The 71,647-nt window shown below is 44.6% G+C and overlaps 1 protein-coding gene, 1 long non-coding RNA gene and 1 pseudogene across 4 annotated transcripts; 2 read left to right on the forward strand and 1 right to left on the reverse strand.

Moving 5' to 3' along the window:
* Positions 1–5,562: 5,562 nt before the first annotated feature.
* Positions 5,563–5,882, forward strand: LOC117076513 (annotated as a pseudogene).
* A 14,880-nt stretch (positions 5,883–20,762) lies between these two features.
* On the reverse strand, positions 20,763–37,987 carry SDE2 (SDE2 telomere maintenance homolog). Of its 3 annotated transcripts, XM_033196203.1 has the most exons (8): positions 37,778–37,934; positions 33,677–33,794; positions 32,696–32,807; positions 31,579–31,690; positions 30,749–30,918; positions 29,562–29,682; positions 25,893–26,385; positions 22,742–23,519 (listed from the first exon to the last, which is right to left on the reverse strand). In XM_033196203.1, exons 2-8 carry the CDS (start codon positions 33,758–33,760, stop codon positions 23,298–23,300), a joined length of 1,314 nt encoding a protein of 437 aa, XP_033052094.1. In that variant the 5' UTR covers positions 33,761–33,794; positions 37,778–37,934; the 3' UTR covers positions 22,742–23,297. The 3 variants fall into 3 exon arrangements, with proteins under 3 accessions (XP_033052095.1, XP_033052094.1, XP_033052093.1); XM_033196204.1 differs by lacking the exons at positions 22,742–23,519; positions 32,696–32,807 and adding an exon at positions 20,763–21,505 and having other exon boundaries at positions 37,778–37,987; XM_033196202.1 differs by lacking the exon at positions 32,696–32,807 and having other exon boundaries at positions 22,746–23,519; positions 37,778–37,981.
* On the forward strand, positions 37,933–51,206 carry LOC117074586. The gene is made up of 3 exons (XR_004433628.1): positions 37,933–38,038; positions 48,017–48,056; positions 50,328–51,206. It is a non-coding gene; the product is annotated as an uncharacterized LOC117074586 (long non-coding RNA).
* Positions 51,207–71,647: the final 20,441 nt, after the last annotated feature.

Here is a 71,647-nt window from a genome sequence, read left to right on the forward strand (position 1 = left end):
TACTCTATTATTAACATTTACATTAGTATGGTACCTTTGTTATAATCATTGAAGCAATATTGACGCAAAATCCACACTTTACCCGATTGTCTTAGTTTTTACCTAATGTCCACTTTTTGTTCCAGGATCCCACTCATCACACTACATTACATGTAGTTGTCTTGTCTCCTCTTGGCTGTGACATTTGGGTTTTTACTTTCACAAATAATATTAAAACGTCCAAAGCTTCTTTCTTATTATGGAATCATTCTGGGAATATGAATTATAATTTTAAAGTATTTTATGTTCCCCCCAAATATTTGTTTGCTCTACAGTCAGTTCTTCAAAGGGGACCAACCTAAGCCATCATCTATTACTGTAGAGAAAGTAGAGCTGGGAGCCGTCATGATGAATACTTGTTCTTGGACAGACTCCCATTGGGCAGCTCTCCCATTGTGAATTTCAGTCACGTGCTGACTGCAATGGACAGGAGCATATGCATTGAGGCCTTATCCACTGGGAGGTCCATGGGGGCTGTGAGCAGAAGAGGCCACCTTGGACATCACCCAAATCCCTTCTCAATCCTGGGGGTAGTGACCTCAGGGCTAGGTGGCCCCTTCCCTCTGTCTTGAGGAAGGCTCCCCTAAACAAAGGAGCGCCCACCTGTACCCAGAGCCTGGAGAACCCTCTGAGGGATGCAGATTGGGAGACTGTATGCAGAAGCCCAAACTTTACCAAAACACCAGTAGAGTCCGTGAAAAAGGAAGGCTCCAGCTAGGTGGATGGGATGACCTCTGTAAGGCAGTCTGGGGACCTTCTGGAGGCCGTAGGGATGTCAGCTCTCACTGGAGTGAACCAAGTCACCTTTTCTTTTTTCTTTTTTTTTTTTTTTTGAGATGGAGTCCCGCTCTGTCGCCCAGGCTGGAGTGTAGTGACCGGATCTCAGCTCACTGCAAGCTCCGCCTCCCGGGTTTACGCCATTCTCCTGCCTCAGCCTCCCGAGCAGCTGGGACCACAGGCGCCCACCACCTCGCCCGGCTAGTTTTTTGTATTTTTTAGTAGAGACGGGGTTTCACCGTGTTAGCCAGGATGGTCTCGATCTCCTGACCTCGTGATCCGCCCGTCTCGGCCTCCCAAAGTGCTGGGATTACAGGCTTGAGCCACCGCGCCCGGCCTCTTTTTTCTTTTCTTTTTTTTTTTTTTTGAGATGGAATCTCACTCTGTTGCCAGGCTAGAGTGCAGTGGCCCAATCTCGGCTCACTGCAGCCTCTGCCTCCCAGGTTCAAGTGATTCTCCAGCCTCAGCCTCCTGAGTAGCTGCGATTACAGGCGCCTGCCACTGCGTCCAGCTAATTTTTGTATTTTTAGTGATCAGGCTGGTCTCAAACTCCTGACCTCGTGATCCATCCGCCTCAGCCTCCCGAAGTGCTGGGATTACAGGCGTGAGCCACTGCACCTGGCTACTGAGCCACCTTTTCTAAAAATTGGCATGAAATAGATAACATATATATGGTCACCTTAAACAGGTTGCTCACATTCTCTCCTCAGTTGAGGACCATGGAGCAAAGGCCGGAGGCTGGTCTGACACTCGTGGAGAGGGTAGCAGGGGTCCAATTGTTTGCGTTATCCCAGCACGAGGAGCCTCCAGTCTGGTTGAGCCCAGTCCCACAGACCCACCATGGCTTGGTTTATATGTATCTGTGTAGCAAGCCAAGGAGGTCTTGGTTGAACCTAGTGGTCATTAGAGGTACGGGGGTGGGGGACCATATCAGCAGTTTCCACTTTATTCTGAAGACAGTGGGATTTCTGGGACAGTCATGGTTTGAAAAGCTCACTCAGCAGCCTTGTGGAGAATGGAGGAAAGGAGGCCAGGAGGTGTGGCCTCTGTGGTCACACAGAAGAAAAATTGTGGGACCTGAATCATGGCAGTAGCAAATGAGATAAAGCCACTAGCAATCCAGGAGGTGAGTCTATGGTGACCAAGGACCGAGTAGATGTGGCAGAGGAGACTCCCAACCTGTAACAGGAGGGGGTCCAGATTTCAAGGGAGAAGACATCAGGTTCTGTCTGAGTGATGGGGTGCCTGTGGGAAATCTGGGAGAGGTTATGGCTGGAAACTCTGGGAAGATGTTTGGGTTGGAGGAACCATGGCCCTGGGTAACATCAGCACAGCATATAGGTGGTACCTGTAGCTATCGGGGGAAGAGGCCATCATCAGATGATGTAAGAGAAAGACACTTGTGAAGCCCTTTGGAGACGTCCGCCAGAACCTCTCCAGAGATTATTGTGTAAAAAATTCTCTTGACTTGGTGATTTAAACACCAAGCATTTATTGTCTCACCATTCCTATAGATGAAGAATCCAGAAACAGTTTAGCTGCGTGGTTCTGGCTGGGGGTTTCCCATGAGGTTGCCATGAAGATGTCGGCCAGGGCTGCAGTCAGCTGAAGGCTTACCTGGGGCCTGAGGATCCACCTGCAGGATTCACTCACATGGCTGTTGGCTGAAGGCTTCAGCTCCTTTGGCTCTTGGCAGAAGGCATGAGATCCTCCCTGAGTGGACCTCTCCATGGGTCTTCAGAAGGCAGCTGCAGACCCACAACTTTTACTCAAGAGAGGAAGTCAGGGCTTAAAAGAGAAATCTGTGAATTGTCCAAATAGAAGTAACACTTGACGTCACAAAAACAAATGTTACAGAAAGAGAGAGACTGATTCTGACTTTATTTAAAAGTCTGGGGCCAGGTGCGGTGGCTCACACCTGTATTTCCAGCACTTTGGGAGGCCAAGGCAGATGGATCACCTGAGGTCAGGAGTTCGAGACCAGCCTGGCCAACATGGCAAAACCCCGTCTCTACTAAAAATATAAAAATTAGCCTGGCATGGTGGTGTGTACCTGTAATCCTATCTACTAGGGGGCTGAGGCAGGAGGATCGCTTGAAGCTGAGAGGTGGAGGTTGCAGTGAGCCGAGATTGCGCCACTGCACTCCAGCCTGGGAGACAAAGCGAGACTCTGTCTCAAAAAAAAAAAAAAAAAAGTTTGGGCCCGCCACAGTGGCTCACACCTGTAATCTCAGCACATTGGGAGGCTGAGGTAGGGATTGCTTGAGCCCAGGAGTTCAAGACCAGCCTTGGCAACATGGTGAAACCCCACCTCTACAAAAAATACAAAAACAATTATCCAGACATGGTGGCGCACGCCTATAGTCCCAGCTACTCGGGAGGCTGAGGTGGGAGGATCACCTGAGCCTGGGGAGGTCAAAGTTGCACTGAACCGTGATTGTGCCAGTGTACTCCAGCCTGGGCAACAGAGTGAGACCCTGTCTCAAAAAATACATATATTTTTTGATATTTTGCTCATTGTGATTTTTTGGTGCTAATTTTCACTTAAAAATGTTAAATTAAAATATTGTTTATCTTGATTACTGAATTCTTTGATGCCCTCTTAGATTTTGCATCCAAGGTGAGTACACCACTGACCCCACCTGGGCCCAGTCCTAGGGAGAGCAGAGGGCCCCAGCTGGGGCCTGGGAGAATAGCAGGAAAGTGAGAAAATAAAGTTGAGAGAGAAAAGGGTTTCAGAAAGAAGGCATGGTCAATGAAGACACTGCAGCAGAGATGGAACCGTTCCTTCCTCTACCTTTGCCACGTCACTCTGATTTCTTCTTAATTGATCAAAGGTGGGAGGAGAATTTAGAACTTCCTAGAGTGTGGCCTCAGGCAGTGAGAGATATTTCCAGGCAGATCCCCAGAGGGCTTTGTGGCTTCGATTCCTGCCTCCCAGAGGTTGCAGCACTATCTAAAGAGCAGAGCGCCCTGTAAGAAAATCATTTTTGAGGAGGGGGAAAAAGTCAACCCTGAAGTTTCAAATGGTGTCACCTCTCTTCAGAAGGACCAAGAATGCGAGTGAACTGGGCACAGTGGCTTACATCTGTAATCCCAGCACTTTTGGAGGCCATGGCGGGAGAATCCCTTGAGCCCAGGAGTTCAAGATCAGCCTAGCCAACACAGTGAGACCTTGTCTCTAAAACCAAAATAAGATAAAATAAAAAATAAAAGAATAAGAGTGAATGAGGAACCCTGTGGCTCCCTGATCCCCGTTTAAGGCTCAGCGTGCAGCGTTTGCATCTACCCGGGCTAGATTTCCTTGTTGTCACACATGTTCTATTTCTACCCTCAAAACAATGGAGGACTTTGGAAGGGAAACTGAGGCCAAAACGCACAAACTAATTCATCCAAGGCCTTGCAGTGTGACTGCCGTGTCAACAGGGTCAGGGTGTCCCGCTGGGATTTGAACCCACGCCCCCTGACCAGTCTAGGCTGCACCTTCAGCCCCTTAATCTCATGGATAAACAATCTCCTAATCCTAGTAGATGGGCTACTTCTGGGCAGCAGGCTAATCCCATCCACAGTTCATTCATGCAATCCACATCTACTGAGCACCTATCCATCATCAGCCACCTTAGAGCTGGGGATACAAAGCCCGGATGTTTAGTTAACAGGATGATAGTGGACAGGATACGAAGTGTGGCTGGGCCCGGGCCATGCTAATGTGGATTTCCATTAGCTTCCCACTGAGCAGTTGATTTCAGATTTTCCTTCTTTTGGGGTTGGAGGCCCTTCCACGTTGACTGAACAGATGCAGCCCTGCCACTGGCTGAGCAGTGGGCCTGGAGAAGGCCCTGGCACAGGGATGCACAGGTATAATCCTGGGTATAATCCCTTTAGACCTGCCTCTACTCTTGCCTCATTGCAGGAGGGCTGAGTCACAGCCTTGCTTGCAAAGCAAGTGGCATTCTTGCCGCCCTAAAGGACACTGGCCCCAGTTAACGTGACCTGGCTTTGAAAGACCATTGATGAACCAGTGCGCAGGACACCTAAAGAAATAAGACTGGGATGGCCAGACGCAGTGGCTCACACCTATAATCCCAGCACTTTGGGAGGCCAAGGTGGGCGGATCACCTGAGGTCAGGAGTCCGAGACCAGCCTGACCAATATGGTGAAACCCTGTCTGTACTAAAAATAAAAAAAAAATAGGCAGGCATGGTGGGGGGGCCCTATAATCCCAGCTACTCAGGAGTCTGAGGTAGGAGAATCTCTGGAACCCAGGAGGCAGAGGTTGCAGTGAGCTGAGATCACACCACTGCACTTCAGCGTGGGCAACAGAGCAAGACTCCATCTCAAAAACAAACAAACAAACAAAAAACTCAATAAGAAAAGGACAAACAGACAATTCAATGAAAAAAAAAGGCAAAAAAAAAACCTCACAAAATGGGCAAAAGACTAGAATTGGCACATGGTAGAAGAGGATATCCACATGGCCAATCAACAGGAAAAAATGCTTGGCTCCATTAGTCATCAGGGAAATGCAAGTTAATACAGGATGTGGCCGGGCAGGGTGGCTTATGCCTCTATTCCCAGTGCTTTGGGAGGATGAGGTAGGAGGATTGCTTGAGCCCTTCAAGATCAGCTTGGGCAACAACATAGTGAGATGAAATCTCTAATCACACACAAACACACACACTCCCACTGTAATATGTATGTGTGTGTGTATATATATATATATATATATATATATATATGGCTGAGATCAAGATGGTTGTGAGACTCGGCACCTTCCTCAAGAATGCCTGGGCCAAGGAGCCAGTGCGGGTGGTCTCCTTCTTCATTGGGAGCCTCGCTGTAATTCTGCCCCCACTCAGCCCCTACACCAAGTACTCCATCATGATCAATGAGGCCACACCCTACAACTATCCAGTGCCCATCTGCGATGATGGGAACATGCGGACATGCGCAGCCACCTCCAGGGCCCCCAGGGCCCCAGCTTGGAGTGGCTGAAGAAAATGTGAGCACCTCCACTGACAGAAGAGGCCCCTCCCATGGCTCCCAATAAAAATGTGAAAACCAACAACAACAACAAAAGAACAACAAAAATATATGTATATATGTCTATCAAGTGTTGCTCTTTCTCCCAATATCTCCTGAAGCTGAATATTTACATATCCTGTGGCCAGCATAGGTATATACTCAACAGAAATATGTTCGTGTGTGGTAGTTAATATTAAGTGTCAACTTGATTGTGGCCGGGTGCGGTGGCTCACACCTGTAATCCCAGCACTTTGGGAGAAGGCCAAGGCAGGCAGATCACTTGAGGCCAGGAGTTTAAGAGCAGATTGGTCAACATGGCAAACCCCATCTCTACTAAAAATACAAAAATTAGCCAGGTGTGGTGGTGCGCACCTGTAGTCCCAGCTACTCAGGAGACTGAGGCAGGAGAATTGCTTGAACCAGGGAGGTGAAGGTTACAGTGAGCCAAGATCACACCACTGCACCCCAGCCTCTTAGACTCTGTCTAAAAAAAAAAGTGTCAACCTGATTGGATTGAAGGATGCAAAGTATTGTTTCTGGGCGTTTTTTTTTTTGTTGTCGTTGTTACAGTGGTACCAGAGATTAACATTTGAGGCAGTGGACTGGGAGAGGCAGATCCACCCCCAATCTGGGAGGGCACCATCCAATTGGCTGCCAGTGCAGCTAGAAATAGCAGGCAGAAGAAGATGGAAGGGCAGACTTGCTGAGTCTTCAGGCCTTCATCTTTCTCCTGTGCTCGATGCTTCCTGCCTGGAACATCAGACTCCAAGTTCTTTGGTTTTTGGACTCTTGGACTTACACTGGTGGTTTGCCAGGGCCTCTCGGGCCTTTGGCCACAGACTGAAGGCTGCACTGTCAGCTTCCCAACTTTTGAGGTTTTGAGACTCAGACTGCGCCACTACTGGCTTCCTTGCTCCTGAGCTTGCAGAGAGCCTATCATAGGACTTTACCTTGTGATGTTGTGAGTCAGTTCTCCTTAATAAACTTCCTTTCATATATACATACATCCTATTAGCTCTGTCCCTCTAGTTCTGTCCCTGACTAATACAAGGTGTTAATCAAAAGCAAGTTCTAGAATGTTCAGGCTGACTCTGGGCACAGTGCCTATGGGTCAGTCCTCCTCCACAAGGAGCAGCACCAGTTCAGTAAAATTGCTAGAGAGAGAGAGAGAGAGAGAGAGAATGTTCCATAGCAGCACCATTAATAATACCCCCAAACTGGGAATTATCCAAATGTCCATCAACAGTAGAGTGGATGAATTGGGGCACACTAGAATACTATAAAGCAACGAACATGAACGAATGACCACTGCTCATGAATGAATGAAACAGTATGCAGAATCCCACATACATCATATATGCAAAAGAAAACTTGCATTCTCTCAGATTCCATTTATACAAGTCAGGATAATGGTACCCTTGGAAGGTGGTGACCAGAAGGGGTCTCCAGGGCTTTAGAGTTCTTATAATGTTCCGTTTCTTGATCTGGATGCTGGTTACACCGTTCATTTGTAAAAAAAAAAAAAAAAAAAAAAAATTCACATTGTACATTATGATTTATTCATTTTCATACTGTATGTATCTTATATTCAATAATACAATTTTTAAGACACCATTAAGGAAATGGAAAGCTGAGAGTAGGAGGAGATATTTGCAACACATAAAAAATATCACTTAGGTCCTTGCCTTTACTCTAAATTAAGGGGCCAGGCGCCGTGGCTCATGTCTATAATTCCAGCACTTTGAGAGGCCAAGATAGGCAGATTACCTGAGGCCAGGAGTTCAAGACCAGCCTGGCCAACAGAGTGAAACCCTGTCTCTACTAAAAACACAAAAAAAATTAGCCAGGAGTGGTGGGGCGTGCCTGTAGTCGCAGTTTCTTGGGAGGCTGAGGCATGAGAATCACTTGAACCCTGGAGGCAGAGGTTGCAGTGATCCAAAATCACGCCACTGCACTCCAGCCTCGGCAACAAAGAGAAACTCCGTCTCAAAAAAAAAAAAAAAAGAAAAAGAAATTAAGGGCTTTTTTTTTTCTTATGATCTCTTCATCTTTCTCTATAAATTTTATGTGTTTCTACAGACATATGTAATTTGAAAATAAATTACTCTTTGATTTATGGAATACGTTTCTCCCCATTACAAACTTCTAAATGGAGATAAGTGGAACTTTTGCTATTTCTCTGGAGAAAAATCTCAAATTATTTATGTTGCCCTTGCTTTTTTTCCCCGTGGCTAAAAGATTTTGTAGTTATATTTTTTAAGCTCTTCATTTCCCCCCGATATTCTTCATTTCTCTCTCCCCTACATCTCTCTCTTTCTTTCTTTTTCTTTTTCTTTTTTGAGACAGAGAGTCTTGCTTTGTCGCCCAGGCTGGAGTGCAATGGTGTGATCTCAGCTCACTGCAACCTCCGCCTCCTGGGTTCAGTGATTCTCCTGTCTGTCTCCCGGTAGCTGGAGTTACAGGCACTTGCCACCACGCCCAGCTAATTTTTGTATTTCTGGTAGAGATGGGGTTTCACCATGTTGGCCAGGATGGTCTTGAACTCCTGACCTCAGGTGATCCGCCCACCTCGGTCTCCCAAAGTGCTGGGATTACAGGTGTGAGTCACCGTGCCTGGCCTCTCCCCCACATCTTCACAAAACTGCTGGGAGTCAGGAGAGGATGCCCTGCTGTCAGCATCACCCTCCTTGATGGGACATAAGGAGAAACTGAGACCTTCAGTCCAGCCCCATGATCTGGAAGGTATGAATGCGAGGAAGAGGAAGAGAGGGGAAAACTAGGCTTCCTAGCCGTTGAACTCAGCCTTTTCCAAGGCCATACACCACCTTCTACTATTAGTTTATTATTTATTTATTTATTTATTTTTGAGACAGGGTCTCACTCTGTTACCCAGGCTGGAGCGCAGTGACACGATTATAGCTCACTGCGGCCTCAACTTCCCCAGGCTCAGGTGATCCTCCCACTCAACCTCCTAAGTAGCTGGGACTATATGCGCACCACCATGCCTGGCTAATTTTGTTTTTTGTTTTTTTTTAGTAGAGACAGGGTTTTGCCCTGTTGCCCAAGCTGGTTTCAAACACCTGGGCTCAAGGAATTTGCCTGCCTCGGGCTTCCAAAATGCTAGGATTTCAGGCATAAGCCACCGTGCCTGGTTCTGTTAGTATTTTTATAAACAGCATCTAGGACAAGTGAGCAAGTGACAACAAATCTCGCCAGGTGGCACCCTCAGCCAGCCAGCCCGTTCCGCAGTCAGGCGCACCGAGGCATCCTTACTGAGCCCTGAACGCAGCTGTGACCCTGATAGGCCTTTGCCATGAAGCCCACATTCCAAAAGCCTCCAGGGAAACCAGATAATGGGAAGGAAGAAAACAGGGTGATAAAAGGGAGCAACTAGGGAGGGCTCACTGAGGAGGTGACTTGAGAATGAACAGCACAAAAAGGACTGGGAAGGTAGTTCCAGACAGAAGGAGCAAGAGGTGGGGTTGAGAAAGGGCTTGGCGTGGTTCACAATAAGGATAGAGCAGGAGGCGAGGGCCAGGGACCACAGGAGGAAACCCAGGCCGTGGTGAGGCTCTGACCTTGACAGCCATAGGCAACCACTGAGGAGCTTCAAGCAAAAGAGTGACAAGGTCTGATTTGCATTTAAAAAACAATCAAACCAGGCGCGGTGGCTCACGCCTGTAATCTCAACATTTTGTGAGGCCGAGGCGGGTGGATCACTTGAGGTAAGGAGTTCGAGACCAGCCTGGCCAACATGGTGAAATCCCACCTCTACTAAAAATACAAAAATTAGCCAGGCATAGTTGTGTGCACCTGTAATCTCAGCTACTTGGGAGTCTGAGGCAGGAAAATCGCTTGAACCTTGGAGACGGAGGTTGCAGTGAGCTAGGATCAGGCCACTGCACTCCAGCCTGGGTAACAGTGAGAATCCATCTCAAAACAAACAAATCAAATGGATAAACAAAATGTAGTCTATTCATACAATGGAATATTATTCAGCCTTGAAAAGAAATGAAATCCTGGCCAGGTGCGGTGGCTCACGCCTGTAATCCCAGCACTTTGGGAGGCCAAGGCAGGCGGATCACAAGATCGGGAGTTCGAGACCAGCCTGGCCAACATAGTGAAACCCTGTCTCTATTAAAAATACAGAAATTAGGCCAGGCGCAGTGGCTCACGCCTGTAATACCAGCACTTTGGGAGGTCCAGGTGGGTGGATCATGAGGTCAGGAGTTCAAGACCAGCCCGGCCAAGATGGTGAAACCCCATCTCTACTAAAAATACAAAAATTAGCTGGGCGTGGTAGTAGTGCTCCTGTAGTACCAGCTACTCGGGAGGCTGAGGCAGGAGAATCACTTGAACCTGGGAGGCAGAGGTTGCAGTGAGCTGAGATCCTGCCACTGCGCTCCAGCCTGGGCAACAGAGTGAGACCTGTCTCAAAGAAAACAAAAGATACATCATTTTTTTCAACAACAAGATTTTAAAACGCACAGGACAACAAGGCAGGGTGCAGTGGCTCATGCCTATAATCCCAGCGCTTTGGGAGGCCAAGGTGGGTGGAGCACTTGTGGCCAGGAGTTCAAGACCATCCTAGGAAATATATCAAGACTCCGTCTCTACAAAAAGTAAATAGCTAAATAAATATTAGCCAGGTATGGTGGTGCACATCTGTAGTCCTAGCTACTCAGGAGGCTGAGGCGGGAGGATCACTTGAGTCTAGGAGTTTGAGGTTGCAGGGAACTATGACGGCACCTCTGCATTCCAGCCTGGATGACAGAGCAAGACTCTGTCTCAAAAAAAATAAAAACTGACAGGCAAGGCCACTGCAAGTCCCCAAGTCCAGCATGCGTCAGGGTGCGGGGTGCCTGGCCTCAGACCCCATGACCCTGCAGCTCTCTTTCCAGTGGAGCCTGGCTCAGTGAGCTGCATTCCCTCCTGACTCCTGGGGGGGTTGTCTAATGGTAGAGGGCGATATTCCAGTCCCTGAGCACAGGAAGGCCCCAGGCACCGTGATGGGTGCTTTAGGGAAATCATCTGCAGAGTTCCAGAAACCATCATATGAGGCAGGACCTGTGTCCTATAAATTGCAAATAAGGGAGCTGAGGCTTGGAGAGGCTGAATGGGCTGTGAGCCTCTGCTCTCTGTAGCTAGGTCCCAGTGGTCAGCCCATGCTGCTGTGCCCTGGGCTGGGCACAAGGTGGACTCTGATTGCAGGTGGGCTGAACACAAAGCCACCAGTCCACAGTAGGGAGACGCTCTCGGTTCCCAAGGGGTGGGAGGAAGCTCAGGAAAGGGGTCCCATCCAGAACCCCCCTGGGGCCAACAGAGGAAGAGGGGGAAACAGAGGTCCTGTGGGCAGGGCTCTTTCTGGTTCCTTCTCTGGAGCAGGGCTGGGCCTGACCGGCTGAGAGCATGGGGTGCCACAGGCGTTGTCTGGAGAAGGGACTCTAGGACCACCCTTCAGAGGGGGAGCCCCACTGACACCAGCTTGGACCAGAGCAGGGTCGGCGGCGAGGAGGCCGCAGGCGGAACGGAAGCTCGTGGACTCAGAGTTGGAAGGCCTCGGCCTCGCCCCGGCTCTGCCCTCTCTGAGCTGCGTGCCCTTGGGCTGCTTACTTAATATTTGTCAGCCTCGGTTTCCTCACTTGTAAAATGGGGATAACAGTATCTACGTTGAAGGGTTGCAGTGTGAAGCAAATGAGATAAGGCATTTGAGCAGTGTTTTATTCAGACCGTGTGTTGGAGGAGGCTTGGGAGAGTCCGAGGGAGATTATGGGGGGAACCTGGCAGCGAAACTTCCCCACCTCAGCCAGCCCTGGACACTGGCTCTAAGTAGGAGAGGATTTATTTATACATTGCTGTGTGGCATGGAAATGCTATTTCTTCTTAAGAACCTTGTCATTTGGCCTCCATGTTTTGCCTGGGTTGGGAGATAGCTTTTAAAACCCAGGGCTCAATTCACCTCCCCAGTGACCTCGCTTCACTCCACCAGATGGAATGCCACACCTCCATCCACTCCCCTGATGACTGCACTTCATTACTGCACGCTGTGTGTATACAACAACTGCAGTCACATCATAGCCACCTGCTCTTGCTAGGAGATTCTCTCGGTGAGGGAGCCATCCCGGGCTGGTATAGAGCAGAGCACAGAGCAGGTGCTCCGCAGGCACTTGTTGAATAAAATTGAACTAAATCATCATGATATACATATTCCAACAAAAAAGCCCTAACTTTTTTTTACTATTCAAAAAGTGTATCCGGGCCAGGTGTGGTGGCTCACACCTGTAATCCCAGCACTTTGTGAGGCCGAGGCAGGTGGATCACCTGAGGTCAGGAGTTCAGCCTGGCCAACATGGTGAAACCCCATTTCTACTAAAAATACAAAAATTAGCTGGGCGTGGTGGTGCATGCTTGTAATTCCTGCTACTTGGGAGGCTGAGGCAGGAGAATTGCTTGAACCTAGGAAGCAGAGGTTGCAGTGAGCTGAGACTGAGATCACACCACTGCACTCCAGCCTGGGTGACAGAGCGAGACTCCGTCTCAAAAAAAAAAAAAACAACTGTGATCATAGAAAGCTTAGAATAACATAGAAGATTGGAAAGAGGGGAAAACAATCCACTTTCATACCGCCAAGGAAAATTTTGGGAAACATTAACCTGTATTTTCCTTCTTGTCATTTTTTCCTAGGCATAATCTTTGTTTTTGCATTAATGATTTTACAATCTCTACAAAAATTGTATGTCCTTCCTCTTCTGACAACAGGTACAATATTTCATTCTTATATCTCAGAATCATTTTTCATCTTTTTTCCCACTTGACTCAGTTAAGAGCTATCCATTTTTCCAAAATTACTATTTCTATATAGTGATATAAAAATTAATGCCTGCAAACTTTCATCAGTGAATGCTTTTGTCAATACAATCTTACACAGAACTCCAATATAGAAAAATATAACAGTGATTATCTATTTATCTATCCATATTTTTAATAGAGATGAGGTCTCACTATGTTGCCCAGACTGGTCTCGAACTTTCAGACTCAAAAGATCCTCCTGCCTCAGCCTCCCAAAGTGCCTAACAGTTATAATTTATTCAAATAAATATACTTTGGGAGTCTAAGGTTTGATGCTCACTTTGGTCATGTCAGTCAGTATGTACCCTGAGTCTCTTCGCACGAAGACAAAACAGGAGCCTGGAGCCGCGGAGGCCCACCTTACAGCCTCATCCGCCTGCGCAACCACAGAAACACAGTCCCCGAAATCGTGCTGCCATAGCACAGGGGCTGGCCTGAAGGATCTGTCAACTCCTCGGAAGCTGGGTGGACGAGTCTCCTCCCCATACCTTGCTGTGCCCACTCAGGACTTCCAGGCAGTTCTAGGAGCCCCGCTAACTACACCTATGTGAATGGAGCTGGGGAGGAAGGATGCCTCCTGGACCCCATCTGCCTGAACACTAAGGATGATCTGGGGAGATGAACCTAGAATAAAAGCAGCCACTTTTTCTCTGAATTTCCAGGGTGAGGGCTGGGATTTTGTCCTCCTCTTCCCCTAGCCTTGTGTTTCTGTGTTTTCTAGATGCAGACTCTGGGCAGAGGTCTCTTTTGCCTGCCTGGTCTAACAGCAGCTCAGGTCGGGCGTAATAACCGAGTTGAATCCTAATGTCAACACGTACATTTCCCACCAAGGAGAAATGCAGGAGCCAGTCGCAAATAAATATGTCAGAGCTACACACAGCACAGCTATATATGCCCTCAGATTTATTTATTTTTATTTTTATTTTTGAGGTGGAGTCTGGCCCTGTTACCCAGGCTGGAGTGCAGTGGTGCGATCTTGGTTCACTGCAACCTCTGCCTCCTGGGTTCAAGCAATTCTCATGCCTCAGCCTCCCAAGTAGCTGGGATTACAGGCACCCACCAGCATGCCTGGCTAATTTTTGTATTTTTAGTAGAGACGGAATTTCACCGTGTTGGCCAGGCTGGTCTCGAACTCCTGACCTCAGGTGATCCACCCACCCTGGCCTCCCAAAGTGCTGGGATTACAGGTGTGAGCCACTGCACCCGGCCCCAGATTTATTTTTGATAACACAAAAATAAAGACATGGTTGCATACACAGATACTCAAATTCCTCTAGTGGAAAACAACAAATGATTAAGATAACGTTGTTTAAGGACATAAGTAATAACGTTATGGGATATTCAGCAAGACAGTAAATGATTTATTCACCACCTGTACAGTGAAAACTGAAGCTAAATCTGAGAATTCAAGAATCAGAAAGAACAGGGCCTAGTCCAACCCAGGCCAGCTGCACCTAATCATCAGTCTGCCACTTATGGTGTGTGGGGGAGTATAGGGATGGGGAAAGGTGGGTCTCACAAGATTTGGCCATTCAGCTACCCGCTACCCCACTGCCAGGCAACACTGCCACGCCACCACCTCCCCATCTTCCCCAGCAGTCGCTCCCTGACGGCTTTGGCTGGCATTTGCTAGTGCATAGCGCCCTCTAGTGGTTGCAGGGAGAGTCTTCCTCAGAAACAGGTAACCTTTTCAATGGTTGGCTGGTGGTGAGTGACTCAATAGAACCCCTTTCTATAGAATTGCCAAACATGTGCTCACTTCAGTTGCTCTCAGATTTTGGTAAAATAGACCCACTCATTTTCCTCAACCACCTTCAAAGACACCCGTTTCTACAAGCAAATGTTTTAAAGCAGGTACATACACCCTGGCGAACATGTCACGTGGTCTGTTGAGAGACGGTGAATTTATTTGGAATTCCATTTGTTGTTTTATAAATACCATATTAGTACAGTGGATTCATTCAACAGATATTCATGGAGCACATTTTAGGTATCCGGCGCTAATAAAACAGGTCAACTCTCTGCCCTGGCAGAGCTTATTTTCTGAGGGGAGAGGGACATTTAATTTAAAAAAAAAAATGTGATAAGGGGTAATATTTAAAAAAAAAAAAACTGTCAGGACCCGGCGCGGTGGCTCACGCTTGTAATCCCAGCACTTTAGGAGGCCACGGCGGGTGGTTCACGAGGTCAGGAGTTCAAGACCAACCTGACCAAAATGGTGAAACCCTGTCTCTGCCAAAAATACAAAAATTAGCCAGGAGTGGTGGCACGCACCTGTAATCCCAGCTACTCAGGAGGCTGAGGCAGGAGAATTGCTTGAAGCCAGGAGGCGGAGCTTGCAGTGAGCCAAGATCGCACCACTGCACTCCAGCCTGGGCGACAGAGCAAGACTCCGTCTCAAAAAAAATAAAAAAACTGTCAGCCAGGCGTGGTGGGAGGCCAAGATGGGTGGATCACTGAGGTCAGGAGTTTGAGACCAGCCTGCCCAACACAGCAAAACCCCGTCTCTACTAAAAATACAATGAATGAATGAATGAATGAATGAATGAATAGCTGGGCGTGATAGTGGAAGCCTGTAGTCTGAGTTACTTGGGAGGCTGAGGCAGGAGAATTGCTTGAACTCGGGAGGCGGAAATTGCAGGAAGCTGAGACTGCACCGCTGCACTCCAGCCTGGGCGACAGAGCGAGACTCCGTCTCAAAAGAACCAACCAACCAACCAACCAACCAACCGACCAGTGAGGAAAGAAAGTGATGGGGCTCGCGGGTTGCCATTTTAAATGGAGTGAGAGGTGAGAGAGTCTTCCCTGGGGACGTCTGGGAAAGACTGTTCCTGGAGGAGGGACAGTCAGTGCCACGCCGGGGAGCATAGTGTGTTTGGTTGGTTCCGGAAACAGCAAGGACTGCGGTGGAGTGAGGAGGAGTAGATGAGGTCAGAGAGGGGAGAGGTGTGCAGCCTAAGAGGGGATGGCCAGTCACTGTAAGTGTGTGGGCTTGTACTCCGAGGCCGATGGAGGGCTCTGACAGATGAGTGATATCATGTGGGATGCACCCCCAAATGTTTTACTGATCAGACATGCACAATTAATGTTTGGAGGCTGGAGGGCTGCAGAATAAACTCCACAAGCCCACTGTTTCCTCACTGAGGCTCACAGTTGGAAGAGGAAGCCTGTGAGCTGTCTTGAAAGATTAAGTACCAGCCTGGCAACACAGTGAGACCTTGTCTCTGCAAATAATTTTTAAAAGATTAGCTGGGCAGGGTGGCACATGCCTGTGGTCCCAGCCCGAGCAGTGGGGGCTGCAGTGAGCCGTGATTGTGCCACTGCACTCTAGCATGAGCTACATAGCAAAACCTCATCTCAAAACAAAGGAAAAAAAAAACAAAACAGAACTTCAACAAGGAGAGATGGGACATGCCAGGGTAATCGCCATTCCTATGCTACTCTGTAATTGGACCAAATGATCTACTCGGTAAACTGAGGGATCCAGCACTAGGGTGTGGTGCAATACCCAACATCACACTCTGTTTTCATTGAGCATTTGTCTACAACTCCTAATTCCTTACTTTTTCGCAAGATGCTTTAAAGTCTGTTTGTCACCCCCATGCAAATTTCAGCTATGCCTCACAGCTCAATTCACAAAAGTAAACAGATACCGCAGTTTGCCAGATGAGGTCACCCAGCCCCGCACCAGCAAGGCCAAGGTTAGGACTCACAGACCACAGCTTTTGCACTTGTTTCTGCACCTCTGCAAGCCGGCATGTAAGGAATCCCTACAGGAAAGACAACCGACTGCTCATAAAGCTTTTATTTTACATATGTTCCACTTGATCACAAGGGTGGCTCTGGGAAGGGCAGAGCATGCTAAAAGCCCCAGGTCTTCCCAGCCTGATTTGGTTTTGATTCAGCTCTGTACACATGTGTTTGGATTAAGGTGGACAGTTCTGCTGTGCTCACTGCCTTGCCTTAGATGTGTTCTAGAGGGGCACTGCCTAATACAGGAGCTGAAAGTCACATGGGGCTATTAAGCACCTGGAACGTAGCCACTGTGAATTGACAAGTGCTGTTAAGTGTAAAATACACACCAGATTTCAGACTTAGCACAAAAATGTAAACTATCTCATTAATAATTTTCTATTACTTTGAAATATTTTGAATATTTTGGGGTTAAATAAAATATATTGCTAAAATTAATTTCACCTGCTTCTTTGTAATTTTTTTTTTTTTTTTTTTTGAGATGAGGTCTCACTCTGTCGCCCAGGCTAGAGTTGCAGTGATGCCTTCCAAGTTCACTGCATCATTGGCCGGGCATGGTGGCTCATGCCTATAATCCCAGCACTTTGGGAGGCTGAGGCGTGCAGATCACTTGAGGTCAGGAGTTCAATATCAGCCTGGCCAACATGGTGAAACTCCATCTCTACAAAAAATACAAAAATTAGCTGGGCTTTGTGGCGCATGCCTGTAATCCCAGTTACTCGGGAGGCTGAGGCAGGAGAATCACTTGAACTCAAGAGGCGGAGGTTGCAATGAGCCAAGATCATGCCACTGCATTCCAGCCTGGGCAGCAGAGTGAGACTTCATCTCAAAAAAAAAAAAAAAAAAAAAAGAAAAAATTCACTGCAGCCTTCAACTCCTGGGCTCAAGCAATCCTCCCACCTCAGCCTCCCATGTAGCTAGAACTGCAGGCATGCACCACCACACCTGGCTAATTCTTTGTACTTTTTAATGACTGAAAAAAAAAAATGTAAAATTACATTATCTGGCTCATATTACATTTCTATTGGACAATGGTGCTGTAGAGTATTCCAACAGCTTCCATTTACTGAGCAACTACAAATTTGCTAAGCACTGTGCTAGGAACCTTACATACTACTTTATTTAATCCTAACATCCCTAAAAGTAGCTATGACCCCATTTAATAGCAGGAGTAGGGGACTGATGCTCAGAAAGGCTATGGAGCTTGTCTGATGAAACACTATTAGAAAGCAAGAAAATCAGGATTTAGACCCAGATCAGTAACTCTAAAACCCTTGCCCTAAGGCTCACCACACCACATGGCCTGTATTCCAGGGAAAACCAAAGTATGACCATGCACATTCTTTCCTTCAGCTCATCATTATTATGTGGGGGCCACCCTGAATCAGTGACCTGTGAATGGTTTGAGTGTAGGCTTACTTTATAGAGCATCATTAATTTAGTTTTTCTCAAAGGAAATCTCATGACGGTGAATGCAAAGAAAAAGTAATACCAAACACACCAGAAATGAGACTAGCACTGACTGAATCTAGAGATTCCTCCCAGAAACAGGCCAATAGGCAGGTGGCTTGCAGCAACAGTGTGGGTGGCACAGGGCCACCTGGAGTCTATAATCCTTTCCTGTATTCTAGTTCAGGTACACAAATAAGGCCATAAAGTTTAAGGCAATGCTTTTATGATTTTGATGAGAACCAGCCTAGAATTAACACCTGGTGTTCTTAGACTTTCTCAGGGGTGGGGGCACTTTTCACCTTGAAAATCACCAACAGGTGCTGGCTCAAGAAGGTAATCTGAGCATATTTAATTCCCTCTTGCAAAATCCTATTTGAACTCACAAAAGGAATATAATGAGGAAGCTTGCGGTATGAGCACTAGAAGAGGAAGGAGGAAGGTAGTTATCTCCAAATCAAAATGTGTGGGTGAGTGAAATGGACCCACAGCAAAATCCCATTAACATCCCTATGCACAGATCAGTGAGGGCTGGAAGAACTACAGCCACCTATGAGAGTGGCAAGATGGTCAGTTTCTGCTCATCAGCAGCCTCCTTACTTCTAGCCTTTAATGCTACAAGAGAGGGGGCAATTACAAAACTCGTGTTTTCATTTTGCCAGTCAAGGTCCATTTGCCTGCAGGGAGCAGGGCAACAGCTGCTCACACTCCCATGCTAAATAAAGCAGGGCCCAGCTAGAGCTCTGGCAACCTGAAGAGGATAACCAGGCCAATTAGGAAAGGGGCACTGGCCCAGCCAGCTTCATGCTGCCACAAAAGAAAAATTATTTGGGCATGGCTGCCTGAGTCTCCCAAAGACGAACCTCTAATCTTATAAAGTAAACCTTCACTAGGCCGGGCGCAGTGGCTCACATCTGTAATCTCAGCACTTTAGGAGGCCGAGGTGGGTGGATCCCGAGGTCAGGAGATCAACACCATCCTGGCTAACACGGTGAAACCCCATCTCTACTAAAAATACAAAAAAATTAGCGAGGCATGGTGGCACGCGCCTGTAGTCCCAGCTACTTGGGAGGCTAAGGCAGGAGAATGGCATGAACCTGAGACTGTGCTACTGCACTCCAGCCTGGGCAACAGAGACTCCGTCTAAAAAAAAAAAAAAAAAAAGTTAACCTTCACTAAATCTAAATGTTTCCCTTCTCCCTTTGAGTGTGCTTTTTAAGATCTGAACAGGCATCCACATAATTTGAAGAAAACTGTTTCCAACTACCCAGACTGGAAAAATAATCCTCCCTAAGCAACAGAACATACTGTGGTAGCCACAAAAACACGCCTCTCAGATCTCCTGCTGTGGGGGGGCCACTGGGTTCACACTTAGGCCACACTTTCTGGGGACTCTATAGCCAATGAGCACAGTGCAGACACTAAGGCAGGCCCATTCCGGCAAGATGCCAACTCCTCCAAAAGGCAACTTTAGTTTGAAGACTCTCCATCAACTTAGCTGTATTACAGAAATCATCTGAAGAACACAGAAGTGTTTGGTGGGCGGGGCGGGGGAGGAGAGAGACTCAAGATTGAGACTGAGGCTTAGTATAACTGAAGTCCCAGGAGAGAAACAACACGGGTCAGGAAAAAGACCTGAGGAAATAATGGCTGACACTTTCCTATATTTGATTAAACAGCATAAATTTAGAGCCAAGAAGTTCATCAAACTCCAGGATAAATACATAGAACACCACACCTGAAAGCTGCCAAAGAGAAAGACACATTCTATAAAGGGAACAACTATTCGAATATCCACTGACTTGTCATCAGAAACAAAGAAGGCCAGAAGACAGTGGAACAAGATCTGTGAAGAGATTTTTATTTTTTTGAGACAGGGTCTCACTGTCACCCAAGCTGGAGTGCAGTGGCACAATCTTGGCTCATTGCAACCTCCGCCTCCTGGGTTCCAGCAATTCTCATGCCTAAGCCTCTCAAGTAGCTGAGATTACAGGCACGCGCCACCACACCTGGCTACTTTTTTGTATTTTTAGTAGAGATGGGGTTTCATCATGTTGGCCAGGCGGGTCTTGAACTCCTGACCTAACATGATCCACCCACCCAGCCTTCCAAAAGTGCTGGGATTACAGGCCTGAGCCACTGCACTCGGCCAAGGAATTCTTTTTAAAAAAGAGAAAACTGGCCAGGCGCAGTGGCTCAGGCCTGTAATCCCAGCACTTTGGGAGGCCGAGATGGGCGGATCACGAGGTCAGGAGATCGAGACCATCCTGGCTAACACGGTGAAACCCTGTCTCTACTAAAAAAATACAAAAAAACTAGCTGGGCGTGGTGGCAGGCGCCTGTAGTCCCAGCTACTCGGGAGACTGAGGCAGGAGAATGGCGTAAACCCGGGAGGCGGACCTTGCAGTGAGCTGAGATCTGGTCACTGCACTTCAGCCCGGGCGACAGAGTGAGACTCCATCTCAAAAAAAAAAAAAAAAAACAAGAGAAAACTGGCCGGGCGCAGTGGTAATCCCAGCATGTTCGGAAGCTGAGGTGGGTGGATCACAAGGTCAGGAGTTGAGACCAGCCTGACCACATGCTACAAAATTAGCCGGGTGTGGTGGCACATGCCCAATCCCAGTCACTCAGGAGGCTGAGGCAGGAGAATTGCTTGAACCCAGGAGGTGGAGGATGCAGTGAGCTGAGATTGTGCCACTGTACTCCAGCCTGGGCAACAAGAGCAAAACTCCGTCTCAAAAAAAAAAAAAAAGAGAGAGAAAACTAACTTGTTGCCAGGAGACACAAAAAATGCTACAGAAAGTTCTTCAGGCTTAAGGGAAAGGCTATTAGATCTTCAAGAAGAAATGAAGAATATTAGAAATGGTAAATATGTGAATAGAAAAGATTTTATTTTTTCCTCTTAATTTCTTTAAAATACATATCATTATTTAAAGCAGAAATTATAACTTATGACAGGACTTACAATATATGTAGATTTAGTATGCACGACAACTACAGCATAAAAGACAGGTATGATAAATGGATGTACACACTTAAAAGATTTCTACATTTTATGTGACGTGGCACATCAACTCTCGGTAGACTGAAAAATTAAGAATGTATATTGTAATTACTAGAACATCCAACTCAAAAACATTATTAAAACAGTATAGCTAAAGAGTCAATAAATTAAAATACAATTATAAAATAATCTTATCTAAACAGGAAACATGTAAAATATTAGAAACCTATTAATAATTACATTTAATGTTAATAAACACTTATTAAAAGGTACAGATACAATATATAAAAATGCAAGACTCAAGTATATGTTTAAATAAACTACTTTAAATAGGCACAGAAGTACAAAGTAAATTAATAGAAAGAGGTATACTGTACAAACACTAAGCTTAAGAAGGCTGCAGTGGCTATATTCACATAAGATAAAGTAGATTTCTAACCCAAATTACCATAGACAGAGGGAAATTTCATAATGACAAAATAGTCAATACATTAGGAAGACATAACATAACCTAAGCTATTAGAGTTTCAAAATATGAAGACTGGTAGCATTTAAGAAATGGACAATTCCATAATCATAATTGAAGATTTTAACATCCTTTCTCAGCACCTGATAGAAATAAACAAAAAAATCAGTAAAGACATAGAAGATCTGAACAGTATTATCAACCACTTAATCTAATCGGTATTACAGAACATATTAACCCAACAATTCAAATTATATATATATTTTTTTAGAGACATGGTCTCGCTATACGTTGCCCAGGCTGGTCTCGAAATGATCCTCCCACCTCAGCCTCCCAAAGTGCTGGGATTACAGGCATGAGCCACCACACCTGGCCTAAAATATGCATTCTTTTAAACTGTGTGTGGTACATTCACCATGACAGACAACATACTGGGTCATAAAACAAGTCTCAATAAAACTAAGAGGATTGAAATCATAAAGAGGATATTTTCTGACCTCAATGGAATTAAAGTAGAAATTAGCAACAATAAGATATTAAGGGGAAAAAAAACAAATGTTTGCTAATCAGACAACCCACTTTTGATAATCCATGGGTCAAAGAAGAATTCAGGGGGGAAATCAGAAAATAATGAGGCTGGGTGTGGTGGCTCACACCTGTAATCCCAGCACTTTGGGAGGCCGAGGTGGGTGGATCACCTGAGGTCAGGAGTTCAAGACCAGCCTGGCCACTGTGGTGAAACCCCATCTCTACTAAAAATACAAAAATTAGCTAGGCATGGTGGCTGGAACCTGTAATCCCAGCTACTCAGGAGACTTGAGGCAGGAGAATCACTTGAACCTGGGAGGCAGAGGTTACAGTGAGCTGAGATTGCACCATTGCACTCCAGCCTGGGCGACAAAAGTGAAATTCCATCTCAAAAAAAAAAAAAGGAAAATTAGAACTGAATAATAAAAATACAACATAAAAAGGAAAATTAGAACGGAATAATAAAAATACAACATAATAAAATTGTAAAGTCACAAAGTAATGTTTAAAGGAAAATGTATGTATTTTAAATAATGTCTAAGATCAATGACCTAAGGCTTATCTTAAGGAACTAAAAAGATCAAAGGAAACTCAAGCTAAGTAGAAGAAAGAAAATAAAATAAATCAATTATATAAACAATTGAAAAAAATAAAACCAAAGGTTGGTTCTTTAAAAGTTAGGCGGGTATGGATCATGAGGTCAGGAAATTGAGACCATCCTGTCTAACACAGTGAAGCCCGTCTCTACCAAAAATACAAAAAATTAGCTGAGTGTGGTGGTGGGCACCTGTAGACCCAGCTACTTGGGAGGCTGAGGCATCAGAATGGCGTGAACCCAGGAGGCGGAGCTTGCAGTGAGCCGAGATGGCACTCCAGCCTGGATGACAGAGCAAGACTCTGTCTCAAAAAAATAAAAAATAATAAAAAATAAGAAACAAGTCAGATTAATAAAACTGATAAACCCCTACCCAACCTGATTAGGAAAGTGAGAACAGAAATTACCAGTATCATAATGAAAAGGAAATTATCAACACAGCCCCTACAGACATTAAATGGGTAACAAGGGACCATTATAAATAAACTTATATCTACAAATTTGATAACCTGGGTCAAAAGGATAGATTCCTTGGATAGATTCATTACCTAAATGACACAAGATCAAACCAAAAAATGTGAATAGCCCTATATTTATTAAGTACATTACAGAAAACTAGACAAAGAAAATTTAAGGCCCAGATGGTTTCAGACGTTAACTCTACAGATCTAACAAGGAAAAAGGGGATAGTTAGAATTGGGTTACTAAAAAGTTAGCTTTTAATATCAACAGGAATACTGGTCAAGAGTCCACATTATGCAGGTTATAAATGGTAGACACTATAAAGCAATAGGAATCAGCTCTGATGACACTCATTTTTTCTTCCCTTTCAAAGGCTTGGCAAATAAAGCCGGGTCAATTTGCTCCTTTGCTAGTCCTCTGACAGAGAAGAGTCTTGCTGCCCGCTCCTGCAGAGTGCCCCCACATTTCAGTCCAAGGGCTATCAGTTCACATTTGAGCTTCTCCAAACCCAGCAACTCCAGTTCTGCAACAGAGCTGAATGCCAATAAATCTATAGTTTCCTTATCAATAACCTAGGGGAAAAAAATAAGAAAGTATTTAAAACAGGCTTCTTCTTCTGAATAAAGACTCAAAATTTTTTAACTGTAGAGTACCTTTTATTTCTTGAGACTTTTTCATTTAATTTGCCATATCCTGCAACTGAATTTTAATCATCCATCCACGTTATTCCACAAGTATTCTCAATACACATAAAAACTAATTTTTCATCTATACATTTAGAAAAAAGCATTCAGAACAGTAACAGAAGTATAGCATTCCCAAACAGATTTTTAATATTGCTCTTTCTTTTCTGATTTTTCTAGTAAAAATCTAAACAGTAAAATATAGCCAGCCTATCCCCACACTATTCCCACAGAAAAGAGTAGGCACTCCTAAAAGCTTAATGAGAATCCCAAGCTTCTGAATCTACTAATTCCATAATCTTAATGCTTTCTGTTCTAATTGAGTAATTAAGACCAACCGTCAGAGCTCCCCCTTATATAACAAACTCAAATGCTGTTCGATAGACTCACAACTGTTCTACTCACCAAGTGCCTTTATAGACTTTAAGACAAAATTAGCCTGTAATCCCAGCCCTTTGGGAGGCAGGTGGAACACTTGAAGTTAGGAATCCGAAACCAGCTTGGTCAACATGGTAAAACCCCATCTCTACTAAAAATGCAAAAATTAGCCAGGTGTGGTGGCGCGTGCCTGTAGTCTCAGCTACTCTGGAGACTAAGACAGGAGAATCACTTGAACCTGGGAGGTGGAGCAGAAATCACACCACTGCACTCCAGCCTGAGCAACAGAGTAAGACTCTGTCTTAAAAAAAAAAAAAAAGACAAAATTAAATATTGCTAATGATACCTTGAAAAGAATGAAAATGTTCATCTTTGGATGATTTTTAAAAACTACATTCAAAGAGTAACTTTCTCTCACAGTTTTAAAATACTAAAGAGCTCTGGAGACAAACTCTATCTTTCTAGTTGATCTTTGTTTTCTTAAAAAAGCTATTTTGTTAGATTTCTGGGAGTTAACCTTGGCTTACTTGTGACCAAATTCTAAAATACCACTTATGTGTGTTTAAATAATCACACCTGGTTGTTAGGAATACAGCAGCTATTACTACAACATCAAGAACAAAACTCCATGGCTAACATTGAAAAATATCAGGTTTTATCCTATGATTCCGTTTTTATTTTTCTAAGACTTCAGTCTGGATAAAGCTCTTACCTAATGCATACACGTAACATAAATATTACATGCTTACAACTCCAAAGACTGTAAGGCCCTTAGCATAAAAAAATTCCAATATTCTCACCAGAAAGGGCAATTTATGCATTTTTACTTACTGGGGGTAGGGGAAGGTGCTGGCTAAACGAATGGTAGGTTTTGTGTTTATCGAAGGAAATTAAGTAGTTTAGGTTTCACCTATTCTAAAAAGCAAACCATTAGATCAAAGAACATCAGAGATTTTTGCTGGAAGCCAGTCCATTGTAGACAGTGAAAAACCAACTTTTTGAGAGAATGAAATGAAAATGCTTTTTTTATTTTACTATTATTTTTTGAGATGGAGTCTCACTCTGTCGCCCAGGCTGGAGTACAGTGGCACAATCTCATTATCTCACTGCAACCTCTGCCTCCCAGAGCACAAGCGATTCTCGTGCCTCAGCCTCCTGAGTAGCTGGGATTACAGGCATGCACCACCATGCCTGGCTACTTTTTGTTGTTGTTGTATTTTTAATAGAGGCAGGGTTTCACCATGCTGGCCAGGCTGGTCTTGAGCTCCTGACCTCAAGTGATCTGCCTTCCTCAGCCTCCCAAAGTGCTGGGATTACAGGCATGAGCCATCACACCTGGCTGAAGATGCCTTTTTTAAAAGGCTGATTGTGGGTACTTAAGATTTAATGATAAATTTAAAAGGAGAGATTCCTCTTCTATAGAAGAGGTCTTCACATGCAGCTGAAACTATTGATCAAACTATCCTCACATTAGAAAAAGCTGAGTAGCAATTTAGTGACAGGAAAAATGAGCACATTTCATCAAATCTAAAATGCCATCGATCGTAATATACTCTTGTTCATGTATGACTAAGAATAAACAATACCAATTAAGCTATAATATGTTATACACATCTTAGACATGCTAAAATGTGGAAAACATGCATCTTACAATTGATACAATATGGAATCAAGGACACCACCTAGTGGCAACATACTATAAACGCCAGAGCTTAAAAAGAGTCTTTTGGGGAACAAGGCAAGCTTCACCATAATCCGTACTTCTTAAAATCAAACAAGCCTTTCACTAAGCAGCTGAGGAGGAAAAGCATATTTTCATTTTAATGACTTATTGTGGAGATTAAATTGATTTATGTCTAGATATCAACCCCAAAACATACTTACTGTGTCTCCTAGCTGGCTTTCCTGCAGTTTGACAAAGGCAACGTTTTCCCTTTCTTCAGGTGCTACCTCGGCAACTCTTTCCCCATCAGTCCTTTCTTTTGTCTCTTTATCCTTATTCAGACCAGCCCCAGTGGGTTCCTCTTCTATGGGTTCTTTACTCTCTGCCTTCTTCTCCTGGGTCTCTTCTGTTTCTGTAACCATCCCGCTTTCCATATGCTCTTTGGACTCCCCCAGCCCAGCACATAAGTCTTCTGAAATATGCCTCCCAGAGTCAGTCACCGGGATATGCAGTTGTTCCAGTGATCCACGGTCTGTATTCACTACTCTCGCCCTCTGAGAACTACTGGGAAATTTGGCTGCCATCTCGACACCATCGCTGCCAATTTTTGGAGCATGGAAACCCAATCCTGAAGTGCTCGGTGCTTCTTCACTGTCATCATCTGAGCTCTCAGAGCTGGACCCTTCTGCAGTCTCTAGTCCCTCCATGCCCAACCTGTCAGAAGCAACAGAAAGGTTTAACAGCATTTGTAGCTTCTATGTGAAGTAAAGAGTTGGCTGGGCGCAGTGGCTCAGGCCTGTAATCCCAGGACTTTGGGAGACCAAGGCAGGCAGATCACAAGGTCAGGAGTTTGAGACCAGACTAGCCAACATAGTGAAATCCCATCTCTACTAAAAACACAAAAATTTGCCAGGTGTGGTGGCACGCTCCTATAATCCCAGCTATTCAGGAGGCTGAGGTGGGAGAATCACCTGAACCCGGGAAGCAGAGGTTGCAGTGAGCTGAGATCGTGCCATTGTACTCCAGCCTGGGTGACAGAGTGAGACTCCATCTCAAAAATAAATAAATAAAGCAAAGAGTTACAGTTTGTTCAGGAAACAGAATCTGTCTCTGCTAGCTTGAGATGAAGAACAGGTACATTTAGGAAAAAGATAGTCCAGAGCTTATAAACAGAAGGAAAAAACTTCAATGAGACTGGAAACAACTGTCCCAAAGATCCAAGAGAATCTCCTTTCTAAAGTTCTGAATCTCTAAAAGCAAAATTAATGTTGCTTAAAGTTTTTTTTTTGCCGTATTACATTAACTTCGACAGTTGGAAATTAGATAAAATAATAGTTGGCCGGGCATGGTGGCTCACGCCTGTAATCCCAGCACTTTGGGAGGCCAAGGCGGGTGGATCACAAGGTCAGGAGTTCAAGACCAGCCTGGCCAATATGGTGAAATCTCATCTCTACTAAAAATACAAAAATTAGCTGGGCCTGGTGGCGGTGCCTGTAGTCCCAATTACTGGGGAGGCTGAGGCAGGGGAATCACTTAAACCCAGGAGGCAGAGGTTGCAGTGAGCCGTGATCACGCCACTGCACTCCAGCCTGGGCCACACAGTGAGACTCTGTCTCAAAAATAATTAATAATAATAATAATAATAAATCGTTATAAAGAAAATCCAGCCAGGTGTGGTGGCTCATGCCTGTAATCCCAGCACTTTGGGAGGCTGAGGTGGGTGGATCACTTGAGGTTAGGAGTTCAAAGCTAGCCTGGCCAACATGGTGAAACACCGTCTCTACTAAAAATACAAAAATTAGCCAGATGTGATGGTACATGGCTGTAGTCCCAGCTACTCAGGAGACTGAGGCAGGAGAATTGCTTGAACCTGGGAGGCGGAGGTTGCAGTAAGCCGAGATCATGCCATTGCACTCCAGCCTGGGTGACAGAGCAAGATTCTGTCTCAAAAAAAAAAGAAGGAAAAGAAGAAAATTATTCGGTGCTGCTCCTTGACTTGATTGGTGAAAAAAAAATAAAGAAAATCCTAGGAACAATTATTCTATTTTATAGAGGTGTTGTCCAATAATAAATATTAAAATACATACACACACACACACACACACACACACACAATTTATAAATCCTATGCGTGGGCCAGAAGTGTTGGCTCACGCCTATAATCCCAGCACTTTGCGAGGTTGAGGCGGGAGGGTCACCTGAAGTCAGGAGTTTGAGACCAGCCTGGGCAACATGCCAAAACCCTGTCTTCACAAAAAAATACAAAAACATCAGCTGGGCGTGGTGGTATTCGCCCTAGCCCCAGCTACTCAGGAGGCTGAGATGGGAGGACAGCTTAAGTCTGGGAGGTCAAGGCTTCAGTGAGCCGAGATCGTGCCACTGCACTCCAACCTCAGCAACAAGAGTGAGAACCTGTCTCAAAAAAAAAAAAAAAAAAAAAAACCAATGCTTTATTAATAATTACTCAAACCCAGAAATTACCCAAATGTCTACCAAATGGGAGACTGGATAAACAAACTGTGGTACGTTCATACCATGCAATGAAACTGAGTAATAAAAAAGAATGAACTACTGATACATACACTACCATGGATGAATCTCAAAAGCTTTATATTAAGTGAGAGAAGCCAGACACTAAAGGCTATTTGAGGCCGGGTGCAGTGGCTCAAGCCTGTAATCCCAGCACTTTGGGAGGCCGAGACGGGCAGATCACGAGGTCAGGAGATCGAGACCATCCTAACACGGTGAAACCCCGTCTCTACTAAAAAATACAAAAAAAACTAGCCGGGCAAGGTGGCGGGTGCCTGTAGTCCCAGCTACTCCGGAGGCTGAGGCAGGAGAATGGCGTAAACCCGGGAGGCGGAGCTTGCAGTGAGCTGAGATGCGGTCACTGCACTCCAGCCTGGGCGACAGAGCGAGACTCTGTCTCAAAAAAAAAAAAAAAAAAAAAAAGGCTATATGACATCCTAGGAAAGACTAAACCATAGTAACAAATATCACACTGGTGACTAATGGTTGCCAGGGTCCGGAGGTGGGAAAAGGGACTTAACTACAAAAGGGCACGTGGGAACTATTTCAGGTCATTAAAATACTACCTAGATTGTGGTGATGGTTACGTGACTACATAGCATACATTTTTCAAAAGTCATAGAACCAATCAACCAAAAAGGGTGAATTTTGCTATATATAAATTATACCTCCGTAAACCTCATTTAAAAAAATACAAACCACAGGTAGTGTCACCACCCTTTCTCTCAGGAACATTTAATTCCCATTTCAGAAAGAACAAACATTGTATGCTGAACTCACAGTGTTATATGATCTTTGATTAACAATTATCTGTTTATCCCCAAAGGGGATAAACTTATTTTCAAGAACCTGGCCCAAGGGAAGTCACTGGCAACAAAGACGACCAACTAGAGGGACAAGAGAACTATCAGAAGAATGGACAAGAAAAAGTACTACTGTGCTTTTTACCCTCAAGTGCGAAAGTGGTGAAGAGAAGTCTGGCAAAGTGACCAGACCCCAATGACCGCAAAAAAAAACACAGAAAACAACCAACTGGAGAGTACAGCTTGATTTCCACCTAGAATTTCTAAAAGTTAAACCCCTTCAACGCCAAAAAAGTAATTCAAATATAAAGCTATTTTTATGTTTCAGTGTAAGGAAAAAATTCATCCTTTACATTCAATTAATGGCATTCACAGCAGAAACCATTACCGCAGTATGTACAATGTGACAATCACTGAAACCTAAAGCCCGAAGCACTCTGGAAATTTTCTGAGCTCCCACCAAACATTACACAAAAATGTGTTTATGCCAGATAAACAAGAGAAAATGTCTCCTATCAGTCCTGAAAGATCAGTTGGGAATGAAAGTGAAACACTTACCAGAAGCATCTCCTCTTTCCCGCACTGGCTCCTCTGTCTGTTTTAGATTTGGTAGGCCATTGCCGTTTCCGATTCTCACTGATTTCTGCTGAAACCATCTTGCTGGAGGCAGCCTGCATACCTAACCAGAAATTTAAACAACTCAGTTTCTACTATAGGGACTGAGTTTAAAGAAATTATAAATAACATGGATTGCAAAAAGAGCTGCTATCTACAGTTCTAGATTTAAATTTCTTAAGATACCAACATTTTATACAATTAATTCCAAATTTACACAGATTTAATAAACATTCTAGTCTAGGAGCAGATTTTTAAGGCACCATTGCACAATTTAGAACTTTTGAGACTGACAAGTTCATACTTAGCCCTCGCCAAACCTAATTATTTATTCCTGTGTTAGTTATTTGCATACACTTGTCTTTTTCCTGTTATGTCATAACCTTTTTGATGGAAAAAGATTGTTTCTTATTCAATTGTTCCCATACTAAGCCTGCCATAATGTTTTGGATGCTAAAAACAAAAGTTAATGATAATCATTCGCATTAAAAACTGACCTAAAACCGGCAGGAAATTCTTTGAGGTCTAGACATCTTCTGAAGACTTAGCTTATCTCTAAACACAAACAAAAATGTTCTTACCTGGGGCCCATGACCCCATGGAATTCAGGGGTTAAATATGCCAAATGTTTGCTGGGCACGGTAGCTCACGCCTGTAATCCCAGCACTTTGGGAGGCCAAGGCGGGCAGATCACAAGGTCAGGAGTTTGAGACCAGCCTGGCCAACATGGTGAAACCCTGTCTATACTAAAAATATGAAAATTAACCAGACGTGGTGGCGCACGCCTGTAATCCCAGCTACTCCGGAGGCTGACGCAGGAGAATTGCTTGAACCTGGAAGGCGGATGTTGCACTGAGCCGAGATCGTGTCACTGCACTACAGCTCTGGGTGACAGAGCATGACTCCATCTCGGGGGAAAAAAAAATGCCAAATGTTGTGTATGTGTTCTTTTTTTAAAAATGTACTGTGTTCATTTTTGAGGATAAAAGTTCCAAGGTTTTCATCAGATTCTCAAGACATCTGTAACCTAAAAAAAGCTTAAGAACTGCTCTTTGTGTGTAGTGTAGAGCAGTCTGAACAGCTGGCTTCAGGGGTGCCAGCTGAACACACTAAGGAATCCTCATTCTCACCTTTGAGGACGGAATCCTCCAGACGCTCAGCCATCTCATGGCACTGCTGCTGGTAGTCGGGGCTGGTGAAGCAGTGCTTGGGTTCTACAAGCTTCCGCTGCAGTCGCTCCAGCCGCTTCTGCTCCTTTTCAGCCTCTCGCTCGGCTTGTTGTTTTACCCATTCAGCCATTCTGGGGATGAGGGAGGAAGAGATGTAACTGAATGGATATATTACATACACACTTTTATATATAAAATGTCCCTGATGAATTAATGCACTTGTTCATACTGTGATAATTCTCTTAGAAAGGTGTGCCATGCTTGGCCGGGCGCGGTGGCTCAAGCCTGTAATCCCAGCACTTTGGGAGGCCGAGACGGGCGGATCAAGAGGTCAGGAGATCGAGACTATCCTGGCTAACACGGTGAAACCCCGTCTCTACTAAAAAATACAAAAAACTAGCCGGGCGAGGTGGCGGGTGCCTGTAGTCCCAGCTACTTGGGAGGCTGAGGCAGGAGAAGGGCGTAAACCCGGGAGGCAGAGCATGCAGTGAGCTGAGATCCGGCCACTGCACTCCAGCCTGGGTGACAGAGCAAGACTCCGTCTCAAAAAAAAAAAAAAAAAAAAAAAAAAAAAGAAAGGTGTGCCATGCTTACTACTAGCATATGGTACTGATCTTAACTAAATCCCAAAGATAATTATTAAATTATGGAAAACGTTAAATCTGATAATAAATTCAGATGTAAATATTTTAAGTTTCCATTTCCAATATGCATGGCATATGTATAATCACTACTGATAGGAAAGTATATGTCTCTCTTCAAAAAAAAACAAAAAAAGGTGGGCATCCTACGCTTTTTCATGATTGACATCACGTAGTCTCCTTCCACTGAGATCCCGACAAGCTTCTCGATTGGTTGTCTTCTCAATCTGAGCACCAAGTGCTCGGAGCATAGATCCAAAACCTGAACAGATGTATTTGGAGAAAGCAGGTTAAAATGTGTTCAAGGATGAATAAAAGCACAATTTGTGAAAACAATCTACATCACAAGATTAACAATGATCTCTACTTTTTCTTTTTTTTTTTTTCTTTCAGAAAAGATGAACATCAAGGTTCTAATTCAGGCAGTGAAAGTAAAAGAACCTCATGCCTTTCACCTTTCATTTCATAGTTCTGAGATAAAACACCTAGCCTTCCCAAATATAATTTTTTATCCTTGTGTTAGTTATTTGCACACAGGTATAATACCTGTACAGCTAGAATACTTAAAAAGCTTTACCCAATGACAGATATACCAAGATTCTCAGATTAAGGACTTAAAAAGCATATAGTGAGATTTTTCAATGAGTTTAGAAGGAAAGGCAATTTTAAGCTCTCACTGGCTGATACGACATGCTTCATTCACTCATTTTTTTTCCCCCTAAGAGATGGGGCCTTGCTCTGTCACCCAGGCTAGGGTGCAATGGCTTGATGCAATCAAAGCTCACCGCAGCCTTGAACTCCTGGGCATTGTCAATGGATCTTCTTACCACAGCCTCCCAAGTTGCTAGGATTATAGGCATGTGCCGACGCAGCTAGCTTTTTTTTTTTTTTTTGTAGAGACCACGGTCTCACCATCTTACCCAGGCTAGTCTCAAACTCCTGGGTTCAAACAGTCCTCCCACCTTGGACTCTCAAAGTGTTGGGATTATAGTTGTGAGCCACCACACCTGGCCACATACTTCATTATTTTTTTTTTTGAGACAGAGTCTCACTGTGTCGCCCAGGCTGCAGTGCAGTGGCACAATCTCGGCTCACTGCAGCCTCCACCTCCCAGGTTCAAGTGATTCTTGTGCCTTAGCCTCCCAAGTAGCTGAGATTACAGGCGGGTAACACCACACTTGGCTAATCTTTATATCTCTAGTAGAGACGAGGTTTCGCCATGTTGGCCAGTCCGGTCTCGAACTCCTGACCCAGGTGATCCACCCACTTTGGCCTCCCAAAGTGCTGGGATTACAGGCGTGAGCCGCCATGCCCAGCCCATGCTTCATTCTTAATGACACGATTTCAAACAGGTGGATACAGTCTGAGATGTCAGCTCTCTGAAAACCAAACCAAATCACTGTAGATTTTGAGAAAGCTTAGGGATCACATGTTACTACATTAAGGAGAAACACCAAGAACTGTTTATATTATTTTCGCTCTTTGTCATTTTCTTTCTTAGTAGTTGTGTTAATACAAACAAAACCTTAATCTGCCTCAACTTGTAAACAATTGTGTTTCCTAAGGTAACTTTAGACTTCCTTTGGAACTATAATAATGAGAGAAAATTCTGATTAAAATGGAAGGAGATTTAGAAAAACAAAAACTATTTATTCAGCAAATTGAACAGAATAATGGCCATCTCTCTTCATCTAATTTTCCCCAAAGTTTTAGAGCCTGGGTTCCCTAAGAGCTATCCAGCTGAAGAAAGTGGGAATAGTATCATACAATATTTCTTCCTCGACAAAAATAAAAGACAGCCTGAGCAACATAGTGAAACTCCATCTCTACAAAAAACACAAAACTTAGCTAGGCATGGTGGCGTGTGCCTGTAGTCCCAGCTACCAGGGAAACTGAGGTGGGAGTATTGCTTGAGTTCAGGAGGTCAAGGCTGCAGTGAGCCATGATCACACCACTGTACTCCAGCCTGGGTGACAGAACGAGATGGTATCTCAAAAAAAAAAAAAAAGAAAGAAAAAGAAAGAGAGAGAGAGAGAAAGAAAACAAAAGAATAAAAGAGAAAATGTCCAAAATCAGGTTAAGTAAATAAAAGAATTCATAAGGCAAAACAATATTGGCATACTAAAGAAACTAAGAAGTTTGTTAATTTAATACCATGGCTAAAGACAGCAAATGTCAGCAGTAGAATATAAAAATAAATAAAGACTGCAAATGTGCTACAACTAAGTAGTTAATGTTCACGTCCTACCTCCTTTTCCACCACAAAGTCTGGGTTCCAAACTATAAACAGCTCCATGCTGCACTGTGTCACTGCTGTTAATGAGTGCTCCATTGCATTTCACAAAGAAGTTTTCCACTGGAACATCCTAGAGACAAATTTGGTTTTTTAATGCCTTTTATGAGATAATAATCTAAGTTTGTTACAAGGCGGGACCTAGCTGTCTTTTTATTACTCTGGTTACAATAGTGGGTGTTCAATTAATATTTGTTGAACTGGAAATGTAAACTACTAGGAGAAAAAAAGTCATTTCACATGATGCATTTTGGGTATAAATTTTTCCCAATATTACCTAATTATCACATATAGAAGAAACTTCAGTCTTTTCGGTCAAAACAAAAACTGCTTCTTCTTCTTTGATACGTAATCTAAGTCAAGGTAGAAGACTAAGCAGGACTCAGATTAAATAACTGTGGAGGTCCCATTTTCTGACTTTCTTAAACAGGTAAAACTAAATTGAACATCAAAAGTAGTCCTCAATCCTAAAAAGTGCAGGTAGGAGGAATAAGAAGTAGAGAAGGAAGGAGTCAAGAGTATGGTTTTTAATAAATCAATATAAGTACACCATGGGAGACATAAAAATATGAAAAATGAGCAAAAATGAGCAAAGTTGTTGAAGATGATGGGCAGCCCCAGATTCTGTGGTGCTGCCCCAAAGCCTACATGAATCAATACTCTCAGCAGTCCTGTAACCCAGTAAAAGCCCACTCTGGACCAAGGAAATACAGAATTACCAACCAGCACCAGGCTGGTGGATGTATGGAGACTGAGCTATGTGATTATAGTTCTCTACCACAGTCACTGCCCAGCCAGGGCAGAACAGGTGGAGAGTTGGATTTATGTTATCTGGGGTTCTCCTAGGCAAATATAATGGCGGGAGGGAAGAGCACGGGAGCTCAGCTCAGGCTATTAGCAATGAGGTAACATGAAGGACTATTCTTGTCTTTAAAATACTGTATACCTTAACTTGTAAACATTTAATGAGATAGGTAATACGTTTTGTATCTATTTAATGTTTACACATTAGAAGCTTTTTGTATGTCTAATGGGTAGGGTATTTCTAAATAATTTTAAAAGATATTAATATGAAGGCAGAAAGTATACACCAAGGAAATTATGTACACTTCATTTCCAAACAGAATGGCTTATTAAACAAAACAACTGATCAACAGAATTGCATTTTCTACCTAAGATTCTTGTCAATGAAGTCACAAGCAGAAAAAAGGATACAACATTTAGACTCAATTTAACTGTTTTTAACCATTTGTGCATTGTAAAGTGCTTCAAACACAAATTACCATGTGTGTTTTAGCACAATCAGCCTACCGCTATCAGAGATAAACCTGTCAAACTTATTTATTCACTGCAACGAGGGGAACTGCACACCAGGAGTCATGGGTATCTCACCAACACAAAGAAAGGAGTGTCATTACAAGATTTGGGGCTAGGGTGGAGTTGAGGTGAAACTGACATCAAGCAGTATTTAAACACGTTCAAAATAAAACAGGACTGTATATAAAAACATCAACATCAGCTCCGGATTGTGAAGGCTCCTCTTTCCTTGGAAACTACAAATTTAAGAGAAATGTGGAAAGTTGTGTCCAGAAACCCTTAATGGGAAGCTCTGTCCTGGGTTGGAAATCAAGAATGCTTCTCTACAGGGCAAGAGTGGGACGGTTCACTCTTATTGAGAGAACTTCAAACAGCAAAATTCCTTAGATATTATTTGGTTTTCAAGACCGAGGTTTCTCAGTGAATAAGAAAGTGCAGACCTTCATGGGGGTCGTTATGGCATTATGACATATCACCATTTCCTATTAACTCTGTAGCTGTACATCGGTGTAGTGTGGGGGACATAAAAACAAACAAAAATTTTGCAGCTGGCTTTATTTGTGTCTGTTATCCCAGCCTGATGAAAAGCAGGGCAGATTTTTTTTTTTTTTTTTTTTTTTAGACGGAGTCTTGCTCTGTCGCCCAGGCTGGAGTGCAGTGGCCGGATCTCAGCTCACTGCAAGCTCCACCTCCGGGGTTTATGCCATTCTCCTGCCTCAGCCTCCCGAGTAGCTGGGACTACAGGCACCCGCCACCTCAGCAGGGGAGATTTTTATTTTCTCAGTGGGAGTTAACACTAACTTCATCATGTGTCAGACTAGTTTTGTTTTTAAAAACATAGGTGTGAACTTGAGCTATTCTTATTTGTTCCAGTATCTCATCAAATACTCTTTTGTGTTTCTATTCATATTTGCTATGGTCATGTTTCTTAAGTTTCTGACTGAATCCACTCATTTATAGTTCTTTTTTTTTTTGAGACCGAGTCTTGCTCTGTCACCCAGTTTGGAGTGCAATGGCTCAGTCTCGGCTCACTGCAACCTCCACCTCTCAGGTTCAAACGATTCTCCTGCTTCAGCCTCCCGAGTAGCTGGGATTACAGGCGTCTGCCGCCATGCCTAGCTAATTTTTGTGTATTTTTAGGAGAGATGGGGTTTCACCATGTTGGCCAAGCTGGCCTCGAACCTCTGACCTCAGGTGATCTGTCTGCCTCGACCTCCCTAAGTGTTGGGATTACAGGCGTGAGCCACCGCACCTGGCCTATTATTTCTTGCTTCCGATTTAAAAATAATTATTTCCAACATACCTCATGATTAAGATTCTATTTTTTCTGGTTTCACTTTGGATCAATTGTCAGCAAGTCTGAAAACCGTACTCATAGGCCCGAAAGAGAGGCTCAAGCCTGTAATCCCAGCACTTTGGGAGGCTGAGGTGGGAGGATCACCCGAGGTCAGGAGTTCAAGACCTGGCCAACGTGGTGAAACTCCGTCTCTACTAAAAATACAAAAATTAGCCAGGCATGGTGGCTGGCGCCTGTAATCCCAGCTACTTGGGAGGCCGAGGCAGGAGAATCGCTTGAACTCAGGAGGCGGAGGTTGCAGTGGCCGAGATGGCGCCATTACACTCCAGCTTGGGCAACAGGAGTGAAAATCCGCCGGTGGGGGGGGGGGGTTGGGTGGAGAGAGGAGAAAAGAAAACTGTACTCATAAGAATTATTTTCAAAGGAATTAGAATGCAATTATTTTCATGGTCAAGAACAGTTGTGCTTACAGTTTTTAGACTGGATTACAGAGCAGGAAGGAAAACATGGAAAGTGAAAAACCGTATTATTTGCAAACACACATTGCTTCTTCACGGAATCGATCCAAGTCTCTTAAAAATCTGGTTTAGACTGCAGTGTTAACATTTGTTAAGCTTATAAATAGTAAGCAGAGGAAATAGCCGAGGAAAGCATGGATGAGGTGCGGAAAGAAGAACAGAGTTCTAGATCAAGTGCCAACATTAAAATTAGATTCAGGGAAACCACTAAATTCTTTTGACAACTGGATAGGTTTAATATCTTATTGCTGGTAAAAGCTTACTTACTTGAGAGTTAAGTAAAAGCTCACGTGTAACTTGGGAAGTCCCTGGTAGGTTTTCACAAATGTGCATGGACAAATAAGACCATCAAATGATTAGTCAACACTTCTACATAACAGGCCCTAAGAACCCAGGCTCTCAACAGGACACACGTGTGAATGCTTGGTCACAACGAGTGACCAGAAGTATCAATTTTCTTCCCCAATCATCCTTTGGCCTGGGTTTGGATATGACATATTTCTCTAGGCTGGGGCTTCACAAGGCTGTGTGATGACTGAACAAAATACACGTCACATAACCACAGTAAGAAGGTGAAGACTGTAGCCTTAAAAATCAGCCTGCCCAACTGCCAGAAGACCGTTATATTTACGGATAAAGAAAGAGAAAACAAAGTATTTGTAACTATGAGCCGGACTAAGTGCCTCTAACAGTTTTTTTCTCCCTCTTGGTGGGGAGACAAAACCACCACCACAAAAGAAAAGTAAAGGAAGCTCTCTGTAACAGTTCGAAGCACCTTAACACTGAGGAACTCTCAGCCTCAAGAAGTGAAAACCCCAGAGAATAGATGTACCCCGCCTCCCTCCTCTGGACAGACCTACTCCGCACCCAGCGCTGCCAACTGTCTGCCTCTTTCTCCTTCCTAACAGGAACCGAAATCCTCACCTGATCTTGGCAGTGCCGGTGGATAAAATCACGGACGGTGCACCGAGCCGAGGCACACCGCACCGCCTTGCACCCGAAGCCGGGGCCGCGAATCCATACCAGCCCAGCGCCTTCCGCCATATCACCAACTCCCCGAACCTGTAGCCTCCCTGAGACACCAGGCGCCGTAACTCGCCCGGCGCGTCTTGATGACGCGAGCATCTCCCAGCGCCCCGCCCCTCACGCTTCCATTCGCTCCTCCCCTCCCCTGGGGCTGGTCAAGTGAGTCGGACGGCCGGGCGGCGCGGGCTGGGGGAGGGGAACAGGAAAGGCCTGGCGGAGGCCGATAAGGCCGCAGAGCACTGGGCGAGGCGTTGCCAGGAGAAGTTGCTAGGGCGGGGCTCGAGGGACCGGCTATAAAAGGCTGGCGCTGGGTTAGGTTTCGAGCTTCCTGGCCATAAGTGATAAGGCTGTAACTAAGCACCGCCCTGTGCTGTAGGCTTTGGCCTTTTTCCTCACATCTGTGGAGTTATTTTTGGGTCGCGGAGAATTGTGGCCCAAGAAAGCTCTGCTCCTTGGGAGTGTGGGGAGGGAAGCTGCAGTCCCGGAAGCGGTTTTAGGGGGCCGCTTCCTTGGCCTGGAGGAGCCCCCCCAACCCGAGGGGGCCAGGGAAACGACCCCCGGGTGGCCCCCAAACAGTGGCCCGCGTGGTTTCTCCTCCAGGTTTACAGAGCGTTCTCTTCCCCTCCAGAAACAGCCAACCTCCGGGTTTCTGCCTGCCACGCACGGTTTATTCTTATTTCCGCCTGTTTGTGCTCTGCGTTATCTCCACTTAAGCTCTGTTTTCAAAATATTTCACAGCAAGTGGGCTCTTGTGAAAGGCAGTGACAGGAGTGACGTTTATAGTCATGCTGCTTCAAAAAACTCTACCATAACTTTTATTCTGCACCATGGAAACACACTCGGACAGATTTGCATAACGTAACTTTAAGGCTCAGGGAATCTGAAGGAGTCCCTTAATATTAATAGGCTGAGATTATGGTATTTCTAAAACCCTGAACAATTCAAAAGCCACCAGTGTGAAGATAGGAAGGTTATTAGGAGATATCTGTGCCTCCTAAACGCAAATGCATCGGCCCACAGAATTGCCTTCTCTGCTGTTAAAATGCTTGGCAAATGAAACTCCTAGCTGAGGGGGTAACAACAAAAAATTCAGAAATCGTTTAGAGGTGGCAGTATGTGCAAAAATGGAATTTCAAGGCCTGGAAAGTTAATAGATTCAGTGGTCTTTATTTCACACACAAGGGAAAGTTGGGGAGAGAAAGGGCCTCCATGGGGATGTCAGTAGATAAAGAAAAATTACCAAAAAAATAGAAATAAAGATAGATTGTACCGGCCAGGCGTGGTGGCTCATGCCTGTAATCCAGCACTTTGTGAGCCTGAGGTGGGCAGATCTCGAGGTCAGGAGTTCGAGACCAGCCTGACCAACATGTTGACACCCCCATCTCTACTAAAAATACAATAATTAACCGGGAGTGGTGGCGCACGCCTGTAATCCCAGCTATTCAGGAGGCTGAGGCAGGGGAATCGCTTGAACCCGGGAGGCAGAGGTTGCAGTGAGCTGAGATTGCACCACTGCACTCCAGCCTGGGCGACAGAGCAAGACTCCTTTCACCAAAAAAAAAAAAAAGATATATTGTACCTAGGAAGCAGTATTTTGGAAAAGTGGTGCCACGGCAACCCTGGGGCGTGAAGGTGTTGCCAGGTACTTGTAAGCCATCCACACTCCAGAAACCTCAAGTTCCTCTGCAGTTTCCTCCCCAGGTGTCTGTCCTCTGGGTTCCTGAAAAAGCAATCTACAGATCTGAGCCTTAAGATGCTTCTTTTTTTTATTTGTGATTTCTTCCTTCTGGGGATCAAAAATGACTATTTCAAATAAATAAATACTTTTTTTTAATGACTATTTCAAAGGTCTGAGATCCTACAAGTAACTGTGTAAAGATCAGTTTGGGTTTCCATAACATTTCTGCTTTGTGTCTTGTAAGGAATGATTATGATTAGTCTTCTTTTTCTTTCTTTCTCTTTTGAGACCCTCGCTCTACCACCTGGGCTGGAGTGTAGTGGCGCAATCATAGCACACACAGCCTTGAACTCCTGGGCTCAAGTGATCCGCCACAGCCTCCAGAGTAGTTGGAACTACAGGTGCATGCCACCACACCTGACTAATTTTTAAATTTTTTGTAGAGACGGGTTTTTCGCTATGTTGCCCAGGCTAGTCTTGAACTCTTGGGCTCAAGACATCTTCCCGCCTCACCCTCCCAAAGTGCTGGGATTACAGGCGTGGCCTGCTGCGCCTGGCATAAGTAGTACTTTCCAGTAAGGAAACTCCACATCATTTATTACTAACATTATATATAGTCCTCATAAAACCTGATATCTGAATGGAATTTTTCACTTTTTATCCCTCTGTTGCATTTAAATTCCTATTAAAGAGTCCCAAGTATTGAATAGGTGTTTGTCATTTAAAATATGAAATAACTATTGATATTAGCTTTTTAAAGACACAAATTTCCAAGCAATATATATAATTTGTTGTTAAAACTTCAAAATGGGCCTGTAGTACCATGACATGTACAGAGTAGACATTAAGTAAATATTAGTTGGATACTTGATGGATTACTAAGGTAGTTAATTATCCTCAATGTACATATGATGAAGTATATTTTGCACTAATGTGACACAATCTGTTCTAAGGATGCAGAATTTAACTTGGATTGCTATTAAATTCCTTTAAAGAATGGAGAAATTAAAGCATGTAAAGTTAGGGCTATGGCCAAGAACACAGTGCACATCAGTGAAAAAACAAAATCTGGAAAGACAGCTATTAGCTGGGTTGCTAAGGGTGTGTGGTAGCGTCCAGTTGACAGTGCTATGTGGCGGGGCTGGTCAGTGATTATGGAAAAGAGCCAACTGCTGCTACCTTTCCCACCTCGTGATGTCAGGTAGGGAAGGCACAGGAAGGCACGTGTCTGGTTGTAACAACTAAATGGTGAGTGGCAGAGGGGCCAGTTCCTCTATTGTCTACATAGTGTGGCCATGCTCCTAGGACTATATTTGGTGTGGTTTCCAGTAAACCACACTGGCTTTCTTCCTGCCTATGTTCTCCAGAAGAATGCTCTGGCCACACATTTGCCTTTTGAGGACTGGTTCTGCTGCTGGGAGAGGGACACTGTGAGGGCATCTTGAGGCAATGTGGAATAATTGTTCACTGCCAGGAAATGACAGCATCAGACGGACAATGTTTGTGTGGCAACCCATGACAGGGGCTCAGTTGAGCCAAATGTCATGCTGGTCTGCAAGAACAGGAAGCAGAACTGTGTGCTGGCAATTTCCATAGACAGCAGCCACACTCCTAAACTAGTGAATCTATATCCATGTGTGACATACAAGTCGCACTTCTGTGTTTTCAGCCATGTTTGTGCACAGAGAGGAAAAGTGGTTGCTAATACCTTATTTATGACAAAAGACAATGGGACAGGCTGACTCCTGTGCCAGAAACACAAAACTGCCATAAACTCCCAAATTGGCAAGTGTCGCCTTATAGATGGCTCCAGCCCCAGGGACCATGAGGTCAGCTCCTAGGATGGAAAAACAGCATCTGGATGAGAGCTGTGTAGTCCACAGCAGGTGGTGGATAGTGTGGGAGGTGGAGCCTGAAGCAAGCCCCAAGATGCTGGCTGCCAGGGAAGGCACAGCTCCGCCCTCCTTCCTTATTGGATGGAAGAAAACAGGACAATGGTGAGGTGGAGTTGAGAGGCAGAGAAGGGTTGTGTTCAGCACTGACACTGGAAAGGAGCATGAGAGGGCAGAAAAGAACACTAGGGTAGAGGTGCAGAGCAGAGATAAAAAGCTGGCCTCACAGTCAGTGCTGAGTATAGAAGCCCACCTCTTTGTAGTATCAGCAAGACAAAAGGACCGTCCTTCAGAGTGGACTTCTGCCAATAAATTCTATCACTCCCAGTTGCTCTAGATATTACCTTGTTTGCATCATCATGACAACACTAACTTATGAAGTCCTACTGGTTATCATTACTCTTATCATCACCATCAAACAATGTTGTTTCATTAAAAAAATAATTTCTATATTATTCACGGTACTAAAACTATAAAGCAAAACTAGCATAGTGCCTATCTTCCAGAAATTTAGTATCTCAGTACTAGAATTTTTTTCAACATTGAACTTGATTTCTCTCTGGTCAATAAAAATCCATGGTCCTGTTTGAATTCTGTATAGCCAAGCATTTCAAAAGGGGATTTTCTTGCTGGAGAAGTGATAGGTCTTTGGGGGTAGTTTAATTAGTTAACATTAGTGTAATGTCAGTCTGTTAGGGTTTTCCAGAGAAACAGAACCAATAGGATGAATGGATGGATGAATAGACAGATAGATCAATAAATACATAGATAGAGAATAAGGAATTGGCTCACATGATTATGGAGGCTGACAAGTCCCAAGAGCTGCGGGGTGAGTTTGCAAGTTGGAGACCCAGGAGAGCTAATGGTGTAGTTCCCACAAGAAGGCCAGCAGACTGGAAAATTAAGAAAGAGTCTATGTTTTAGGTCAAGTCCTCAAGTCCAAAGGCAGGAAAAAGCTGATGTCTCAGTTCAAAAGGAGTCAGGTAGGAGGAGTTCTCCTTTACTGGGGGAAGTGTCAACCATTTTGTTCTATTCAGGCCTGCAACTGATTGGATGAGGTCCACCTACATTAGGGGAGGCAACCTGCCTTACTCAGTCTACTGATTCAAATGTTAGCCTCATCCAAAAACACCCCACAGGAACACCCAGAATCATGTTAGACCAAACATCTGGGCACCTGATGGCCCAAGCAAGTTGACGTAAAATTAATCATCATATCCACTAACTGAGTATATTATAAATAAATAACTTTTGGCTGGGCACGGTGGCTCACGTCTGTAATCCCAGCACTTTGGGAGGCTGAGGTGGGCAGATCACTTAAGGTCAAGAGTTCGAGCCTGGCCAACATGGCGAAACCCCTCTCTATTAAAAGTACAAAAATTAGCCAGGCATGGAGGTGCATGCCTGTAGTCCCAGCTACTTGGGAGGTTGAGGCACAAGAATCGCTTGAACCCGGGAGGCAGAGGTTGCAGTGAGCCGAGATTGCACCACTACACTCCAGCCTGGGCAACAGAACGAGACTCTGTCTCAAATAAATAAATATCTTTCATTATTTTATTTAAATTTAGCTGTGCAACCAAAGAGGAAATGTTATTTTGAAAATAGGGACTGACTAAAAGTCAAATGCCTCTTATTCCCCGGATGTTTTGCTGTGTGAACTCAGGAAGCTCATCTGACTATTTTACACATTTGTTTCTGAATGGTTGACGAGTTATGACTATGACTATTGGTAGAATTTACATATCTACCACAGGATGTGGCCAGACTTCCAAATTGTGAATCCTTTGAGATTTCTTTTCTTTTCTTTTCTTTTTGAGATAGAGTCTAGCTGTGTCACCCAGGCTGGAGTGCAGTGGTGCTATCTCGACTTACTGCAAGCTCAGCCTCCCGAGTTCAAGTGATTCTCCTGCCTTAGTCTCCCAAATAGTTGGGATTACAGACGTGTGCCACCACACCTGGCTAATTTTTGTATTTTCAGTAAAGATGGGGTTTACCATGTTGGCCAGGCTGGTCTCAAACTCCCGACCTCAGACAATCCACCTGCCTCGGCCTCCCAAAGTGCTGGGATTACAGGCGTGAGCCACCGTGCTCAGCCTTCTTTGAGATTTCTAAAATAGAAGGTGTTGTGCTCTATCAATTAAAAAGTCAGGGGCTGGCCGGGCACCGTGGCTCACGCCTGTAATCCCAGCACTTTGGGAGGCCGAGGCAGGTGGATCACTTGAGGTCAGGAGTTCGAGACCAGCCTGGCCAACATGGTGAAACCCTATCTCTACTAAAAATACAAAATTAGCCAGGTATGGTGGTGCACGCCTGTAATCCCAGTTACTTGGGAGGCTGTGGCAGGAGAATCGCTTGAACCCGGGAGGTGGAGGTTGCAGTGAGCCGAGATCGCACCATTGCGCCTGGGCAACGAGAGCAAAACTCCATCTCAAAGGAACAAAAATGCCAGGCGCGGTGGCTCACGCCTGTAATCCCAGCACTTTGGGAGGTCGAGGCAGGCGGATCAGGAGGTCAAAAGATTGAGACCATCCTGGCCAGCATGGTGAAACCCCGCCTTTACTAAAATTACAAAAATTAGCTGGGCATGGTGGCGCGCACCTGTGGTCCCGGCTACTCGGGAGGCTGAGGCAGGAGACTCACCTGAATCCAGCAGGGGGAGGTTGCATTGAGCCAAGATCGCGCCACTGTCCTCCAGCCTGGTGACACAGCAAGACTCCATTGAGAGAGAGAGAGAAGGAAAGACAGAGAGAGAGAGAGAGAAAGAGAGAGAGAGAGAGAGAGAAAGGAAAAAATAAATTAAAATAAAAAGTTGGGAGTGGAAGCTGAAGTAGGAGGATCACTTGAACCCAAGAGTTCAAGTCCAGCCTGAGCAATATAACAAAACACTATTTCTGAAAAAAATTTAAAAATAAGATAATATAAAAGGTCAGGGGTCATTGGGCAATTGAATTAGGATTCAGCTTTGAATAAGTTTACCAAATTTATTTGAATAACCCAGCATTCTGGTTAACTCACCTATCCGGAATACATTTTTGTTTTTTTGAAACAGGGTCTTGGCCAGGCATGGTCAGTCATGTCTGTAATCCCAGCACGTTGGGAGACCAAGATGGGTGGATCACTTGAGGTCAGGAGTTCACGACCAGCCTGGACAACATAGCTAAGCCCCATCTCTACTAAAAATACAAAAAGTAGCTGGGTGTGGTGGTGCACATCTGTAGTCCCAGCTACTTAGGAACCTGAGGCAGGACAGTCTAAGGCTGAGGTTGCAGTAAGCTGCGATCGCACTACTGCATTCCAGTGTGGGTGACCGAGCCAGACTGTCAAGGAAAGGAAAGAAAGGAGAGGAGGGGAGGGGAGGGGAGGGGAGGGGAGGGAAAGAAGGGAAAGACAGAGGGAGGGAGGGAGGGAGGGAAGGAAGGAAGGAAGGAAGGAAGGAAGGAAAGAAAGAAAGAAAGAAAGAGAGAAAAAAGGAAAAGGAAAAGAGGGTCTCACTATGCCACCCAGGCTGGAGTGGGCAGTGGCCCACTCAAAGGTTGACTCAGGCTCAAACTCGTAGCCTCAAGCAATCCTCCTGCCTTAGTCTCCCAAGTAGCTGGGACCACAGGTGTACACCACCACATCCAGCTACCTTCTTTATTTTTTTTTTTTTTTTTTTTTTTTTTTTTTTTGAGGCGGAGTCTCGCTCTGTTGCCCGGACTGGAGTGCAGTGGCCGGATCTCAGCTCACTGCAAGCTCCGCCTCCCGGGTTTACGCCATTCTCCTGCCTCAGCCTCCCGAGTAGCTGGGACTACAGGCGCCTGCCATCTCGCCCGGCTAGTTTTTGTATTTTTTTTTAGTAGAGACGGGGTTTCACCGTATTAGCCAGGATGGTCTCGATCTCCTGACCTCGTGATCCGCCCGTCTCGGCCTCCCAAAGTGCTGGGATTACAGGCTTGAGCCACCGCGCCCGGCTACCTTCTTTATTTTTAATTTTTTTTTTTTTTTGTAGAGACAAGGTCTTGCTTTGTAAATTTTAAAAACATTTTTATAGAGGTTTTTTATAGAAGTTGGTCTTGAACTTCTGGCTTCAAGTGATTTTCCCACCTCAGCCGCCCAAAGTGTTGGGATTACAGGCATGAGCCACTGTAGCACCCTGAAAAACATTTTTAAAAAGTAAAAATAGAAATAAGTGCAATGGCCTCTGAACAGTTAATGTCTGTATAATTTTCTTATAGAATTCTAGGCCCTTCTTGTTTTAAAAAATATTCTAGGCCATGCATGGTGGCTGACACCTGTAATCCAAACACTTTGGGAGGCTGAGGTGGGATAATCACTTGAGTCCAGGAGTTCAGGACCAGCCTGGACAACATGGCAAAGCCTTGTCTCTACAAAAAAATACAAAAATTATCTGGGCAAGGTGGCACACACCTGTGGTCCCAGGTACTCAGGAGGCTGAGGTAGGAGGATCACTTGAGCTTGAGAGGTTGAGGTTGCAGTGAGACAAGATTGCATCACTGCACTCCAACCTTGGTGACAGAGCAAGACCCTGTCTCAAATAAAATAAAATAAAAGATTCTAAAATAGATTCCATGGTGGTCTGCTTGACAGTCTGCAGAAAATTAGTAAGGAGATAGGAAGAGAAGAGAGCAACATGGGGGCTGCAAGAGGCTGGCCTGGGGACAAGAATAAGAAATAAGAGCTGCCTACCAGAGTGATTTTATTTTATCTTATTTTATTTTATTTTATTTTATTTTATTTTATTTTATTTTATTTTATTTTATTTTATTTTTGAGACAGAGTCTCTCTGTCGCCCAGGCTGGAGTGCAGTGATGCAATCTTGGCTCATTGCAACCTCCACCTCCCAGGTTCAAGTGATTCTCCTGCCTCAGCCTCCTGAGTAGCTGGGATTACAGGCACCCGCCACTGGACCTAGTTAACTTTTGTATTTTTAGTAGAGATGGGGTTTCACCATGTTGGCCAGACTGGTCTTGAACTCCTGACCTCAAGTGACCTGCCTGCCTCAGCCTCCCACAGTGTTGGGATTACAGGCGTGAGCCACTGCCTGTATTTAAAGACAAAAATCAGGCCCGTGTGGTGGCCCACACCTGTAATCCCAGACCAGGAGTTTGAGACCAGCCTGACCAACATGGCGAAACTCTGTCTCTATTAAAAATACAAAAAAACTAGCTGGGTGTGGTGGTGCATGCCCGTAGTCCCAGCTACTCCAGAGGTTGAGGTGGGAGGATGGCTTGAGCCTGGGAGGTCAAGGCTGCAGTAAGCCATGATCATGCCACTGCACTCCAGCCTGGGTGACAGAGTGAGGCCCTGTCTCAAAAAAAAAAAAAAAGAAAAAAGAAGAAGAAGAAAAGAAAGGAAAAGGAAAAAGAAAGAGAGAGGCAGGAAAGGGGAGGGGAGGGGAGGGGAGGGGAGGGGAGGGGAGGGGAGGGAAGGAAGGGAAGGGAAGGGAAGGGAAGGGAAGGGAAGGGAAGGGAAGGGAGAAAGGAAAACAAAATCAACGCAGAGAAGGAACTCCAAATCACCACCATTGGGGAAAAGATTCTATTGGGTCAAACAATGCGACGCACCACAATAGGCCCTAAAGGGATTCCCATATCCCGAGTCTAATGGAAAGGCTCAGTTATGTTCAGTGTTTTCTAGTTATGATGACAAGGCGGCACGAAACACATTTTAGAAAAAGTTGGCCGGGCATGGTGGCTCATGCCTGTAATCCCAGCACTTTGGGAGGCCGAGGCAGGTGGATCACCCGAGGTCAGGAGTTCGAGACCAGCCTGGCCAACATGGTGAAACCCCGTCTCAACTAAAAATACAAAAATTAGCCGGGCATGGTGGCAGGCACCTGTAATCCCAGCTACTTGGCGGGGTAGAGGCAGGAGAATCGCTTGAACCTCGGAGGCGGAAGTTGCAGTGAGCTGAGATCGCGCCATCGCACTCCAGCCTGGGGGACAAGAGCAAGACTTTGTCTCAAAAACAAAAAAGGAGAAGTTCACCAAAAAGGGAAGAATTTTGAATATTTGTGAATTTATGGGTTAAACCCTAACAATCAGGGAATCTTAGCTATCCAGAATAGCAGGTTTTCTAAAAGTTCCAGACAGTGAAGGTCTTAGCTGTTTAGGCACACCTCCAAATATTTTTTATTTTTATTTTATTTATTTATTTGAGATCATTCTGTCATCCAGGCTGGAATGCAATGGCTCGATCTCAGCTCACTGCAACCTCCGCCTCATGGGTTTATGTGATTCTCCTGCCTCAGCCTCCCGAGTAGCTGGGATTACAGGTGCATACCACCACGCCCTGCTAATTTTTTGTATTTTCAGTAGCGACAGGGTTTTACCATGTTGGCCAGGCTGGTCTCAAACTCCTGACCTAAGTGATCCACCCACTTCGGCCTCCAAAGTGCTGGAATTACAGGCGTGCGCCACTGCGCCCAGCTGATAATTTTTATATTCTAATGTATTTCAGATAGGGGGTAAGACAAGCTGCTTTATGTACAAATAAACAATTTCCTCCCTGTTAGTATAACGTGACATTTAATTAAAATACATCACTTTTCTTTTTAATTACTTGTAGCCTTTGAATACAGACAACCTACGTCATTCGGGATAAGAAGGTAAGGATAGGAATGATACAAAAATTATCTCATCTTCCATAAATTAGTAGAGGGTTTTCCTTTGAATATTTACGAGAATTCTAGAATCCATGTATCTGGGCTATGTAAAGGATTCATAAAGAACATGAAATGCATAGTCACTGTTGAAGTCCTCTGGACATTGATAGAAGGAAAGGAATAATGCGCATCATGTGCTGCTGTTAGGAGATGAAACAAATATATATACAGGCTCCAGATTCTATGAAGGTTAAATCAGAGCAGTATCTCCCAAACTGCACTCCAGAAAACACTAGACCACAATGCACTGTTAGAAAAGAATTCCATTTTCAAATACATTTGAGAACATTCCTGTGTTAGTCTGACTTGGGTTGCTATAACAAAATACCATACCAGGCCAGGTGCAGTGGCTCACGCCTGTAATCCCAGAAATTTGGGAGGCCGAGGTGAGAGGATCACTTAAGGTTGGGAGTTCAAGACCATCCTGGCCAACATGGTAAAACCCTGTCTCTACTAAAAATACAAAAATTAGCAGGGTGCGGTGGCGCCCGCCTGTAATCCCAGCTACTTGGGAGGCTGAGGCAGGAGAATCACTGGAACCCAGGAAGCGGAGGTTGCCGTGAGCTGAGATCGTGTCACTGCACTCCAGCCTGGGCGACAGAGCGAGACTGTTTCAGAAAAGAGAGAGAGAGGGAGGGAGGGAGAGAGAGAGAGAGGAGAGAGAGAGAGAGAGAGAGAGAGGAGAGAGAGAGAGAGAGAGAGAGAGAGAGAGAGAGAGAGAGAGAGAAAGGAAAAGAAAGAAAGAAAGAGAGAGAAAGAAAGAGAAAGACAGACATACCAGGTAACTTACACAACAGATATTTATTTCTCATAGTTCTAGAGACTGGAAAGTCCTATGATCTAGGTGCTGGCAGATTCAGTTCTTGGTGAGGGCCATCTTCCTGGCTTATAGACGGATGCCTTTTCACTGGCATGTCCAGATGGGGGAAGAGAGAGAGAGAGCAAGATGCAGTCTCTACCTCTTCTGATAAGGGCACTAATCCCATCATGAGAGCTTCATCCTAACTTCTCTAACCCTAATTACCTCCCAAAGGCTGCCTCTCCTAATACCATCACACTGGGGGTTAGGGCTTCGATATGTGAATTTGAGCCAATCATGATGGCTTGAGCCTGTTATCCCAGGAGGCTAAGGCAGGAGGATTGCTTGAGGCAAGGAGTTTGAGGTTGCAGTGAGTTATGATGGTGCCAGTGCACTCCAGCCTGGACAATAGAGTGAGACCCCATCTCTTAAAAAAAAAAAAATCGGGCCAGGCGCGGTGGCTCAAGCCTGTAATCCCAGCACTTTGGGAGGCCGAGACGGGCGGATCACGAGGTCAGGAGATCGAGACCATCCTGGCTAACACGGTGAAACCCCGTCTCTACTAAAAATACAAAAAAAAACTAGCCGGGCGAGATGGCGGGCGCCTGTAGTCCCAGCTACTGGGGAGGCTGAGGCAGGAGAATGGCGTCAACCTGGGAGGCGGAGCTTGCAGTGAGCTGAGATCCGGCCACTGCACTCCAGCCTGGGCGACAGAGCGAGACTCCGCCTCAAAAAAAAAAAAAAAAAAAATCGAATTTGGCAGAGACACAAACATTCATTCTGTAACAACTCCCATACCATATGCCCTCTTTCGGAGATTCATGAATTAACATAATAAAAGCCCTGAGAAGTTTTGTTTTCTGTTTATTCCAGTATTTTGCAAACTTATTTGACTATGGAACTTCTTTTCAAGTCACACCTAACAGTATGCCCTAAGATTGGTATTCAAAAAAGTCTGAGATTGAAGTAAGGAACTATAGATTAACTACAGAGTTTCTAAACAAAAAACCAGAGATGCAGCTTACAGAGGCACTGCCTTCAATTCCTTAGTATATTATAGAGCTCAGTTCTTTTCTTTTCTTTTTTTTTTTTTTTGAGACGGAGCCTCACTCTGTCACCAGGCTAGAGCACAATGGCAAGATCTCAGCTCACAGCAACCTCTGCCTCCCGGGTTCAAGCGACTCTTCTACCTCAACCTCCCAAGTAGCTGGGATTACAGGCACCTGCTGTTGGTCAGGTTGGTCTTGAACTCCTGACCTCAGGTGATCTGCCCACCTTGGCCTCCCAAACTGCTGGGATAACAGGCGTGAGCTACCATGCCCGTCCAGAGCTCAGTTCATTTTAATTCATAAACACCCATACTCTTTTTTCTCCACACACCATCAAAATCCACTTTACTGTATCTTTTTTTCTAGTTGTTAAGACTGACGTGATGAGCTAAGTCTCCCCTCCTTCTTCCACCTGGAGGATAAGGTAATTACTGAACACAGCTACACTATGTGTCCTCTTTATGCTAACGTGCAGAGCCAATAACCACAAAGGAATTCACTGTGTAAAGATGAAGCTCTGTATCATCACAGCTCACTCTAAAGATTTAGAGACCTGCAGCATGAGTGGCTTGTTCAATTCAATTTAACAACCATTTATTTCTTACCTCCTAAGTGCAGGAAAAGAGGGATGAGAGGGAGGGAATTTGACAGAGAGATACCAGGATAAAAAAGGTAAGGGCCTACTCTCCAGATGTTCTAAAACCATAATAAATAAAAAATCATTCTTGAAATGTCTCAGACCAGTAAATGCTATAACAGACACACAGGCACACACAAACTACATCCCAAAGGCACTTAGGGGAGAGAGAGAGACAAAGAATTGGGGTTTTGAATGGGTATGCATTGGATAGGTTGATCAGGTTAAAAAATAAAAGCGTTGATGACAGACACACAGATGCACTTAATAGAAAGGCACCGAGGACGAGCACAGGGTTCATTCAAGGAGTGGAAAGAAGTCTGACATTACTGCGAGAGCATACATGGCAGGGGAAAGGGTGAAAGCATGGAAGATAATGGCTGAAGAGGCAGCCTGGCTGAGACATCTGGACCTCACTCCGTTAGGAAGGAGAAACCACAGCAGGTTTTGAACAGAAAGGAGACACGGTCAGATCTGTGCTTTAGAAAAATAACCCTGGGGGCCAGGCGTGGCGGCTCACGTCTGTCATCCTAGCACTTTGGGAGGCAGAGGCAGGCAGATTACTTGGCTCACATCTGTAATCCTAGCACTTGGGAGGCAAAGGTTGGTAGATTACTTGAGGTCAGGAGTTCAAGATCAGCCTGGCCCGCATGGTGAAATCCTGTCTCTACAAAAATACAAAAATTAGCCGGGCATGGTGGCACGTGCCTGTAATCCCAGCTGCTTGGGAGGCTGAGGCAGGAGAATCACTTGAACCTGGGAGGTGGAGGTTGCAGGGAGCCAAGATTACACCATTGCACTCCAGCCTAGGTGACAAGAGTGAAACTCTGCCTCAAAAAAAAAAAAAAAAAAAAAAAGAGAAAAAAAAAAAAAAGAAAAAGAACCCTGGAGGGAGATTGAAGGCATAAATAACAGCAATACTAGTCACCATTTATTGAGTAGCCATCTCTATTTTACAAATGTGGAAACAGACTCAGAAAGGTGAAGAGACTTAACGTAGGTCACACAGCGATAAGGTATCAGAGCCAAGATTTCAACTCGGGTCTGAGTGATTCCACAGCATAAAGATCAGTCGGGCTACTGCCAAGGTCCAGAGGAGATGAAGGCCTGCAGACAATGGCAGCAAATGAAGGAAAAGGGCAGGAGACCCTGAGGAAGCAGAATGACTAAATGGCTCCCTTTTTACTCATGGGTATCTGGTATTCTCAAAGACAAAGCACAGTCCAGAAGGTAGAAGATCAGGGAGGAGGAAAAATGAGACATTTGGTCAATCTCCTTGAGTGTCCTCTTCCTGCCAGAAACCTTCATAATCACCCACTACTGAGTGCCGAGTGGGAAGGCTTGGGTGGGAACGTTTCCAGTGTGTCTTCATCTTCAATGTACTCCTTGCCAGGTTCCTTTTCTTTGCCTTTCCCTTTCTATATCTGGGTTCCATGTGCAGCCAGTCAATGCCTAGGTCATGAATTTATAATGATATTCTGTATTATCTGCATAAATCTGGAAAATGCCTGTGTGATTGTATCACAGATCCCGCCCAAATAGAAAAGCCCAATGAGAAGGGCTGGATGCTGTTATATTAGTGGAACACAGATGCAGATGAAGACATTAGGCCTGCGCCTGCCATTCTAAGTTACATTCCTTTGTGTCATTTTTGCAATTTTGGATATATACCTTGTTTATGCATCAAAAGCATTGTTTGCTGTTGATGAGGCAAGAGGGACTATGCTATAATTTTGACACTGTCTAGGATTTATTTTAGAGTAAGAATGGCTTCCTACAAATACCATTACCTTTTCTTTGAAAGTTCAATATCCACAAGATGTAAGACATAAAGATGGGATTTCTCCATCAAATATTCCAGTTCTACTGACTTCTTTTTCACAATCTGCATACATATTTATGTTTCACACATCTTAAACTTAAAAACCAGCCTTGGCTGGGCATGGTAGCTTATGCCTATAATCCCAGCACTTTGGGAGGCTGAGGCTGGAAGATCACTTGAGGCCAGGAGTTCTAGATCAGCCTGGTCACACAGCAAGACCCCATGTCTACAAAAAATTACAAAATTAGCCAGGCGTGGCATGCATCCGTGGTTCCAGTTACTTGGGAGGCTAAGGTGGGAGGATTCCTTGAGCCCCAGAGTTTGAGGCTACAGTGAGCTATGATCACACCACTGTACTCAAACCCTGGTGACACAGCAAGACCCTGTCCTACCCCCGCCCCAAAAAAACACCCTCTGTGCCCTTTGTCTCTTCGGACTGTCAATCCCCCGCTCCCAGCCAGGTTCTGCGGAGGTTTCTCTGGGCTTGCCCTGCCCCTTTCCTTGCCATGACTCCGCAGCATGCCATGGTGGGCCTCTTTCTCAGCTCTCTGGCTCTGCCATCTGGATATTCCATATGTATCTCAAGATTAATTATCTTCCCCATAAACTTGCTTTAGCTTTTATATTCCCTAATTCAGTGAGTGGTACCACCATCTATCCACCTGGGTGTCTAAAACGGAGTCATCCTAGATCCCATGCTTTGTTATCTCCCAAATCTAGTCAACATCCAATTCCTTCACTTCTTTCTCCCTGCCCTTCCTCTCCTGAAGCTAACTCTGTGTTTCAGCCACCATGGGCTCTGGTCTGGGTGAACTTCCTACCACTATCCTCAAACCCTTCCGCCACACTGCACACTGCAGCCATACTGATCTCCCTAAAACCAAATATAATTATGCCACTCCTGGATGGGCACGGTGGCTCACACCTGTAACCCCAACACTTTGGGAAGCTGAGGTAGATGGATCACCTGAGGTCAGGAGTTCGAGACCAGCCTGGCCAATATGGTGAAAGCCTGTCGCTACTAAAAGTACAAAATTAGCTGGGCGTGGTGGCACATGCCGGTAATCCCAGCTACTTGGGAGGCTGAGGCAGGAGGATCGTTTGAACCCGGGCGGTGGAGGTTGCAGTAAGCTGAAATTGTGCCACTGCACCCCAGCCTGGGCAACAAGAGCAAAACTGTCTCAATAATAATAATAATAATAATGCCACTCCTGTGTTTGAAACTCTTTAGTGGCACCCTTTAGCTTCTGAAGAAAGTTCAAACACCCAAACCGGCCTCTGCCTAATGCTGTGTCTTGGTTCTCACGCAGTCTCCCTGCTGGGACCCTATGCTTCAGCCACGCTGACTACCTGTGCTTCTCTGTGTTCAGCTGCTTATTCACACCTTCATGTCCTTGCTCAAATTGGACCTTTCAAGCTTCTCCTATCCCTTCCTTTCCCCAACTTTCCCCACTCTCCCTGCTATCACTGCCCATCCCTTCCTGTGTGCTCTGCTGGGACGTTATAGAAGTCTAACACAGTGCCAAGCACACTGGCCCTAGCATCTCCTTGTCTTCCTTTAGGACAGAGATTGCATCTGATGTTTCCTTTTTTTTTCTTTTCTTTTTCTGAGACAGAGTTTTGCTCTTGTCTCCCAGGTTGGAGTGCAATGGCATGATGTCAGTTCACTGCACCCTCTGCCTCCTAGGTTCAAGTGATTCTCCTGCTTCAGCCTTCCCAGTACCTGGGATTAGAGGCATGCGCCACCACGTCCGGCTAATTTTTGTATTTTTAGTAGAGATGGGGTTTCACCATGTTGGCCAGGCTGGTCTTGAACTCCTGATCTCAGTGATCCACCCACCTCAGCCTCCCAAAGTGCTGTGAGTAATCACGGTGGCTGAGCCACTGTGCCCGGCTTCATCTTATGTTTCTATTTCTAGCTTCTAGCACGGTGTCTAAGAGAGAGTTGATGCTCAAATAAATATTTGAGGAAGGAATATTAATTAATTTCCATTAGCTTCTTTATTGTTGGTAACTTCAAATTTTTATCTTTGGGTGAGGATAATGTCCCACTTATGTTTTATTTCAGCATATTTTGACTTTTTTCTCCCATTATGGTTTCCAGCCAGTAAAGGCCTGATGTTTCTATTCTAAGTGGGGTGAAAGAGGAAGCAGGAAGCAAGAAGGGAACACTTGGTTAAGATGAACCAGGTCAAGAGAAGAGGGTGATTTGGCACCAATGTTACTGCAGTTTGGGGGAAAGAATGATTCTCTTTAAGACTATGTAACCCGGACAACATGGCGAAACCCCATCTCTGCAAAAAATACAAAACTTAGCCGAGGCCGGGCATGGTGGCTCATGCCTGTAATCCCAGCATTTTGGGAGGCTGAGGAGGGCAGATCACGAGGACACGAGTTTGAGACCAGCCTGGCCAACATGGTGAAACTCCGTCTCTACTAAAGATACAAAAAATTAGCCTGGCATGGTTGCATGCGCCTGTAATCCCAGCCACTGGGGAGGCTGAGGCAGGAGAATCGCTTGAACCCAGGAGGCAGAGGTTGCAGTGAGCCAATATCATGCCATTGCATTTCAGCCTGGGCGACAGGGCGAGACTCTGTCTCAAAAAAAAAAAGAAAGAAAAGAAAGAAAAGAAAGAAAAGGAAGGAAGGAAGGAAGGAAGGAAGGAAGGAAGGAAGGAAGGAAGGAAGGAGGGAAGGAAGGAAGGAGAAAAAAGAAAAAAATTAGCCGAGTGTGATGGTGCATACCTGTAGTCCCAGCTACTCAGGAGGCTGAGGTGGGAGGATCACCTGAGCCTGGGAGATCAGGCGATCGAGATTGCAGTGAGCCAAGATCATGCCATTGTGCTCCAGCATGGGCAACAGAATGAGACCCTGTCTCAAAAAAAAAAAAAAAAAAAAAAAAGACTATGGAGTCAGCTGCAATTGTATTTATTTATTATTATTATTTTTTGAGATGGTGTCTTGCTCTGTCACCCGGGCCGGAGTACAGTGGCACAATCTTGCCTCACTGCAGCCTCTGCCACCCAGGTTCAAGTGACTCTCCTGATTTGGCCTCCCAAAGTGCTGGGATTACAGACATGTGCCACCATGCCCAGCCTGCAATTGTATTTATATTCAAATCTAATCTCAAGTTATAAAAAGTTTATTACTGGGGAGTGGTTAAGAGTAGCAGAATAATCTTTATTCTTGGAATTTTTTTTGCAGAAAAATCTATGTGTGAAAAATGTTCTTACTTTTAAGATAGTCAAATTTATCAGTCTTTCCTTTTCAGTTAAATACTGTTTAGGGGCCCGCGGGCGCGGTGGCTCAAGCCTGTAATCCCAGCACTTTGGGAGGCCGAGACGGGCGGATCACGAGGTCAGGAGATCGAGACCATCCTGGCTAACACGGTGAAACCCCGTCTCTACTAAAAAAACTACAAAAAACTAGCCGGGCGAGGTGGCGGCGCCTGTAGTCCCAGCTACCCGGGAGGCTGAGGCAGGAGAATGGCGTGAACCCGGGAGGCGGAGCTTGCAGTGAGCTGAGATCCGGCCACAGCACTCCAGCCTGGGTGACACAGGGAGACTCCGTCTCAAAAAAAAAAAAAAAAAATTCAAAAAACTAGCCGGGCGAGGTGGCGGCGCCTATGGTCCCAGCTACTTGGGAGGCTGAGGCAGGAGAATGGCGGGAACCCGGGAGGCGGAGCTTGCAGTGAGCCGAAATCGCACCACTCACTCCAGCCTGGGCGACAGAGCGAGACTCCGTCTCAAAAAAAAAAAAAAAAAACTGTTTCGGTATTATTTAAAAAGTCTTTTCCAACTTCAGGGTCTGAAAGATTTACCTATATGTTCTTTCTTTTCTTTTTTCTTTCTTTCTTTTTTTTTTTTCTGGGACGGAGTTTCGCTCTTGTTGCCCAGGCTGGAGTGCAATGGCGCAATTTTGTCTCACTGCAACCTCTGCCTCCCAGGTTCAAGTGATTCTCCTGCCTTAGCCTCCCAAAGTGCTGGGATTACAGGCACGAGCCACAACACCTGGCCCTCCCACTGGTTTTATATGCTACCTCTGGCATATGCCAAAGTTCCACACCATACCATTCTATTCCATTGGTCAGTTTGTCTCTCCCCAGGCCAGTACTGCATTGCTTTAATTATTATATTTCATAATGGGTTTTGTTATCAAAAGGTTAAGTTGCTCCTTACTGATCTTTTTCCAGACAGGAACATCTTGTCTCCTGTTTACAGTAACAAAAACCCCAAAACAATCCAAATGCCCATCAAGAGGAGAGAAGATGAGTAAGTTGTGTTTTATTCCTACAATGGAATGTGATTCAGCAATTAAAACAAATGAACTATTCTTTCAGTGGGCTCTGAAAAAAATAAACAAACAAAAAACAAATGAACTATAGCTATAGATAACAATATGGTTGAATCGTAGCAATATAATATTAAGTGAGGCGATGGCCCTTTCCTCAAGAACTCCCAGTTGAACCTGTGTCCAGTAGAGAGATAAATAGGAAAAAGTCACCCACACGTAATAAACACGCATTTCTGTGAAAAATCTTAATACTATGCCTTTCTCTGAAAGGGCTCGGAGTCCTGTGGGTGCCCCTGCCTTGCCATTAATTCTGATAACAGCCCATGGAAGGTTATTGAGGATGTTTGTCCTTGCTTTGTGAGGCCCTGGCTCTCTGACCATATGTGGACCAGGTGTTTCCCGAGTTGGGGAGCTCCCCAGCAGGACCAGGCAGGACTCCTGAGTGCACAAGCAGATTTCCTCCCTGTCAGGTGGTGGCCAAGCCGTCAAATCCCTTACCTCAGCTTGCCAGCCTGCTTCTGAATTGTACGAGAAGCACCTTGCCTGGTGACCCCCAGGGCTGAGAGGCCTGGTACTGGCAGGAGCACCTTTCTCTGAGCAGAATCTTGGCTCCATCGTGAGATCAAAGACAGGTAGAGAGAGAATGTTCAAATATGACATCGTCAACCCGCTTTTGATGGAGGGGGCAAAATGAGGTCATTTCTGTTTTTCACATGCAAAAATCAGGTTGCAAAGATAGGACAAAAAATGGCTACTTACACACATATTTAATATTAAGCACACTCAAGGTAGACAATAAAGCAACTCCCCACAACTTTCTCCCTCGATAAATACGTTTTTCCTGTACACCAGTGACTCTCAAACTAGTACCACACAGAGGAGTTGTTAAAACCGATTGGTGGGCCCCATTCCCAGAGCTTTTGATTCTGTAAGTCTGGAGAGAGGCCTGAGAATCTGCATTTATAACAAGCTCTCAGATGATGCTGTCATTGCCAGATAGTCGGGGACCACACTTAAAGAACATGTTACAGATTATGAGCAATATAGTTGTGACAAATCCTTTGATCCCATCTCTTAGAACATCCTAAAAGAAGGCATTGGAAAATCTGGAGTTCAACTATATGATCTCTAAGGTCTCTTCCAGAATCAGATTCTATTATGAGGGCACAGTCAGCAATTTACTGAGGCATTTGTACCCCAAAGTCAATAAGCCAGTTGTGTACACCTCAGGAAGCATTTTCCAGCAAAATACGGTTACAGGTAGTGGGTGAAGGTCCCAGTCCAAATCCCAAAAAGCCTTTTAGCCCATGGTTTACATGGATTTATAGTATTACTTCAACTATAACTTACTAAAGATTCTCTTTTCCCTCTGGTTCATTACATCTCTTCTTCCAGCTTAAGGGGCTGCTAACAGCTGAGCCTCGGTAGAAGTCACTGTGTGTGCTAGGGAGGGGCTTGGGGAGGAGACGTCATCAAGTTGTTCAGATATATTTGCCCAAGAAACATCATACAGATATATTTCCTGGGCATGGTGGCTCACGCCTGTAATCCCAGCATTTCAGGAGGCCGAGGCAGGTGGATCACCTGAGGTCAGGAGTTCGAGACCAGCCTGGTCAACGTGGAGAAACTCCAGCTCTACTAAAAATACAAAAATTAGGGCTAGGCGTGGTTGCTCATGCCTGTAATCCCAGCACTTTGGGATGCCGAGGCAGGTGGATCACCTGAGGTCAGGAGTTTGAGACCAGCCTGATCAACATTGTGAAACCCTTTCTCTATTAAAAAACACAAAAATTCACCGGGCATGGTGGCAGGGGCCTGTAATCCCAGTTACTCAGGGAATCGCTTGAACCTGGGAGGCAGAGGTTGCAGTGAGCCAAGATTGCACCACTGCATTCCAGTCTGGACAACAGAGTGAGACTCATTCTAAAAAATTATATATTATATATATTATAGAATATACATATGTATATATTTGTCCAGAAGCGAGACCTCCTTCTTCCATGAAAGCATATCCTGAATTGGGCTTAAATGGTAGTTAGAGACTGAGAATTGGTGCTTGCTCCAGTACTTGTTTGCTTGTTTTCCAAGTCTGAGTTGGGAATCAAGGGCTGTCCACACTGACATTAGCTGTGTAGGGACCAAAACCAACAATGAGCCTCCGAGGCCCAAGCAAGGTACAATGAGGCCAAAGTACTCGGTTAGTTGATGGCAGATCCAGGTTAAAACCCTACACCTTCTAGCCGGGCGTGGTGACTCATGCCTGTAATCCCAGCACTTTGGGAGGCTGAGATGGGCGGATCACCTGAGGTTGGGAGTTCAAGACCAGCCTGACCAACATGGAGAAACCCTGTCTCTACTAAAAATACAAAAAATTAGCCTGACCTGGTGGTGCATGCCTGTAATCCCAGCTACTCGGGAGGCTGAGGCAGGAGAATCACTAGAACCCAGGAGGCGGAGGTTGCAGCAGTGAGCCAGGATAGGGCCATTGCACACCAGCCTGGGCAACAAGAGCAAAACTCTGTCAAAAAAAAAAAAAAACCCTACACCTTCTAATTAGGGTCTGGAATGAAGTCTTTATATATGATTTTTTTGGTCATTGTTTTAAATAAATTGTACTTTTTTGGTATGCCAGTAATAAAGGTCTGGGGACTTCTAATCTCACAATTAGTCTAATCAAAGTTGCCCCTTGCAAACCAGGAAATGGTTTAACCCGATCGGCTAAAGAGGGAATTAGCATTTGGTGTGTAATATAACCCTGGCTCTTTGTACATTGGATTTTTCATTCCTGGAAATATAAGCCAGGAGTGGCTTTATGATCACACTGGGTATAAGCCCTGTCTGGTTAAGCTTGGCTGGGCTTTTCATTTTTTTTTCTTTCCTGCTGGCAGGTGAGGATATTCAACTTTCGCCAACACATCTGAGGCATGCTCTAACAGCATCTTGTTGTGATTTACTGCTTAATTATAACTGTATCCATGTTTGCCTGGGCCTGTAAAAGTATTGAAGCTCTTTTAGTTCCCACTAATGTAGGCAGTCATAGCTACAGACTCAGAGAAGACATGTTTTATGTTTAGTGAATTATTGGTACAGTGGTACCAACCCAAGTCAACCAAAACAAGGATGCAGGAATAAAGCAAAGAGAACAGAGAGAGGAAACGTGCTATCAAGGAAAATGAAGTTGAAGAAAACCTAAGCCTCGATGTTGAAGCAATATTCCCGAGCTTGGGTCATAACAGATTTTCAAGTGGTAATCAAGAGATGACTTGACCTATTCCATGAGTGAGAGGGAGGGAAAGAGAGAGAGAGAGAGATTCATTCATAGTGCTTCATGGAAGCAGAACTCAGGCCAAAATCTACATATTCAGAACAAAAATAACAACTTGAACATGCAGGTTCTTATTTTTTTTTTTGAGACAGAGTCTGGCTATGTTGCCCAGGCTGGAGTGTAATGGCGTCATGATCTTGGCTCACTGCAACCTCCGCCTCTCGAGTTCAAGTAATTCTCCTGCCTCAGCTTCCTGAGTAGCTGGGATTCCAGGCACCTGCCACCACACCACACTACTTTTTGTATTTTTAGTGGAGACAGGGTTTTGCCATGTTGGCCAGGCTGACCTCAAACACCTGGCCTTGAACACCTGGCCTCAAGTGATCCATCTGCCTCGGCTTCCCAAAGTGCTGGGATTATAGGTGTGAGCCACTGTGCCTGGCCTGAACATGCAGGTTCTTATCCAGATGACTGCAGGTAGACCCCAACATCTGAAAGCCTGTGAGTGCCACTAGCCAAGGGGACAAGATAGGAAGACAGGCACAGATGATTGGTCTGGAGTCCAACTCTCCCTGCTGGAGGACGACACATAGTAACTCGATTTCACTTTTTCTCAGGAAGCCAAGAATTTGTTTTGTTGGGACTTTTGCTATCTCCAGCCTTATTTTAAAGTTTGTCTTTCCTGAAAATCCTGAGTGGTGGATGTGGAGAAGTCACTTTTTATAGCCACCCTTGGAGGAGTAACCCTGAACTCTTTCCAGTCTGAGGAAACCTGAGGGATGCTGTGAAATTTGATTTGAGGCTTTGAAAGGGTGACACGGGCTGGGTGCGGTGGCTCATACCTGTAATCCCAACACTTTGGGAGGCTGAGGCAGGTGGATCACCTGAGGTTGGGGGTTCAAGACCAGCCTGACCAACGTGGAGAAACCCCGTCTCTACTAAAAATACAAAAATTAGCTAGGCATGGCTCATGCCTGTAATCCCAGCTACTCGGGAGGCTGAGGCAAGAGAATCTCTTGAACTCGGGAGGCGGAGGTTGTGGTGAGCCGAGATCGCGCCATTGCACTCCAGCCTGGGCAACAAGAGCGAAACTCCGTCTCAAAAAAAAAAAAAAAAAGGTGACATGGATCATCATAATAATTCTGGACTCTTTTAAAGCCCCTTTCATCTGAAGATCTCGAAGACCCACATAATAATTAATTATTCTTATAGCACTGCTTGGATGTGCATTGATGTTAGGATTCTATGAGCCTTTCTCTGGTGCTTATTCTACATCTGTAGACTTCAGGTTCCATCTATTATTAGAAAAAACATATTTCCCCCAGTTTGCAGAGAAAATGAAAGTGCCTATTAAGAACATAGCTCTGGGCCAAAGTCTGTGGGCTGCACAAAGAATTTCTGTATAAGGCAAGATCTCTGCCCTCAAGGAATTGACAAGTCTATTGAGGAGATAAGGAGCATGAATACCCAGCCTGGGCAACGTGGCAAAACCCTGTCTCTACAAAAAATACAAAAATTACCCAGGCATGGTGGTGCGTGCCTGTGTCCCAGGGAGACTGAGGTCAGAGGATTGCTTGAACTCAGGAGGTCGAGCCTACAGTGAGCTGAGACTGTGCCACTGTACTCCAGCCTGGTGACAGAGCAAAACCCCATCTCAAAAAGGAAAAAAAAAATGCACGAATATAAAAAAATATAAATTATTACATGATGGTATGACTAGTGTAAAATGAGAAGTTTTCAGCGGGAAGGATCACCATGGATGCTGATAATCAACTTCACAGAGAACAGGAGATTTGGACCGGACATTTTGGTTACTCATTGTGTGTGTGTGTGTGTGTGTGTGTGTGTGAACACAACATATGCATTTCGGGAGGGGATGGTGGCATGGGTAAAGGTACTGAGGTAGGAATATGCATGACTCACTTAGAGTACAAATATCCTGATATTGCTGGAGTCAGGGGAATAAAGGAAGAAAAGATTGAAAAGCTGGGTAAGTTAGAACCAAACAATGAGGAGACTTAATTATCAAATTCTCAACATTTTGACTCTCAGTATATTCCAGAATAAATTAAGATAAGAAACTGGCCCATATGGACAGTTAAAGCTCATGCTTGACATGAAATGATAAAGGAATGGAATTGGCTGCAGAAAGAATGAAGAAAGATAGCTTAGAAGAGATGGTTTACCTAGAGAAGTAATTCTCACAATGTGGTCCCTGGACTGGAGCATCAGCATCAACTAGGAACTTGTTGGAAATGCAAATTGCTGGGCCCCTGCAAGACTTATTATCAGAAACTCTGGGGCTGGACTCAGCAATCTGAGCTTTAAACAGTTCTCAAGTTTGAGAACTAGTAAGCTAGATAAATAATCCCTTTAGCAGATAAATACTGTAGCAGAATTCTCTCTATCCAATTTACGTTTTGCATATGAAAAAACAAAACTGTTAAACCAATTATTTGAATTATTTTAAAAACTTTTTTTGTTGGCTGGAGGTAGTGGTTCACACCTGTAATCCCACCACTTTGGGAGGCTGAGGTGGGTGGATCACTTGAACCCGGGAGTTCAAGACCAGCCTAGGTAACACAGCAAAACCACACCTCTAGCAAAAATACAAAAATTAGCCAGTCTCATGACCTGGTCTCAAAATAAATAAATACATAGATTAAAATTTAAAATATAATAAACCCTTTTTATATAAATATTTTAAACCTACACAAAAGTAGACAGAACAATAAACCTTCATATACCCATCATCAGATTTAACAATTATCAAGATTTTGCCACATTATCACTTTCTCTCTCTCTGAATTTTTTTTTAATCCTAGAAATTATTTCAATTACCCAGACACGGTGGCTCACGCCTGTAACCCTAGCACTTTGGGAGGCTGGTCAACATAGCGAGACCCTGTGGTTCATAAATAAATAAATAAATAAATATTTTTTTAAAATTTCAAATCACCCATATATATCTCAGTATGTGTCTCTTAAAAATGTACATATGTTCTTGTTTGACCATAATGTCAATTTCACACCTAACAGGATGAAGAGTACTTCTTATTTTCACCTAATACCCAAACTATAATCAAATATCTCTGATCATTAAAGTGCAGTCTATTTAATTATATTATAGTTGGCTGTTTTCTATGATACCCACTTAAAACAATAAAATTAGAGAATACTAAGATGGAAAAAACTTTAGAAATTTTTTTTCTTTGTAAAATGTCTCTTAAAAAGAATATTCCTGACTGGGCATGGTGGCGGGTGCCTGTAATCCCAGTTATTCCGGAGGCTGAGACAGGAGAATCACTTGAGCCCAGGAGGTGGAGGTTGCAGTGAGTGGAGATGGCACCATTGCACTCCAGGCTGGATGACAGAGCAAGACTCTGTCTCAAAAAAAAAAAAAAAAAAATCCTTTTAGACATAAACAAGTTTAGAAGTATTTGGATGGGGGAGGAGGGTCCTTCTTTATTATCTATGGATTGGATATAATCTGTAACATGAGTTTCCATTCTGGATACTGTGACATTATGCTAGTTGTCAGAAAATGTAACTAATCAGCTAAATCTTAGTTGTAAGTATAGCTCCGTGCCGTATGTCAATAGTTATCTGCTCCATTCTCTGTGTACTCAGCAAAAAGTGTTAGGGAAATGTGTGGTGTTCCCTGACATTGCCTTGGAAATACCTGTTCTGTTATTATCCCAAAATGGGTATAGAAAATGTAGTAAAATGAGACTTGGCACCGTGGCTCACACCTGTAATCCTACCACTTTGGGAGGCCAAGGCAGGCCTTGAGGTCAGGAGTTTGAGACCAGCCTGTCCAACATGATGAAACCCCGTCTCTACTAAAAATACAAAAAAATTAGCGGGGTGTGGTGATGGGCGCCTGTAATCCCAACTACTCGGGACATTAAAGCAGGAGAATGGCGTGAACCCAGAAAGTGGAGATCGTGCCACTGCACTCCAGCCTGGGTAACAGAGCAAGATTCCATCTCAAAAAAATAAATAAATAAAATTTAAAATAAATAAATAAAAATATAGTAAAATGTTCTCAGCACCTTTAAAATATTCTTAGCTCTGTTAATTTCCAGAGTCAGAAGTAATAATAATGTACACATTTCTATAGCACTCTTAAGCCTTTTATCCACATTTACTCATTTAGTTTGTTTAAAAAGCCATTAAGAATGGACTTACATGATGCAAAAACAACAGGATAAAAACAGACAAATGAAATCATAAGCTAGCTGACCAAATGTTTAGGTAGAAGGAAACGGTTTTTTAAACTTAATTATTTCAGCAAGTAAATTTTTCTGACTTGGATAGATAGATACTGTTATATATGACCTGTCATTTCTATAATGGTAAACTTTGATATTTATAAAGTAAATAATTTGATTAGTATATGCTCAAGACATGCACATAGTGTATGTATACTTTATACTCTTGCAATTATACTTTGATTTAGAAGATATAACAAAATACAGATAGAAAATTTAGGGCAAAATTGAACTGTACTACCACTTAACATTTGATGCAAAGACTATGGATTTTCATTGATTTATTTTATTTTATTTTATCTTTTATTTTTTTGAGATGGAGTGTCACTCTGTCGCCCAGGCTGGAGTGCAGTGGTGTAATCTCCACTCATTGCAACCTCCGCCTCCTGAGTTCAAGCAATTCTTCTGCCTCAGTCTCCAAAGTAGCTGGGATTACAGGTGCCCGCCACCACACATAGCCAACTTTTTGTGTTTTTAGTAGAGACAGGGTTTCACTATGTTGGCCAGGCTGGTTTCGAACTCCTGACCTCAAGTGATCTGCCTACCTCAGCCTCTCAAAGTGCTAGGATTACAGGTGTGAGCCACTGTGCCGGGCATTTTTTTTTTTTTTTTTAATTTTCTTTCTTAACCTTTCTGGGGGTGGAGGGGAAGGAGGTCTGTCTCTCTCTCTCTTGTTCCTACCATCTCTTCTTTTGCCTGCTTCCTCCCTACTTCTCCCTAGGCCACTTCACAGCTGCATCACTTATTTGTTTGTTTGTTTGTTTATTTATTTATTTATTTATTTTTCGAGACGAAGTCTCACTCTTTCTCCCAGGCTATAGTGGCGCAATCTCAGCTCATTGCAACCTCCATCTCCCGGGTTCAAGCCGGCTCATTGCAACCTCTGCCTCCCGGTCTCCTACCTCCTCAGTCTTTAGAGTAGCTGGGGTTACTGGTGCCCACCACCACGCCTGGATAATTTTTGTATTTTTAGCAGAGGGGGGAATTTCACGATGTTGGCCATGCTGGTCTCAAACTCCTAACCTCAAATGATCTGCCCACCTTGGCCTCCCAGAGTGCTAGGATTACAGACGTAAGCCACCGCGCCTGGGCCTGCTTATTTATTTTTATAGATAGAGTCTCACTCTGTCACCCAGGCTGGAGTGCAGTGGCGTAATCTTAGCTCACTGCAGCCTCAACCTCCTGGGCTCAAGTGATCCTCCCACCTCAGCCTCCCCAAGTAGCTGGGACTACAGATACATGTCACCAAATGTTTTGTAGGGATGGGGTTTCACTTTGTTGCCCAGGCTGGTCTTGAACTTCTGGCTTTAAATGATCCTCCTATCACCTGAGGTCAGAAGTTCAAGACCAGCCTGGTTAACATGGTGAAACCCCGTCTCTACTAAAAATACAAAAATTAGCCAGGAGTGGTGGTGGGTGCCTGTAGTCCCAGCTACTCGGGAGGCTGAGACAGGAGAATTGCCTGAGCCCGGGAGGCAGAGGTTGGAGTGAGCTGAGACTGTGCCAGTGCACTCCAGCCTGGGCAACAGAGTGAGACTCCATCTCAAAAAAAAAAAAAAAGTGATCCTCCTGCCTCAGCCTCCCAAAGTGCTGGGATTACAGGCATGAGCCACTGCACTTGGCCTGCAAACATGTCATTTTATGATGTTCTATTTAGACTGATTTGTAAAGTTGCAAGTACGGTAAACAACTTGATAAATGTATAGAGTAGATCGTGTCGAAGATAAGGACAATTCCAAAAATAGTTGTCTGCCTCTCTCTGTTTTTGTTCTCCCAGTAAAAAAGCTCACTGCCTTTAATTATAGTTTGAGACACTGTGTTGAAATATTTAATCTCTGGGTAATGACTGGATTTTAGTTTCCTAATTGGCATCTGTGTTTAGCATCTCTGCCAAAGCCCAACTCCGAGAATGAGCATGTAATACAGGATGTGGACTACACGTAAAACACTCTGATACCTGCCACCTAAGCTCCGGGGAAATACTGTCATAACAAACAAGGGAAGGATAAATATCATATACTTTATGATTCCACATTTTTTTTTAATGACCAGATTCCCCATAATTAACACATATTTTCTTTCCTTCTTTCTTTTTTCTTTGAGACAGGGTCTCACTTAGTCACCCAGGCTGGAGTGCAATGGGATGATCACAACTCACTATAGTCTTGACTTCTCAGACTGAAGAGATTCTCCTGCCTCAGCCTCCCAGTAGCTGAGACTACAGGCACACGACACCACACCTGGCTAATTTTTTGTATTTTGTGTAGAGATGGGGTTTTGCCCTGTTGCCCAGGCTGGTCTCAAATTCCTAAGTTCAAGTGATCCTCCCAACTCGGCATCCCAAAGTGCTGGGATTACAGGCATGAGACACCACTCCTGGCCAACACATATTTTTTAAAGCCTGCAACAACAGGCTAGGGTTTACAAGTCAAACCAAAAATCCATGTGTGAGCAGCATATAGTGGAGAGTAACTATGGCTCCAAAGAAGCCCTTGGCCTTGTGAACATGTCTTGCTCATTTCTGAATGGTATTTCATGTACCTGGGAGTAGTTCCCAGAAGAAAATGCTCCACCCACAACTGGGTGGCTTCCTTAAAACCTTGCGAAACCAGCTTGAAAGAAATAAAAGAATAATTTAGGTAGAAAAGTAATCAGCTTGAACTCCATCCACCAAAACTGCTTTGTGTTTTCTTAGCTGGAGAATCCAGAGAAGTGTCATTTTTCCTATTATTGTTGGCTTTGCATTGTTTGAAACAAGATGCCACTCATTATTTGCAAAACATCTCTTTGGTGAGTCCATGACACAATGTGGGCATGGGACCTACACGCTCACATTCCCTGAATAATGTATGTTTCCTTTGGTAGTGTTTATCCAGCCTAATGTTACACATGGGCGAAGGTGGAGCATTGTTCTACCTATTGAGAACTGTCTAAGGTGAGAGGCCAAATCATAGATCAATGACAGGCTCTGTAGGACAGCAGACAGTGTTGCTCTTTCAGATGTGGAGAGGGAGAAGAGATTCCGCTTTTCCAGTCTAGCCAATATGGGACAATGAATATCCGACAACAGTGTCATAAACCTTGAGTGAAAACTCAGGACAAGGGATAGCCAGTTATTTTAGAAGCTTTGAAGCTGCATATTCATCTGGAGGCCAATGTGTTTGTGTTCTTCTGAAAATGAAAACCACTCTCTTTCCTAACATGAATAACACCCCTGTGGGACTGAGACTGGAAGCTTTCTGCCCCAGGGTGATAGAGTGGGTGACCAAAGAAGGCCGCTCCAAACACTGAAGCATCCTCATGGTGTACTTAACAGGATCGAAGCAAAGCCAGCTCTCACTGCAGCAGCCTTCTACCAGTTCCTAAATGGTGGCAGGGCCAGCAGACTCTGGCGACTCCTATAGTTGCCCCAATCTGATCTTCACCTCATATCCACCTTTCCCAGGCACAACTTTTTTGGAGAGGGCAGAGTTCCAACTTTTGCCCTCTCCAAATTCAGATGAAGGGACCGGGTGCGGTGGCTCACGCCCATAATCCTAGCACTTTGGAAGGCCAAGGCACTTGACCTTGAGGTCAGGAGTTCGAGACCAGCCTGGTCAACATGGCAAAATCCTGGCTGTGCTAAAAATACAAAAATTAGCCAGGCATGGTGGTGCGTGCTTGTAATCCCAGCTACTTGGGAGGCTGAGGCACAAGAATCACTTGAACCTGAGAGGCAGAGGTTTCGGTGAGCTGAGATCATGCCACTGCACCCCAGCCTGGGCAACAGAGCGAGACTCTGTCTCAAAAAAAAAGAAAAAAAAATCAATGAAGGGATCAATCATGTCCCAGACAAAATGCTCAGTCCTTTCACTAAATTCTCCCTATGAGATGGGAATTTTCTCCTTGTGTCATAGAAGTGAAAACTAAAGCTCAGAAAGCTCATGTGACACAGCAGGTCAGAGAGGGTGCCAGGAGAGAAACCCAGGTCTGCATGACTCCAAAGGTCACATTCTTTTCACTTCCTCATTTTCCACCAAAAAAAAAAAAAAAAAGTACCAGTTTTACACATAAACAAATACTGTTGTCCATCCACACGTCAGTATTAGCAGGTTCTGAGTTTCACTCTAATGGAGCTCATTGGGCCTGACTGGGTCTAGTTAGAGGTGACAAGTATGTTAATGATATGAAGCCAGAGAGTTCTCCGCCCCTTAAGAAGCAATAACTTTATTCCTAGCCAAGGATGATGAGTTGTTCTTTGGACTCTTTCTCACGGCAAGGTATAATTCTCAATCTAGACTAGACAGATTGTCTGGCGCTATCACTTGGAAAGGAGTTTACTCCTCTTTGATGCCCTCCTTTGTATCTGGAAGCAATCAATCTAAAATTTATTTAGCCGTGTCTTCTGTAACAAACCGAAGAGGGCAAAGTGTCCCAGAGAAGGTCGCAGGCATTTGCTCAACCTTATTGATTCCATGTAACAACTTGGAGGCACTTTGAGCCTCTTAACCCAAAGCTTCACGTCTTCAGATGCCAAGCCTCCAGCAGCAGGGCCACATGCCTCAAGCAGACAGGAAGCAGACCAGAAGTAGGCTAGAAGCCAACCTGAGCACAGCACCATGTCTCCAGGACCAGGGGGCACAGAAACTTGAGGCCACCTGTTCATTCAGTGTATTTTTGCCTATTTTTAAAATGTTCAACTCTCAGCGCTGGTGTTAGATGTTTATGATGCTACCAGGTAAGCCCACAGGTGCCAAAGCATTATGTGCTTCTGCTTTGATATTCTCTGATGGGTATTGCTGGCCCCAGCTCCTCTCTGGTACTTGGGGGAAAGTGGAAGAAGAAGAAAAATGAGCTGGTTGTTCTTGCTGCTGTTTCTCCACGATGAGACAGAATGAAAACCCTCTTTGGTTCCCTTCTGAATCCACCACCTGAGGACCAAGATATTCTCGGCTTGAATGAAATCAAAGTGGTTTAAATTAAAACTAATTATATCTGCTTTTAGAAACTGTAGGAATAGGCCAGGTGCGGTGGCTCACGCCTGTAATCCCAGCACTTTGGGAGGCCAAGGCAGGCGGATCACCTGAGTTCAAGAGTTCAAGACCAGTCTGGGCAACATGGTGAAACCCCATCTCTACTAAAAATACAAAAATTAGCCAGGCGGTGGTGCGTGCCCATAGTCCCAGCTACTCAGAAGTCTGAGTCAGGAAAATCGCTCGAATCCAGGAGGCAGAGGTTGCAGTGAACTGAGATAGCGCCACTGCACTCCAGCCTGGGCGACAGAGCAAGACTCTGTCTCAACAACAACAAAAAACAATAGGAACACAACCAATGGTTTTGAAAACACGTCTTATCTATTAAAAGCATAAAAACACGAATGGGAAAGAAATACATTGAAATTCTTGTTGCTAGTTCCTCTGAAGGGGGAGAGAGAACAGAAGTGGAGGAGAAGGGAAACACTGGTCAAGTGGATTTTAGACATATCTGTTTTATGTTTGATTTCTTTTAAACGTAAAACAAAATTTGAAATAAATATGGCAGAAGGTTAACATGTGTTAAAATAGTTAGTTCTGGGTCATGACTACATAGGTGCTTGATATGTTGTTCTCTGTATTTCGTCAAACTGAATGTTCTCACAATAAAAATATATTTACAAATATTTTATGTTACAACTATGATTGGACGCTGAAAACAATGAGTACATGGACAGTGAGATTGTATAGGAGTCCTGAGGTTGGGAAGTGTGGCCAGAGGCGCTTCCCTAAGAAGAAACTGAGGAGGTGCCAGGAGGGCTTTGTATGCCCAGAGTGTATTAGGATTCTCCAGAGAGACAGAGAATCAATAGAAAAAAGAGAGAGATGGATGGATGGATGGATAGATAGATAGATGACAGAGATGAGAGATGATTTATTATAGATAGATAGATAGGAGATAAGATTTATTTTTTATTTTATTTTATTTTTTTGAGACAGTCTCGCTCTGTCACCCAGGCTGCAGTGCAGTGGCACGATCTCAGCTCACTCAAATTCTGCCTCCTGGTTCAAGCAATTCTCCTGCCTCAGCCTCCCGAGTAGCTGAGATTACAGGTGCCTGCCACCACGCAGGCTAATTTTTGTAGTTTTAGTAGAGACAGGGTTTCATCATGTTGGTCAGGTTGCTTTTAAACTCCTGACCACAGGTGATCTGCCCGCCTTGGCCTCCCAAAGTGCTGGGATTACAGGTGTGAGCTACCACGCCCAGCCGAGAGATTTATTAGAGGAATTGGCTCACATGATTATGGAGGCTGACAAGTCTCACTATATGCTGTCTGCAAGCTAGAGAACCAGGGAATCTGACAGTGTAACTGAGTCCAAGGCCAGAGGCCTGAGAAACAGGCCGGCTGCTGGTGCAAGTTCCTGGGTCCAAAGAACCAGAGAACCTGGTGTTCTGATGTCCAAGGGCAGGAGAAGAGGGCGTCCCAGTTTCAGGAGTGAGAAAGTGAGAATTTGCCTTTCTTATACCTTTTGGTTTTATTCAGGCCATCAAAGGATTGAATGGTGCCCAGCCACATTGGGTGAGAGTGGATCTTCCTTACTCAGTCCACTGATTCAAATGCCCATCTCTTATGGAAATACCCCCACCAACATACCCAGAAATAATGCTTCACCAGCTGAGTATCCCTTAATCCAGTCAAGTTGATGCCTAAAATTAACCATCACACAGGGATTACCCTGTTACTGAGTGACACAGCTAGGAAACTATTTTGGAAGTTGAGATGGCAGGGACTTGGACTGGAGTAGTCACAGTGGTGGATACAGAGAGAAATGGATGAATTTAACAGAAATCGAGGAAGTAGGCCTGGCGCGGTGGCTCACGCCTGTAATCCCAGCACTTTGGGAAGCCGAGATGGGTGGTTCACCTGAGATCAGGAGTTTGAGACCAGCCTGGCCAACATGAAGAAACCACATCTCTATTAAAAATGCAAAAAAAAAAAAAAAAAAGAAAGAAAAAATTGACTGGACATGGTGATGCATGCCTGTAATCCCAGCTACCCGGGAGGCTGAGGCACGAGAATGGCTTAAACCCAGAAGGAGGAGGTTGCAGGGAGCCGAGATCGTGCCACTGCACTCCAGCCTGGGTGACAGAGCAAAACTCCATCTTAAAAAACACAAACAAACAACAACAACAACAACAAAAAAAAAAACCCACAAGAAATTGAGGAAGTAAAATTGCAGGACTTGGTGACGGATTGTTTACAGGGAAGGAGAGAAGGGAACTAGGCTGGGGCCATCGTGTTTGGCTTGCTTACATGGATAGATGATGGCACCATCTTGACCTATGGAATGCTCAAAGAAGCCTGGGTCTGGCAGGGAGAATCATGAGTTTGGTTTTGGACTTACTGATTTTGAGGTATTTGGAGACATTCAAGGAAAATCA

Source organism: Trachypithecus francoisi, unplaced genomic scaffold (genome assembly GCF_009764315.1).
Source record: "Trachypithecus francoisi isolate TF-2019V2 unplaced genomic scaffold, Tfra_2.0 Lachesis_group5, whole genome shotgun sequence".
Lineage (NCBI taxonomy): Eukaryota > Metazoa > Chordata > Mammalia > Primates > Cercopithecidae > Trachypithecus > Trachypithecus francoisi.

Coding starts and splice junctions, on each gene's coding strand:
- SDE2 (XM_033196202.1), bottom strand. CDS start 37,978: ATGCTCGCGTCATCAAGACGCGCCGGGCGAGTTACGGCGCCTGGTGTC. Junction 31,691..33,676: donor ACTTTGTGGTGGAAAAGGAG/GTAGGACGTGAA, acceptor ACATCTGTTCAG/GTTTTGGATCTATGCTCCGA. Junction 26,386..29,561: donor GGAAAGAGGAGATGCTTCTG/GTAAGTGTTTCA, acceptor TGCTTCTGACAG/GTTGGGCATGGAGGGACTAG.